We start from the raw sequence: 72089 nt of genomic DNA on the forward strand, positions 1-72089 counted from the left end.
ACCTGTTCCTTCCACAAGGAGTCGTACATTCCCAAACACTCTTAAACCATTTATTAGTCACAAGACTCTTGTTGACCATTCATGTATGCATGTGCACACTCCTCAGCCCAGTGCTCACATCAGGTAGGAGAGGATTAAAGGATGAGAGGGAAATAATGAAATTTGTTTTTTGACCTCCAAGGGACATAGAAGGGGACAGCAGACATCACTGGCTTGAGTGGTGTGTGGTTTATATGAGGCTACCTTTAACAAAGGGAGCTACTGATCCCTCTATTATTATTACCCAGGGGCTCTGAGCTTTATAGGCACATCGATAGCTCAAAGGCCACTCTGGTAAGCACAGCATTTCCATTAGCTTGATGAGATGTGACACTTCAATGATCTGAGTGGAAGGATTTACAACAACAAATAATTAGGATAGAGTTGTATCTACGGTAATAACTGGTGATGTAAATTATAACATGTAATCTACTACATTAACTGTAAATAAGTATTTCATATGCTAACTGTAAATACAATTGAGTTACTCTATGTAAATATGTGAGTGACAATTGAATTATACATTCTCTCAGAGGCTTTGGAAAAATTGGGTAATTATTCATAGATGATAAAGTATGGTAAACAATTAAGTAACACCGTATTTCTAATACCAATCTATAGAAGGACAATCATTCACATGTGTGCTATGTTTTTATGTTTTGTGTTCACCTGATGCTCCTTAAAATAAAAGATTATTGAAAAAAAAGCAGTAGTAAAAACAGAGATGTCTAGCAAATGTTAACTTAAGCTTGCCTGCAGCGTGACTTTTGGTATGTTGATGTAGAAACAATGTCCTTGTATAATCTATTTTTATTGTTGTTCTGTTTTTAAAGCCCCTACTTTTTGGTAAAACTGTGTTGTTTGATGTTTGATTGTTGAACAGTGGTTTTGTAAAATAAATATGGTAGGAAAAATATTGGATTATTGTATTATTTTAAGAGTCCGAATAAAGTCAAGCTAGACATGAGACATTTCCAAACAAAAGAGGCCATTCAATGGATAATAACTGATAGTATATAGCGGGTTATATAAAGTACAGCAGACAACTGCATTGACAGTCCTAATTGGGATGTCTCAAAGCCACATGGCAGGCGAGGTAGTTATCCAGGGGAATTGAGAGTAAATGTGGCCTGGATGGTGATAATAGCGATGAAGGATGGTCCTAACTTGACCTCTAGTTTTAATCTGGCACACCGGGAATCTATGTGTGTGCGGTGTGTCAGTTACAAAATGAGGATAATCTATACCAAATGCTTCCTTGTCGTCTTCGGCCATCAAAACGACTTGTGGTGAGGTATGTTCTGTCACTGATGCTGTGCCAATGTTTCACTCAAAGACACTCAGCCGAGGGCAGCACGAGAGAGGGAAGGCAGGCGCAAAGGGAAGGGAGTGGTTTTGGCACCGACATCACAATAATAACGCTTTCAACTCTTCCATCCACATCTGAGGAGAAGACAGAAACAGAGAAACCCCAACCGCATTTCCCCCCAAAGGGATGAAGAAATGTTGAATGCTTCGTTTATTTTATCCTCTGAATTTCCATAATGTGACAAAACCACAGAGGCAGGTTATCGAAAAGGCAATTTTCTGGCAACACTCGTATTTAATAAATGACTGCCAGGCTTTCCCATTCGTAAAACAGCCATATATTCAAGCACAAATACACACACACACACACACACACACGCGGGTATCTATAACATGCCACAGCAGGATCCACCATTATTGGCTGAAAGCATCAGAGGGGAGTGCTCGTTTCTCTCCTCTCCTCCTCTCGCCTTTAATTCCAGGGGGAGGAGTGTCATTGATGCCTACTTGACCTGTCTGGTTTACATATTCATAAGGAGATGGAGAAGATGGATATGGCCTGATTTTCCATTCGCTCTAACTTGATTCTCCCTCTATCTCCCTCTCCGTCTGTCTCTGCCTCCCCTCCAGGGTGCACACACAGGCCTCCCCAGCAGGAGGTGAGGGTGAGAGACAGCAGGGCTCCTGCTGACTTTTGCCAGTCATTGCATGTCAGCATTCTGCAGCAGCAGGCAGCAACACAATGAACGTCATCCGAGCAAAAAGCCTCTCTGACACAGTCTATGGTAACTCTGTTATATATGCTAATGGTTTTATTGTTTTCCTCTTTTACAGAGCAGGGTGTGTCATTTGTGAGGATCAGTGTACTTTCTTTGTCTCGCATTGCTGATGCTTATTTATTGTGTATTTGTATTGTGTATTAGTCATAAAGATGATTTCAGTTTGGTCTTTTTATTATCTACTAAACTTTCCCTACACAAAGCAACATTACCAGAAATACAAATTATCCAAATCATATATTTTTTTTAAAGATATCCGAGTGAGGGTTAATACAGATCAAGAGGTCTTTGTTTGTTTTCATTTTTTGAGATGGCAAGTTAAGTATAAGCATAGAAATTGGATATAAAATATAGGTATTATGGTAGATACAGTTTTAAGGAAGCTATATTAAAAGCATACTGCCATTTACTTCTCTTATCTAGTTGAACTGCTGGTTTAATTGCCTGAAGTTAAGTATACTCTTTTAAGAAACTGCAACTCTTCATGAGGACATGCTGAGATTTCAGTGTGTTCCTTTGAAGTTACATGATTTTCATCTATGCCCGGTGCTCCTATTGCTCCGGTAAAATGTGCCTTTCAATCGCCAACTCATTAGAAATGTTCTCTTTCTTTAAACGAAGAGGCGCCACAGAAATTAGCTAAAGGTGCTGGAAGAGAGTGAGAGACAGCAAATGGAGAGAGAGAGAGAGAGAGAGAGAGAGAGAGAGAGAGAGAGAGAGAGAGAGAGAGACTGGCCATGGGTGGGACTTGGAGGGAGAGCATAAGGAAAGATTGCATGTCGTGGCTTGGCATTGTAATGTGTGCAGATTGGTGGGGGAGGCTGAGGCCTATAACTCAGCTTGATATTAACCGAGGCCAGAGACCATAGCTCACCTTGCTGCAGCTCAGCCACAGCACACCTTTGCGGGCTAAACACATCTCATCTGCTCTCTACACTCGTGCTTCTCACACCAATCATCACAATTATAGTTCTCACCACCCATCAGTGGGCAGATGAGAGGACACGCTGTTGATGTGCCATCTCTCTCACAGGTCTAATAGTGATACGGGCAGTGCCAGCTTCCTCTTGGCTGCACATGCAACCGTTAAGAGCCCACAATATATTTTAAGCAGCAATGGTGGTCGCTGGTAGAAAGTGTTTTTAATATTTATAACAAATGTAATATCATTTTGGAGAACACTACTCGAATATTTACCTTAATGTTAGCTTACATTTTTGCTCTTCTACATTTTAACAGACAATGTTGTGTTGTTGAACTCCAGATCATATCGTTTCACATTTTCAGTAAATTCAACTTAAAAAGTCAATTTCGAGACCACTTTGAAAACTTGTTTACCTGACGTTTTACATGAAATATGTACTCTTGAACACAGACTTGACTTCATGTGTTGAAAGGTGCTATATTAATAAACTTGCCTTGCCTTACTGTTGATAGTTCAATCATCACATTGAGTTTCTAATAAAATAGATCAGCACATTTATTTCACAGCATGCTCCGTTTGAGAGTTAAAACTTTCATGCAAGGAGTATTTTTGTAGTTTAAAGAAAGCATACATAATGGAAATATGCATTTTGTCTTTGATACATGTTTAAAGATGTTTGTTTCTTTTAATAATATTGAAAACAATACTAACCATTATCAAGGTTACTAGAGTCTATACCCCCTTTCACCTACTGCTTGACAAGGTCTCTGCGAGCAGCCCTATACTGTATGTTGTCTTTGTTCCGACCCGAATACAAAGACATGCCAACAAGTGCCATTAACTTCCGTTACACTTCAATACAGTTTGTTTAAAATGCTTATCTGATTTTACTTAAAAAGGAAAGAATTTCCTTTTTTATTTGTAAGCCTGTAAAAAGTGTGTAACACACTAATGAAAAAATGATATCAGTCTTATAATGGGAAGAATACCATCCATTGTTTTTGCGCTTGACACATATTAACAACTTAAAGCAAGGATCTGGAACTTTTCAAGAGGGATTTGAAAACGTTTTGAGAGGCACAGTCAAAGAATGTCATCCTTGTTAAATATAAAAGGACTTATTGCCTTTACGGAGCATATCGTCTGTTTATCACGGATCTCTTTACTATAAATACTTTTTCCCAGTGTCTCACTGCACTTCGATGTGCACACAAACAGTACAGTCCATTTTTTCTTCCCCTCATTTTAAAATCCGAAGAGGTTTTTTTAACATACCATGGCTCAAACATATACTTACACAAAGGTATCATCAGAGAGTGAGCATCTCATGCACACAGCCACCCACCCTCCTAAAATTGATGTTTTTGAATTCCTAAGGTGATAATAATGACCCTACAGAGAGTTGCATAAGGCCATTATAGTCCTAATAGGCCTTTGTATCTTCACACTGTCTGTTGATGTGTATGCAAACAGCCTTTGTGTGTTTGAGTGAGTTCAAGGTTCCTGTGGGAGCTCCCTGTACGTGCCTGTTCAATGCCATAGCCAGGATGGATGGCAGCTCAATTGAATAAAGGGGCTCACCGCTGCACAATACAGCCAACGTGCTGAATTCACAATGAGGACTGGATTTACACCCCCCTGTCTGTGTGTCTGAATTAGCATTTCTAACCCCCTCTCCTCTGTGTGTGTATGTGTGTTTGTGAGTGCATGTGCTTTTATCTCCAACTGGGACCTCTCCATAAATGCTACAGGCAATAAATCCCAAAACCCCAGAGGGAAATACTGGTCTTGTTACAGGGTAGTGTCCATGCTTTAGTGGACCGCAGCCCAGAGAGGTTGTGCAAAAAAAAAAAACAGGAAAAGATGGCTTTGTCAGAGATATCAGCTCCATGCTACTTTTATAAAACTGAGTTGCTGTGGGTGTGGCAGGAAGGATACCCCTACACAGAAGCTTGCTGGAAAATGGAAGGAACAGGAGAACTACGAAAGCAAGAAGAGGCAGCTCATTTAAGACATTGACATGTAAGGTTGCAGTCAGCAATTTTTCAGGAGCATAAAAAGCAAGGTGATTCTGCCAACCTGTCAAGGACTTTGCAAGAGTACAAGAGGGCTAGCATCCAACCAGTCTGCAAAATCCACCCATGCATGCTCCATATTCATGACATGGGTGTTGGAGCCGAGCAGCAGTCGCAGCTGACGTCTTTGTTTGAAAGAGTCTGTCACAAGGATGCTAAAATTTGCTCCAAACTTGAGAGAAGATTATTCTGAAAGAGCTTCCACATCAGCGGTTTGAAAACAACGAGACTTCGATAATTCCACACCTGCCTTCGTTATGCTGACGATTTGCTTCCAAACATTCTCTACAACAATAACCCAACAAAAGGCCAATTGCATGCTGCGCAAGCCTTCGCTACTCTAAAGATTCTCGATGTAGAAGGCAGGATAATTTGAATTTATGGAACAAAGTGAAAACAAAAAACTATAACACTGTTTAAATAATGTTTGGAAAATATGGAGTGAATCTTATCACACTGAACTGGCATCTCTCAGCATTATTCTAACTTACAAACAGTGATGAGAGAATGAGGACATCAATTTGTCTCAGTTGGTTCCCGGTGTGAATGAAGCCCAAATTCCTTATCTCTTCAAAACACTAAAACTCCCCGCCTCTCGGGGAAAATATGCTTTATTATTTGACTATGAATCTGTGTTTATGGAGTGGGGAGAACCTTAACAACACAGGCCATCATCTAAGTGGGGCTAAACACGCCAGCTGTGCGATGATGCAGCAACTTGGAATAACTGGCGAGTGTTTATACTGTATGTTTGTACGCACACGTGGTGGAAATGGAAAAGTACTGACAAGAGGTTCAAAAGCAAGTTGGTTGAATGTATCTGCACAGACCCGTCCAAGGAATCTCTCTAAACAAAAAAATGGAGCACCAACACACACACACACACACACACACACACACACACACACACACACACACACACACCGCGCGCACTTACACAGTGTACACTGCTAAGCAAATCAAGCGCTCTGAGTCTCCAGTCTCCCTCTTCATCTCTTCACCACTCTCCTTCTCTTTTCCCTCTCTGTCTCTTTCTCTACATTTGTATCAGTGGAGGCTGTTACGTCTCAATCACGCTCACAAAGACGCACAGGAGCACCTACTCTTTGTCTGCCGTCACCCTCGCTCAGAAGTAAGTCACCTTTCTTTCTTCTCCTTTCCCTCTCTCTCCTGAGTGTGCATTTGCCTCTGATAAAACTGAGGAGGTGAGACTGGGATGTCACTCTGCGCCACACTGTTTGTCACTTGTTCCTCCTATCTCTTCCTCTCTGTCCTCTTTACTCCTCATTCTCTGCTATCTTGTATGATTGTAGCTCGTGCGCAGACTGATGAACAACCAATCTATATTCTGTGGAGATTACAGGGGCTTTACGCAAGTGATGGCAGGGGGACAGTCATGTGAAATGCAAACAGGAAGACATTGATTAGAATTCTAAACTCTGATTTGACCAATTTGTCTGCAGGTCTGTGTATATGTCAGTCTTTGGGGCTGTCTGCCTGTTGAGTTTTGATCACTTACTTTTCGCAGACTCTAAATGTGTTTCAACTACTAATAAGTTGTGGCACATTGTGATGCCGAACAAGTAACAGATTGGATTTGTTTGCCTTAAACATGTATGCAGAAACAGGAAGCCGCATTTACATCCCCTTTACAAGTCTATCTTATTTGATCAATAGTGTCATACGGACATGCACATGCTTTTGTCATTCTTGTTTCTTTCTTATAGGCTTTGTCTTAATGGTTTAGTGTCCTGCTGGCTGCAAAGACAACCTAATCAGGTCGCAATTGGCAGTGCCGCAGGACTACAGGTTTTGCATCTCGTTGCTTATTTCATTGACTTATGGTCGTGATGGCTTGGCAGCCTATCAATGCAGAGTAATTACAATAGGCCACTGTGAGGTTAAATAATTGATGTGCTTTTTGGAGCTGATGTATGCTGAAAAACCTATCTGCCTAGAGTCCCGTCAGTAGTTTATCATTAGGTGAGAGAGGGGATAGCGTAGCCTGACTGCCAATGCTTAGCGCTGTAATAATGATGCCGGTCCAGGCCCGTCAGCACCAGGAACGCTGGGAGTTAGCTCCCAGGCTGGTTGCAGCTCAGCTATCAGCTTTAGCCTTGCCCTAGATCAATACTTGGAAGAGGAATGGTTCTAAGCAAAATGCACCCCCTAACTGTAAGACTGTCGATCAGCTTCCTGTAAGCAGTGTCAGCCATGCATGATGGCTGACACTGCTTCTTGTGATACTGTTAGATCAGTAACAAGGTGTATTTTGAGAATGGTAACAAATGATGAGTTGACTTACTATTCAAAGGAAAAGGTACATGTAGATTCTTTAACCAACCATTCAAACCAAAAGCAGCACTCAAAAAAGAAACATTGTGCAGTCTCTGCATGTTATTTCAGGTATTGGTCGGAAGATGAAATATGATTTAAGAAGAGAGAAACATCAATACTTTTGAAGGCTTTTCAGAAAATGGCAGAGTAGTTTCTTAAACTTTGAAGAGGGATTTTACAAACTCTAAAGTGGAAAGGCATTTTATTCTCAGTCTCAAAACTATTGCCTTTTGCCAGAAAACCCTGTTTTTGATTGAAGCCATTTTGCATTGTGCCAACACACTGGTAACCATTAATAAACTGGGATGTGTCTTCATGAAGTGCTAATGTTGGACTCATGCTTGGGCTATTAGACATCATCTGTGAACCGACACATTTGCCACTAATTTGTTTTATTATATTTCTCTCAATGATTCTCCAGACACTGAGTGACAGACAGACAAACAGAGGTTTGGAAAAGCTCCACCATGGTTTCCTTTCTTTTTTCACTGAGGCTCATGATCTTTTTTTTGCTTAGTTGTCAAGGCTTGGCTCAAATTCAGTCAGTCTGCCGCTCTCGGCGTCTCCCTCCCCTTCCCTTACTCCATCTCACTGCAATGCCTGCGAGCCACTGAACCTAACTCCACCCTGACTCACACATCATCCATTATGTATAGGCCAAAAATGGAAGAATACCAGGGTTGGGCAAACATCTAAAACATAAATAAAGTACAACAAATTCAAGAAAAAAGAGAGCAGCATTGGTTGAATCTATACTTGGAAAACTATCTTAATTTAGCGACTAACAAATAAAAACTGCAAAGACTGCAGACTTCTTTGAATGGCCACAAGAGGCTGACTCCAAAAGGAAGGAATTGAAATGCAGAAATAAATAGGTTGTACAAAACACGGTACTCTTTTAGGGGCACTTTGAATGACAGCTGCAGGCTCAGGTCGCAACCCGCTTGCTTTCTGCTACACTGCGCCAACATGGCTTTATATTTGCTTAGTTATAGCATGGCATCACTTTCAAGACGATGACGGCCTGAGCTGCCTACTTTAAACATCAACATGGCTCTTAAGTAATCTATGGGAGACAACACTGAGGCTCCGTCTACATCTTATTCTGCCCATCATCTGAATGTATATCCCTTTCCCGCCATATACAATAATTGATAGGCTGTCGTCATGAGGTACGTCATGATTGTTTTATGAACGCAATTCAAATGTAGAGTTAGTTACCCAAGAACACACAATGGACTTCAAATATTCAAGAAACTTCAGGGATTACTTTGTATGACAAACATAAAAACCCTCCACCCTTCAAAGCACTCACACAAAATACAGATCAATAAATAATTACTGAGACGTGCAAAGAAAGACAAAGTATAACTGAAACAAGAATAATTCAAAGACATCTTATCAGAAACACTGTTACCAATGATGCGACAAAATATCTTCATCCACAATATTTTCCTTTGTGGCTTTTTATGCTAATTGTTTTCAGTCAAAGAGAGAGACACCTGTAACTTAAAGCAATGGTTTGGTCCATGTTGTTCTTTTTTAAAGAGAAAACACTCTCTCCTTGATGTCTTCGGGTTTGCTATGGCCGACTGACACTTATTTAATAAAGTGTGCATTTATTTCCTGGCTCACTCAGCCTATACCAGCTTTTCTTCTGCGATGATCTCTAATGTGCCTCTTCACATTTGGCTTTCATTTTATGCAAAGAGAACCCACAACCACATGGTCCTTCCTCCCACAACCAGAGATCCAGCTTAAATAGGCTATGGGACACCAAGCCAAAAGTGTCCTCTTTTGGCTGAAAAAGACTGTGCATATTCATGAAAATAAAACATTTGAATGAATTTAAAATGCAAATTATAAACAAGCACAACTTTTGAGACGAAAGCTCATTTGCTATATGGCAGAATTCTCCTGATTATCCTCCTTTCCGCCATATTGAGCTGAACTGCTTTTTCTCCAAAATACATTAACTGAGGTCTCTGGCTGACAACGAGGTCTTCTTCAACAAGGCAATGCTAATTTCTAGCTTTACAAAGAACATTTCTTTTGTGTCTCTCGCATTCTCATCAACACAAAGACGAGGTTATGAAGATTCTGCTACTCCATCTTTCATCTGCTTAAAAGACCAGATACAAGGTTTTTTCTCTTCAAGGAGAATAACACCCTCTTAATACATTTTCTAATACATTCTTTTGAAAATCCCTGAACCACTCTGATATAGTCTCTCATTTCGGCAGGTCCTCACAGAGCTGCGAGTACAATGTAGTTCCTTTGCCCGAGGCAGCTGCTGGAGGGCAGGTATGCAAACAAGATAATACAATAATAAATACAAGCATGCACATACACATCACTGGAATAATGTAACAATATGGCAACAAAAAAAACGAGTTCATTCAGTAAAGTGTCTCCTGCAGATTGAAATGTGGCAGAGGGTTCGATCTGCCCTTCTCAGCTGTACATCATAGGCTGTGGCACAACAAACTGACCTCAAATAAGTATAGCATCCACAAAGGCTGAATAAGGCATTATCTTGAACTTTAATTTCATTGCAATCACAGTATTGGCCAAAGTGAAACAGATTAAGTAGATAGTTGTAATTCAAAATACACAGAAGAAAACCACTGTGGTATTGTATCACTGTGAATCTGAACAGCCTCAGAACACTGGCACTATGAAGCTGAAGCTATGACCAGATGAACAGAACAAAAAGACTTTTTTTTTAACCAAATAGGTAATATTGCAGATTTTCACAAGACAGTATCTCTATTAACTTTCATCTGCTACCAATTCACCTTGCTGAGTCAGCCAAGCGTTTGCTTATGAGATCAATAAGACAACTCCTGCTTACAGAGCTGGACTCAACTCAACTGCTTTGATGGGAAGACCCCACCACTTTTTGTCTCCACCCAGGTGTTTTTTCAAGAACTCTTAACTTCTAATAAAGGTGTCTGGTTTTATATTAAAGTCCCTGTATCTCATTATATACAATTTATGCTTGAATATTAGCTATGTAATGCAAAAACCAGAATGTGTGTGAATCACACAGAGACAGGTGAGGACCCCCTCCCCCTCCTCTTTACGTTTGATTACATCTTTATTCCATGTATAGCAGCCTAATGCAGTGTGGAAGTTTTTTTCTTTCTTCTGCAATAGGAAAAAGTTATACAACATTTTTAATTAGCTTCTATAGGAAATAGCAAAAGAAGGAATAAAAGTCAATACTTCTGAGCGTTATGGACTAGGGCTCATATAATTAATGTCTTTGCATGCGGTAGTTTGCCAGCAATAGATATTCTTTAGCAACCACGCATTGTGAAAAATATAATGGAGGTGGTGAAGCCTCCCATACTGCAATTCTTTCAACCAAAGGTTTTGAGAACTAAAATTACATTATCATATTTAAACTATGTTTCCTCATAACCATACCAATGTATGTGACGCACTACAACTCAACTCAAAGACATTTGCAGCAGCCCATTTTGACAATGATTCACTTTCTGTTTCATTTAAAGGTTGTTTTTAATCATCTCACAAACAATAACAACTTAAAGCTGCTATCAACAATCTGTGTATGTACATTAAACACATTTGTATAAAGATATTTTAATTTGACAAGATATGCAAAGATAAAATATATCACTTGATTGTTTAAATGCGATTAAACAATCACACGTGGAGATACAATATTAACATTTTAAAATAGAAATACATTTAAAGAGGATACATTTGTGATTTAGATTATAGAGCCATGTATGCATAATTACATTTTAATATCTAAAACTGATTTAATTTAATCTGTTATTATACTATGTATAATTTAAAGTTAAATAAACTTACTTAAAAAGTTATCATCAAAACAAAGACAAATTAATACAAATTGTTGTTGTATTTTTTTGTAGGAAGTTTTAAAGTCAAGTCAATTTTAATGCATTCAGTCCGTTAGCTCTTTAACTTGCATCCGTTTGCAGAACAGACTTTAAAATCATAGCTCCTAAACAGGAGAAGTCATGAATAAGGATTGTCTTATTCTTACGTTTAAAGCTTTAAAATTAACTTAACATTTCCAAGCATTTCCCAGACATTGTAGCAAGACTAGATTCTAAAAATAATTCAGTGCAAAGACAACCTAATAGCATTATGCATCATACTGTATGATGAGAAGATTGAAGTTGCCCATACTATAATGGAAGCAAGTCAATAATAAATCTAATCTATGTTTACATGCAGAGCACTCAACTGTGTGTGTGTGTGTGTGTGTGTGTGTGTGTGTGTGTGTGTGTGTGTGTGTGTGTGTGTGTGTGTGTGTGTGTGTGTGTGTGTGTGTGTGTGTGTGTGTGTGTGTGTGTGTGTGTGTGTGTGTGTGTGTGTGTGTGTGTGTGTGTGTGTGTGTGTGTGTCGGGGACATCTAAGTAGCAGTGGCTGATAAGCTGCCCCGCTGGGAGCAGGAGACACAGGCGGCCCTGAGGTGGCTGGAGACAGTGAGGACAGTGGAGGGAAAGTTGAAGTGACTCTGCCGGGGGCGGAGCTACATCTTATATCCTGCTGCCTCTCAGCAGACCTTCAGCTCTGATCCAGATGCAGGTCATTTACAGCACAGAGGGCAACTCTCAATCAAAGCAACCGGCCTCCTCCATAATTCCCTGTAACCTCAGAGATACTGAGTAATAAGATGTGAAATGTCAGCAGTGGTTGCGTGGCTCAATAGTTAGAATCACAGTTTCAGTGTGTTTTTGTATGTCAGGCTTTTACTAACAGGCAAGGCGGACTGCACACTAAAATCTGTTGTATTTTCAGACACTATTGTGGTATGAATGTGAGTTTGTTGGATCTGTAATAGACTGGGTCTATCCTGATGTGATCCTGCTCTCTATTTAAAGGTAGGGTAGGTAAGAATGGAGAAACCAGCTCGAGTGCGCTATAATTTGAAAGTGCACAACCGAAAAAAATCTGCCCCTTCCTTCAGACTTCCTCCAACACACACGAACGCACACATGACCAATGAGAGCACGAGATAAGTTTGTGCGCGAGATGGAAGGCTGACAGGCAGGTAGGCCATCCAATTATCTGCCGCGGGCCGAGGCAGATCATTGGACTTGCTTTTTACAGCGCCACGGCTTCCACGGATGAAATATTTGTATATATTTATTGTTAAAGCATTTAATGTATTCATTGCTATCGGGATGTTAAGAGCATTCCATGGAATATAACAAAAAGAGTTTCTGAAGTGAATTACCTACCTTTAATGGAAGTTGGGGAATATTCCAGCCCTAGACTCTGTATTTATTAACATTCTGTCCTGAAATGATTAAGAAGCATTCAAGGTAGCTATAACTAAAAAAGGGAGGTGAATTAAGTAGGGATACGACATCTTGTTCAAGGACACTTCAGCTGGACAGATGCTTGAACTTACTCCAGCTGAAGCAGCTCCCTGCAGCCCTGCCACCACCACCAATGCGTCCCTGAGCAGAGTGTGCCTGCGTGTGTTTCTAAAAACACATGCATGTGAACCTACTATTGTAAAGAAGAGTGGATTTCTGCTGTTTATTCAATATTGCCAAGAATACCAGTGCTTTAAGCCACCTGGGTAAACAGGTTATTGCCATATCAATCATTTACAGCGATGTCTAATGGTCGAAACCACAGAGAATATTGACCAACAGACTGACAGAGATTAATGCAGCTGCACATAAACAGGCCTCCGCCACCTATCTCCCTCTCCAGACTCCATCTATTTATTTTCTCCTACGATCTCCCCATCATCTGTTTTCTTCTCCACTCTTTCAATCATCTATTTTCTCTTCTGTTCCTTTAATTTCCTACTTTCAATTTTATTATTTGTCATCATTCTTTTTTTGTTTGTTTTTTACCAAGAATGAGAACATATCCCCTTATGTTAGCTGTGACTCCTGTCTGACCTTTAAAGCTGTAGAAAGTTGGATTAAATGAAACATTAAAGAAATATGAATAGGAACAAATAATGACTTAAATGACTAATCGCTAAAGTTGAAACCAGTTTATTTATGCTATTGTATTAAAGTATAAAGGCACTGTCGGGTCACAATGGATTGACATATTAATTGTAAACTAAGGATGTGGACAAAAAGATACTGCAATGGGTTCAGCCTCGTGTTCAATCAAACTCACATTTATTTATGTTTACACAGAGGTAAGTGCATCTGGAGACAAGCGTGAGTTCAATAAATGTGCATCAGTGCTCATGTCAAGACACCTAATTGGTATTGGATCGCACACTGTAAATGAAAGGCTTGATGCATCAGTAATTTATGCTAATGTGTTGCAGTTAATGACAAGAAAATATTTCTTTGTAAAATTAACATTACGTTACTCAAAGGATAATACTTATATTTTAAGCAGACTGAAAGACACAAAAAGTGTCATCTTTTGAAGGATTGAAAAAAAGACCAACACTACACTTGTGTTACTTGAGTCTACTCCAGGCGTCGGAAGTACATGAACTCATTACAACAAAGTCTGCTTGTGGCCTGGCGATGCTCAAGATGCGTTGCTGGGAGTCATTTCAAGTATACTGAATATTACTGACGAATGCTCTCTTTTCTCAGAAACCTTCCTACATAGATGTATTTTTAAAGAGGGAAACCATGGTGGCTGTTTTGGGAACATCGACTAGGAAGACTTATTCTTAATTTTATATTTCCAACATGTTGTTGAAGAACGGCCTATGAAACAGCAGTTTAATGAAGCGGTGAGTCATACCATCTAAGCCGCTCCCATTAGGAGATGGCGGCAAGCTGGCAGGCTCAATCATTTCTCATTGGCTATTCATACATTGGCTGATTTTAAGAGGCTATATATCAAATAAAAATGTAAAAAACTGTATATTTGAATGTTCAACCTTTCCAGGTGCCTTTCATGTACAAGCATATATATGACACACTGTATTAAGTCACCAATTTACATTAATTGGTTTCTTAATTTCAATTTATATTCATATGGGTTCTTCTTTTAACTTGTCTTATTGCACAGCTAGTCTATGATATTCACTGATTCATGGATGATTCAAAGTCAAATATTTATTAGTGGCTGACTTCATTTCCTTGAAGTACCTACTAAGGGATTTATCTATAGCACAGTTTTATTTTTCACTGTAAAGGTGAATGTGTTGAGGAAGAAGGATAGGGAGGAGATGTTTTAATGATAACTTTATACCCCTGTGGCGGAGGAGCAGATGAGTAAATCAAGTGAAACCAAGTGTTAAATGCATGAGAGTAGACCTGATATATTATTGATGACCCGTGGCATTGCATGACCATCCGTATACACAAACCCAGACTAACACACAAACACACACAAACACACCATACATTTACAGTCACACACATTCAAGTACACACCTAATAAAAAATGTCCACAGACCAGCCTGCTGTACAGTATATGTGGCATCTGGCCAACACAGGCTCTCTATTCTCTTTGTCTGTCAGGCAGCCTTCACTACAAAAGGCTATATGGTCTTGTCATATATATGAGCCTTCAAAGCAGGTATGGCTGTATTATTGCTATTTTATGGGCGAAACTCTTAGACTTCATGCTTTCTGTAATATGATCATGTTCAGAATCCTAACGTTAACTAATAAGGCATCTTTAAAGGCCATGTAATGCATCTAACACAGGTGTTTTTTAACATGTAGTTTAGATATCACCAGAATAAAAATAAATACAAATGTTTAAAGTTTCGTCATAATTAAATGACATATACGTTAAAAACCGATGTTGGTTCCGAAGTTTGCCGAGTACGCCCCCGATCACTCCCGAACGAGCGGTGACGTCACACGTGGCAAACATTGCCATTTGATCAAATCAGTCCAAATGGCAAGCAACGCGATAACTTCAGACAGCGACAGCGACAGCGATCATTCAAGCTCAGATTCAGTGGGTTATCTGGATTCAGTAACAGAAGTAGAGAGTGAACCAGCTAGCCTTTCACTTCAAGGCATTTTGCCTTATAAGTACGAGCCTCCTGCCCAGCAATCGAACAACGAGGCAGAAACTTGTGAAAGAGAAGCGGATTCCGCAGCCGGCGAGACTCGAGTCGGCAATACTGAATGGTAAATTCTGTTTTATTTAGTTTGACCTGCACTAAATGTCGATCTTAATTTGTCATCTGTTCCTCACACGTCCGGCAGATATTGTTTTGTTTTTTAATGTTATGTACAATATTCAGGTGTACATGTCAATGCTGTGAAAGCATGCCCACTGCAGATGAATGTGTATGCTGCAGAGAGATCTGGCAGGTGATGGAACAAATAGACAGTTTGCAACCTACTGACCAGATAGCAGAGTCCTGCATCGGGTCGGGTATCCGCGGGTACCCGACGGGTGACCCGCAAAAAAGGTGATTTGCGGGTGGTATTTTTTCAAACGCTTTTTTCCGGGTTCGCTTCTGGGTAAAACAAAGATGATGCGGGTCCGGTTGCGGGTGTTGCATAATAAATATATTTAAACAATAATAATTTAGTTTAATGTTTAAATCCTCAGACCTCTCCTCCGCGGTACCGAGCATAATCATAACCTCTGCAGTGCATCTATCTGCTGCTGAGCGCACCACATTCTGAATGGCTGAGGTGAAGCTCTCTATAGCGGAGAATACAGCATTTTCAATAACTCTTCCTCAAGAGCAAAATCCAACGTCTGGGAGGCTTTTGGTGTCATCCTAGATGGAGAAAATAAACAACATCCCAGGCTTTTTGAGCCAAATATGCAACTGCGTGTGTTAATAATTGCACGTTGTCACTGCTTATATATATGCGGGTTCGGGTCGGGTTGCGGATCATGTGCCGGCGGGTCGGGTCGGGTTGCGGGACTAATTGGCAATATGTGCGGGTAGCGGGGCGGGTTCGGTACTGCACGTCACGGGTGCGGGGCGGGAGCGGGTCTTGAAAATCAGACCCGTGCAGGACTCTGCCAGATAGAAGACACCGACGAGAAACCAAGGTGCATTATTAGCCACCCAGGCTTTAGAGAAGGCTGTCTCAGTGTTTGGACACTGAAAATAGCGTATCTTCAATACAAACAACAACACAGAGCAGTTGATGGCCCACTACACCAGTAAGTAAATATTGATTGACCCAACTGCCTATTGCAGCTTTGCTTTCATATAATACTTTTAGTCGCTACAGATATGGTACACTTTTAAAGATACCATTAAACTCTTTCAAGCCGTCAAAAACAGCTTGGCTTTTATTTTTTCTGTGTATGCAAGTTCAATGTATGCTTGAGAAAAGAAACAACTACACATGTGAGGAAATATATAAGAGGTCTATGATTCTGTCAAGCAGTCATGTATAACCTCATATTTATTTTGTACAAGTAAAATACAAATATCATGTTATAAGCCAATTTGTAACAATTGCTACATAATAGTAGGCTACTACATAACATTTTATTTTTCTCCAAATATATTTATAATCTGTATACTTTTTTTTCATTAGGAAGTATCGATATACAGCTTATCGACAGTTTGTACGTTGGTGCTGGGGTGTAGGCCTACTCGGCCCAAAAATCAGAGTCCCGCTGCATGTGCTGTAACCGAGATACGGAAGACTTACCCTGAGCCGGGAGGCCGCTATCAGGGATTTCAATGGCCAAATCTGTAATTTGACATAAGTCATGCAGCTGAACTGGTTAAAATGGTTTCGCATGATGTAAATAATTTACAAAGTACATCATTTACAATATTATTTTTCCAAAGAAACATGTAAATATAACAACATTTTCCAAATCACAAATTTGTAAGATTGTATTAATTTACTGTTTGATAAATAAAAAAGGGTTCTTTTGTTAATTTTTCACTTGTAACATTTTATCTTTATTGCAGTGTACATTAGTCTATTTTGGTATATGTGCGAGCCCACAAATAATTAAAAGTGGTAAAAATAATAAAGATATTCAGACGTAATTCATTTTTGGCCTTACTTATTTCACTTCAACTTTTATATATTTCAGTCACTAGGCAAGTTCACTGTACTCTGGTGACATTTAGCTCAAGCTGGCATAACACCTGTAGTAACTTAATTCTGACCCGAGTTTTGTGCACAATCTTCCAGCACCCATGATCAATGTTTATAGCAATCAGGAAACATTCACAGCTCACAACTACACATCGCTTCCCCATCATGAATTGTTAGATAAAAAAAGGTTTAGCGAGGTCCGGTTACACATATGTTGAGCGAAAATAGCGGAAGGATACAAAACAAACAATCCAGACGAGGCTGGTGTTTGCCACGTGTGACGTCACACAGCTGGGTTAATGGCTGGCAAGCTTTTCGCTACCGGAGCGGAATAACACGGGAAAGTGGCACACATTTCATGTTATTTGGGGGGTATTTATGGAAAGAATCATTGATGTTGATATGTCAAATGAAACAGTGGAAAGTGATGAAGCGATTTATTAACACAGAATAACTTTTATTTTGGACATTACATGGACTTTAAAAGGAACATTCATCTTGAATACTTCAGCTCTTCCCATTACTGTTTACTGTAGCAAAGTTTAATTAAATTAATTTGGTTGAACACTGACTTATTGCCCTTCAATTTCGTGCAACAGCAGAAAGCTGAAACATTTTCAATTATTTCTCATTAAACCTCGACTCACCTCCTTTGAGTGACTTCTTCATAATTGGAATGTGAAATTAACATATTCTCATGAAATAGCTGAAGGGATTGGGAAAAAAGACAGACAAAAAAATGATAGGAATGGCATATCCTGCCATCAATCAAAAGGGGAGGCAATGACAGAGCAGAAGAGTGCTCAGGGATATTTGTAACCTCTATTTACCCTGCTTTGACTGGCTTGTCTTTTCACCACTAAACCCTGTTACAATCGTGCATCGTCACACAGATACAGCTGGGAGGATAACCATAAGCTTTGACTGTAACCATTCATACCATTTTACAGTTGTGGTTATGTGTCATGCTCAAGGGCAAGTAACAGGACAGTGAAAGTAAGAAACAGAAGCATTTACCACTATCCCCACACACTGTCACTACTGACTCCCAATGCTGGCCTGAAGAGCATCACCTCTGATTCACATGCCAAACATTTATTTTCATTAGTCAGTGAGAAAATTCATTGAGAGTGTGTAAGGCTGTGTCAACAACAAGAGTAGAACTGTGTTTAGCTTTTTAACTTGATTATTTATTTATTTATTATTGTGATGCTATGAACTATTTATCGTGTAAATTGGAATGATCCACATCTCTGCTCCCCGGTGTATCTGTGTGTGTTCTTCCTGTTTGTTCTTGCCTGTGTACAAGCTGCTCATAACCAATTGCCCCTTGCAGGATTAATAACGTTGTTGATTGATTGGTTGAAAGAAGAGAAGGCCTGTGTTGGTATGACAGGACACTATTAGGCATGACTTTACAGGTTATCATGGCTTCAATTAAACATGGAGATTCTCACTATCCCCTGTTTATCAACTCTGCTTTCAATACAGGTGACCTTACAGACCAATAGTCAATGCTAGTTAGGCGACTAAGTCTGAATCCCTCACCAGTTTTCCACAAACACTGTCATCTGTGATAATACTTGAACCCAGCTAATAAAGAACCCTAAACAAGGTTATGGTCCTCAATCCTTGCAGAAGTGGATCAACTTTTTTGTTCTTGCATCACACTGTAGGATGACTTTTAAAAACTGCGAGAAGAGAATGAAAGAAAATATGTAGACGAAAGAGCACAGGTTAGTCAAAGAGGTGAAGAAAACCCTTTGTGGTTCGGGTTAATCTCCAGCCTCAAGGACATCATCATAGTACGGTTCTGATGGGTCCTCTATGCCATGGAGTGCCCCAATGAACTATTTTTTCAAGTCTACCTCCATCATGCTTCAGGGCTGCAAGTCTGTGAGCTTTGTTTGTTCAATTATAGTGTAATACAATGTTTATCATCCAATCTGTGATCTTAAATGCATTCAAAGAGGAAAGATAAGATTAGTTAAGATGGACCTTTATTCATCCACGTGGGGAAATGAAGGAGTTTAAAGGAGCAACAGAGTGAGATATCATGCTGAACTCAGAACTAACAACTTTGTTTTGCCCTTTTTTTCAAGCAGTTGTCTTGTCGAGGAAATAAGTTGCGAGTTGTTCTAAAAAGACCTTCAAGGCTACTACTGTCAACAAAATATATTCATATTTTGCTACCCGCGGCCACCCTCCCAGAAACAAACACATACACACACAAAGGTTGAAAAACAAGAGAAGCGAAAGGAGGCTGAGAAAAAGACAAAGGGAAGAGTTCAGTGATAACAAATGAGTGGAGTTTGCTCTGTGGCAGAACAGTGGCTCCCTCTGATTATCTCTAATTAACCTCTGTGGAATTCAACCAGCACCCACAGAGGGATTAACACACAGAGGCATGATCTTTGTGTGTGTGTGTGTGTGTGTGTGTGTGTGTGTGTGTGTGTGTGTGTGTGTGTGTGTGTGTGTGTGTGTGTGTGTGTGTGTGTGTGTGTGTGTGTGTGTGTGTGTGTGTGTGGCCAACATTCGTAGAGATGCACGTGCATTGCATGACTCCCAAACTTTGCATGAGACGCACATCAGCTTCACATGCTGTCCTACCCACGTCACAGGAGCCCTCAGAAATGAGTTCTATATAAACTCAAAATGAACACGCACCTACTTGATTTTATTATCTACAAGTAAATTGTCTTTACACTTATGCCTCCACATTCCTCAGAGTCAGACTATACACCCCACCACTGCATGCTTAACCCCAAGTTAACCTCATCTAAAATCATACTTTTACCAAAACACAAGTCATGACCCTTTTATCACATTGTTTACCTTTCGAGGATCTGCTTTCTGTCCGTGAATAGCAAGCCCAAGATGCGAGAAGTTATGTTCCTGCCTTTACAAGTACAAGTGAAAACATGTGCACACACACACAAAGACGAATACAAGTCTCACCCTATTACAGCATTAACCTTCTGTTACTGAATATGTCTTTGATGAAGAAAGTCTTCAGGTGCCAAGACAATTAATTCCACAAGTAAAATTAAAAAGAGGTTGAATAAGTCAAGACTAACTTAATTTCTATCACGGCCAAAGGCCACAGAACTTTACAGCATACATCAGAGATTACACTTGAAACTATATACATATATATTTGAAACCATGCTCCTAATCACATTGCACAAAGTATAAGCACCAGCTCTTAAAGTTAATGCACCATACGACCCCGGATGCTCTTTGAGCTCTGAATAGCGTTCTCCAATGTCCTCATCACTCAGGGACTTTCTATTAACATCAAGTCAAACAGACAAAGACAGACGCTTCGTCTGGCTCAGACTGCCACTTACAGCAGCTATACTGCAGTTTAGTGATGAGATTGCATCATGGTGAGACGTGTGCAAAACCATATTGTGGGCAACCATGATCTGAAAACTTGCATTTGTGCAAGTGCCTTTCATATGACAGGAATTGTACCAAGGTTAGACATTTAGAGTTGTGTTTTGTTCTCAGTATGCTCAATTATGTTTTGTGGTTGCAATAATTTACTCCGTTTGAAAAGCCTACTTTATTGACTGTTTTATACATTGACTGCTGACTCCTTAGTCCTCTTAATGGACCGGTAGGAGCAGCAAGTGATTAACTGTTTCCGCTAGGGATTAGCAATGTTTCCTCTCCAGATTTGCTTGCCTAGGTAAGAAATGTTTTCCAATAATACTAATGTATTTGATCGTGGCTAAATGGGGTGGTGCTTTGTGTTTATGGGTAGCTGGTGTGTGTGGTTGAGCAGGAGAGGGCCAAGAGTGGCTGCGGTCAAAGCATCGGACAGGTGAGCATTGAAGTAGTCTGGCGACAGTACATACACAGTGGAGGTTACAGTCAGTGTATTTCTGACAGAGCCAGAAAACAACACCCTCAAAACGTAATGTAATACATGTATTTATTCAGTGCCTTTTCATCGGGAGATCAACCTCGTGCTTATTAACAATTGTTTTCAAACTTGGAATTGGCACATCAATTGTTCAAGTCTTGCTAACGGCCGTGAGATGCAGCTAAGCCTGATGGAGCCATTACAGACAGCTGCATTCATTCAGATGACAGCATATCTCTATCACGCCACGTGCAAAACTTGAAAAATGTGCCTGATTGCCGAGCATCTACGTTGGGGTATAGACAATTGAGGTTTGTATTCATTCAATCAAACATTACAGCAGTGGTTTAAAGAGTGAAAAGCTTCTAAACCTCTTTATCTAACCAGTTCACTCGTGGCTGCAATTTCCATCTCTCCCTTGCAGTACTTCAAACACTTGTAGCACCTGAAGCTGCTTCACACAAAGTCTGTCAGAGAGTTATGCCAAAGTAAAGCTTTCAATAAGATGCAATTTCCGGAACAGTGAGGCTCCGCTGTGCTGGATGAAAATTTGCAAAAACGTTAACAAAAAAGTGAAAGGAAACAAAACAAAAAAACATATTGTGACAAACACATGAGGTAACCGAATGCAGCCAGAAATGTTTTCTCTACACTTAGTTACATTGACAAGGCTCAGCTGATCTTGGGAACATTCATGGTCAAATGTTGGGTCTGATTTATTTATAGACTAGTTCACAACTAAAAGTTCTAATACAGCTGAGATAGGGTTGGACAAATGGGGATGATTGTAAAGCACACATTTGGGAAGGAAAAAAGCAGATGGGTGGGAAAAAAAGCAATGGAGGCAGAACATACAGTAGGAAAGGGTACTTAATTGACCATTACAACAGAGATACAATGGGGACATTTGTCCAAATGGATGTTTTTAGTCCCATATCAATGACCCAAGATACCCCCCCCACACACACACACACACACACACACACACACACACACACACACACACACACACACACACACACACACACACACACACACACACACACACACACACACACACACTAACACACACACACACACGTACACACACACACACACACACACACACACACACACACACACACACACACACACACACACACACACACACCATCATCATCATCATCATCAGTAGAAGATTAGGGACTGAAATGTATTACAGACAGGGCGTTGTGACAGAATGAGGACCAAGCTGCAGGAGAGATGAGCAAGACAGATTTCTACATCCCACTTCCTTCTCCTCACCAACACTAATTATACTGACCCTCAGCATGTACTCACACACATGAATACAAGTCTGTGTTTGCCAGATCCCCAGTGCAGAGCATGGTGTGTTTGAACAAGACAGCCTGCTAAAGTGTCTGATTAGACCCCTGTTTGAACAGGAAGGGACAGAGACCTATCAGCACTCAGCAGGGACCAGCCAATCGTTGCAACAGCTCATCTGCTGTGGGACTGCTGGCTCTTACACTTGCACCATGCCGACTCTCACAAAGAAGAACAGGGAGACACACTGACTGACACAGTGACAAAGACATCCAGACAGAAAGGCAGGGAGACACACACCCAGCAGGTTACTGCCCATAATGCATTTAGCTGTTCTCAGATGGGTGGAGAGAGAAGCACCTAAATTACACTGATTAGATTGACAGTGACCTTCCCACTGTGTGGCAGTTGGCAGGCAGGGACTTTTTAGCTCATTTTTCATTCATATGAGACGTATTGATTAGTTTAACAACACCAGAAAAACTAGCTATTTTGATAACCTATGAATGGTTAAAGTCATTTTGTGTGCAAAAATGACAAAAAAATCAGATTTGAGTCCCAAAGATGTACTCCTTCTATCCGTTTTATATAATATTAACCTTAGGATTTTTGGATTGAAGACAATACATGACATCTTCAGACATCACATTGAACTTTGAGAAACTTGGAGTGACATCACTATTATTTTCAAGAAAATAAGTGGCAGATTATTAATACTTTACAGTTGCAGCCCTGTATAAGACGTGTGATGCTAATCAATCTCAACTGTTATCTTTGTTTGTTTTCTATGCCCATTGGAGCAATTCAGATGTAGGGGTATGAAATTGAATCCTAAAGCATGCAAACCACAGCTTGGGAATGCTTGTCTGCGTTAACAATAATAAAATCTTTCACTGCAATTTACACCAGTTGTCAGAATTTTAGTGTCCATGGCAGCTTGGCTCCTGTCCCAGACATACAGTATGTTTGTTGTCATGGAGGCAGCAAGTAGAGCAGATGAGACAACGGCTACTGCTGCCTGGGCCATTTATGTCCCTTCACCTCTGCTGATGAATAATTAGCTTTCAGCTCACATGGACTGATATTTGAAAAAAGCATTTGGAAAAAACAGTAGCACATAAAAAAGTGTGGGCAGTCAAAAGATTGCAGACACATTCACTATTAAGTGCTATGTATAATTGATTAAAACAAAATTAAAATAAAAAATGGGCTAAAACTTGGACCGAATATAATGCTTCCACTCGATAATGCCTTTACGCACACAAAGGGGGATAATTTTTTGTGGACTGACCGTTAGAATTTGCTTTAATGCAATCGGTCAGAGCTAAAAAGATTATTATTGCAGTAGGTAGGGAACTTAAGTTCTATTGTAAACAAGTTGTATGCATGTGCACATCATTTTGAGGGTGTTTGTGGAACGTGCAGCAACAGGAGGCGATGCAAAGCTTTTGATCAGTTGCCGCTAGTGGCACTTGCTCTTTGAGGTCGTCTTGGTGTGTAGGAGTAGTAAAAGGTTCCCTATTGTCTGCATCAGCTCTGGGAGGAAGGATTTGGATGAGGGGGGTTGCAATGTATGAGGGGCCAAAATTCAAACTAACCTCGCGCACACACTACCGAAAACATCTGGCCTTGCACACAAACTACTGAAATACTCTCACATTCAGATTCAACTGAAAATTAACCTCACACACACACTATTGAAATCCTCTCATATTCACTACTGAACACCTCACACACTACTGAAAGCATCTGGCCTTGCACACACACTATTGAAATCCTCTCATATTCACTACTGAACACCTCACACACACACACAACTGAAAATGAACCTCGCACACACACAACTGAAAACATTTTACTGAAAAATTCTCAGTAGGGAATGTGCATACATGTTTCACCTATGTGTGTGAGGGGGATTCTTGCTGTAACGGAAGTCATTGTAATGAAACGGAAGTAACAAAGAACAATGCTGCAGTGATACAGTAGGTGGCGATATTTCTCATCTACTCTGTTTGGAAGTCGCCATTAAAGAAGAAGAATGAAACAGAAGGTCCAATTCAGCATGGATTTATAGAGAAGCAGCACCGCAGCAGTAGGCTGGACCCTGAACCGAGCAGTCTACAAACTAATACGGTCTGGTCTATGGAGGTGTTCTTGTTTACATCACCTAGCGCAGCTCGTGAGGTGGCCTAACAACCCGCTAGCAACATACACAGCTGCAATCAGCTATCAAGCTAACAAAACCGAAATTGAGCCAGAACCTTTCCTTTTTTGTTTTACCATTTATTGAAGTCAGGGCTCGACAGTAACGGTTGCCAGGTTGCCATTGGCAACCATTCAGAAAAAATGTCAACCACTTCTTGGCCTTTGGTTGCCATCTGTGGCAACCAGTTTTAAACATAAAGAAATAAGGACAGAAAACAGCAAAATGTGCATCCGGAAATAGATAAATGTTAATAGCTTGGTTTCACTTGACGTCTCACCGCTGCGTTCCTTTGGCGCGAAATTCCATTGGAGGTCAGGAAGTAATTTTCTACAGAGGATCTAGCTGCTGTTACCATTGTGAAAATGCCGGTGTGTTGTGTAGTTTACGGTTGTTCCAATCGATCCGGCCGAGAGAAAAACAAGAGGTTTTACCGAGTACCGAAGGTTATCGTCCATAAAGCTGAGCAATTTCAGAAGCTAACCGAAGAACGCCGGAAAAAATGGCTTTCAAACCTACATCTGCGGTCGGGAGGAGCAGAGTCGTCTAATGCACGTGTCTGCAGCGACCACTTCATCAGAGGTATTAGCTAACTTGGTTTTTGTGGCTTCGTTTATGTATTATTGGGTTGTGGTTAAATGCTTATTTACTTAGTAATACTGATCATGTTTAAGTTACCTGTAGTCTAATATGGACTTTGTTGGGACTTTTTAGGGTGCCCTAGCGCTTTGGGTGACGTTGAGTCGGTAGACTGGGCTCCCACTGTTAGCCTCGGTTACCACACAACAAGTAAGTCCAGATCAGAGGCATCTCTTTGACGAGAGCAGAGGATGGAGCTCAAGGAAGACCAACAAAGACAATCAGAATGTGCAGAGGCTTTGTTGGATCTCCTGCAGACAACCGAGAGCCCAGAACCGACGCAGCCCCCGTCTGACAGCCCACAACCAGAGGACACCAGTGGGATATTAAATGACCAACAAGGTAAATTAACCACCAGCATTATTATTAAATATTACACATGTAATTGTCAGAAAATCAATGCAAACTTTGAATTAGGTTTAGGTTTAGAAAATAGAGTACTAACTTGAGAATCTGCAATAATTGGAACAGAGAACTTGCATGTCTGTAAAAAGGTTGTCAAAAAGATAACTTCACAACAATTCACATTCATATTTGACTATTTTAAATAACTAATTATGCTTGCTACTGCTATATTGTATGCAGATGCAGGATGCCAGACTGATTTAACGATGGAGGACATCGAGAGGATGGAGGATGTTCTGAGACAGAACACAACAGAGCTGGGAAATCTTCGGACAAAGGCACTGGACACAAAGTTCAACCAGGAGTCCTTTGAGAACAACGAAGAGAAGACAAAGTTTTACACCGGGCTCCCCAACTTCTTAGTTTTACTTCAGGTTTTTCAACTGTGCGAGCCCTACATCACCTGTGGCCCTATGTGCTCTCCAAATTTGAACAGTTCATTTTAGTTTTGCTGAGGCTGAGACTAAATCCCCCTCTGAAAGATTTGGCTTTCAGGTTCAACATCTCTCTCTCTCCACTGCTTCTAGAATTTGGCATAAGTGAATTGACATACTTCATGAGAGTACAGAATTTATAATTGAGTGGCCAGAGCGTACTTCAAGCTACAATGCCAATGGGATTCAGACAGGCATTTGGATGTAGAGTTGCTGTGATTGTTGACTGTTTTGAAGTTTTTATTGAGAGGCCGTCTAATTTACTAGCTAGAGCACAAACATGGTCCAACTAAAAGCATCACCATACTGTTACATTTCTGATTGGTGTTGCTCCCCAAGGCTATGTCACTTACACATCTTGTGCCTGGGGAGGAAGAGTTAGTGATAAACAGATCACAATACAGAGTGGGCTCCTAAAAAACCTGTTACCTGGAGATATTGTCCTAGCAGACCGTGGGTTCGATATTGGCGATAGTGTGGGATTTTACTGTGCTTCACTAAAGATGCCTGCATTCACCAGGGGAAAAGTCAGCATACGAGGTGGAAGAGACAAGAAAAATAGCTAATGTGCGTATTCATGTCGAAAGAGTCATAGGATTAGTCAGAAGAAAATATCAGATTCTGCAAAGCAGGGCTGTGCCCATAGAGCACATGCTAACAAAACCAGGTGAGGCCCTAGCATTAATTGACAAGATTGGGGTTATTTGCTGTGCCTTGTCTAATCTGTCAGTGTGTCTGTCGTCCCATTGGAGTAAAGTCATGGAGCTGTAGTATTGTAAATAAGAAACCATGTATTATTCAGTATCATTTAATCTTTTCAGTAAACATCTTTTTGTGTTCAAACATCTTGTGTTCAAGTCTTTTCAGTAAACATCTTTTTGTTTGTTGTAAATTGTGTAGCCCTACTCAATATACAACTTTGATCTACATTCAGGCTTAATTCATTCAACAATATTCTAGAGATGACAATTGGTCTTGTGACGCTCCCATGTATGGCCATTGAGGGTTATTGTAAATGTAAATAAGAAACCATGTATTATTCAGTCTTCTTAGTATCATTTAATCTTTTCAGTAAACATCTTTTTTACAATAGCAATATATCACACAGCCCTACTTCCTCTAGTGAGTGTGGTCAGTGAATATGAAGGTGCTGTAATGCAGGTTAAAGAGCTGCCACTGTGCAAATAATAATGCAACAAGGAGAGAACCACAACTTCCGGGACCAGGACAGACCACAGGTGCTGGTAATCACGCCTTCTCTGCCTCCTGATCATCTTGCAACTGAAACGGAAAAATGGAACAGCAGACAGGGAGAGGAGGCTTTTAGTCACCTGATAGTTATGCACTATCATGTTCTTGTGGAAAAAAATGAGCACACCAACTCTTTATGACTTTTAGCTTTCCCCTTGTAAGTTGCTGTCCCAACACTTCAGGGAGAACACATAGTCTGAAGAAACTCTCAACTCTGGGAATGATGTTGTCCCACAGGTCCACATCACGCACAATTCTCTACAAAGAGGTCATTTTTAGTCCAGACAACAAAGTCGCAGTAGTCAACGTCAACGACGTGGAGCTGAGCCTGTACTTGATGGTAGTAGGCATGTCTCCTGTCCAGCTTCACAGTGCCCCCATCGTTGACGAGACAGAAGCCCGGTTCTCCAGCACCAAGCGAAGATTGGCCTCCTCTTGTTTGCTGTGTGGGCACTAAAAGTTCAATGAAAAGAAAAGTAATATATTGTACTGTAAATAAGTGTCTGCAGCTCAAAATGTATTGGGAGAGGATCCCCAGACTCAGGATCATGTCACAATCCTATACTTACCCGCTTTACTGTAGCACAATACTGAGCAAATAACTTACCTTTATCTCACAGATACCAGTTCTATGGCAGGTGCACGTGACACATCCGTCTGGCGACGCTCCCATGTATGGCCATTGAGGGTTCAGCCAAAGCCCGCTGTCTTTACAGCTGAAACCCTGGTGGTGCAGACTTTGTACTTCTTCATACTGCTTTCGGGCAGTTGCCTCGTATTTGCATCCATACCTGTAATGTATACAACAAGGAACAGAAATAGAACATTGTACGTTATAAAACGGACAAGTCAAATCAAGCAATCTGATTGGTTCTTAGCCGTGATATAATCAGCGTATACCACGTGTAGAATTGTAAGTTACTTTTCACAACAAGCCGGTATCCCTCCACGTCTGAGAAAAACTGTATATAGTTGCGTTGAAAAGCAAACTGCCTGCAGTTTGCTTTTCAAACTGGAACAAGGAAGCAGCGGAGAAGTAACGGGGCAGAAACCCTCCTTTTTACGCAGCGGTCCACACGCTTCGCGTCGGGCCGAACCACGCCCCTTAGCTGTGATATAATGACCATATACCACGGCCTGTCGTGAGCTATTGCTTAATTATACCATGGTCTGGGTGAATACTCCATTCTGATTGGCTCCCTAATCCCTAATAAATAACTTGTTGCAGCTGTAGAGAACTTGTGTGCCTCTGGGTAGCATATGGACTTGATCAAGGACTTTGATGGCTGTGCAAGACTAGTCTGTAGAACCTGCTTCAGTCTTGAGGCTGTGATCCTTCCTGCTCTTTGGCTAAACCATATTGGTGATAAGCTCTGGTTTCTGGTCTCCTCCTCTACTTCCTGGACCTGTGGCTGTGTCAGCTCTTCCTGTCTGAAGTCCTGGCATGCATTCTGCAACTCTGTTGGGGATAGCTGTAGCATCTCTGGTGTCCTATACTGAGGTAGTGGTTTAGGTAACTTGCTCACAGATTTAGGGACAAATTATTTGTAATATGGTTCCCTGGACATCAGTGCAGCACTTCTTGAGGAATTTCTGCTCAAAGTCTTGAAAAACTGCATATACCTTTCTGATCCTCGCTCCAATTTTGAACCCTGTAACAATGAGACAGGCAAGGACGGCATTAACAGCTGACTATTAACAGCTGACTGACCACTGGGGTCTGAATACCTTTTTGACATGTGATGGCATTAGCCACTTGCACTTCTCAGTGGTGCAGGATGCAGTCTCCCTCATCTTCACACCTGCTTCGATTGCAAACAGAACTACTCCAACATGTGAGCAGGATTCTGACAAACTGTATAGATAGACAGAGACATACTAGAATAACTAGATTGATCGTAAAAGCTAGTAATGGTATAACATGAATATTATAGCAGGCATTATTTTGTCTGAGCTTAAGTGTTGTGTCAAATATGCTTTGGGTTGGGATATTTATTTTATGACTTACCCAGCCATACAGTTACAGTGTGCTGTAACAACTTCTCCATCTTCTTTAGCTACAATCCACTTTTTTTTCCTTTTTTTTTTTTTTTTTTTAAAAATGGTGTTTCTCCAGACCTCTGGGAATGGTTGACCTACAAAATTGAAGCTCCAGTTAACAACTTGCTAGTTAGTAACATACATTTAACAACATCAAGCCATAGCTAGCTAGTCTAGTTCTGTTACGTCCCCAGCTTGTTTTGGGGTAAAGGGAAGCAACACATAACCAGATGGTCTTGGTAAAGAGATTGTTTTTAATATTAACCTCAACATAGAGTAATATAAACAACGTGCAGGCTGTTCAAAGGCTCTGAGCTGTCTATACACAACAGTACACAAAAACGAAGGCCACAGAATATCACAGTCACTTAAGACAGAACTGGTGAGACGTTTCGCACAAGTACAACGCCGTCACCAAAACACAATATATCCTAAGCTAAACACATACACTCACATCAATATCCTAAGTACACACACACCATAAGCACCCGAGTTAACCTCTGTTAACAATATCGTAAGGAAACACACATCATAAGCACCCGAGTTAACCTCTGTTAACAATATCATAAGGACACACACATAAGCACCAATAACACACAAACATTCTGAAGTATGGTAGCATGGCATCCTAGCACAGATCCAGCGCCCCGAATTTCAACAACGTCGCAGCTTAAGTAGCGTCATCAAGAGGCGTCGGGATCTCTTCCGGTGGTAGGACCTATGGTAGGAACGAAACAACGTCGCCGACGCGGTAACCATAGTACCTACATGTAATCATAACACACATACACATATATATACACACACAGAACACTCACAGGCCAGTTAATGCTGAAGGCAAGGCGACAGCCGTAACACTGCCTTACATGAGTCCATGTAGCTAACGTTAGCTAGCTAGATGTCTCCTAATAATGCTACTTAGAGGTAAGAAGGTATAGGTAGTTAACACTCACCCGGGCAAAAACAAGGCGACATTTGTTTAATGCCTCTTTGGTGTCAAGGTCATTCACCCATCCACACACAAAGTAGTTGAAAGCTTCCAGGCTTTTATACGCTTTCATTTGGCTAGCCGTGTAGTAGGAGGTATGAAGGACGAGGTAGCTGATATCCATCGCCTCGACCGCCGGCAAATCTGATAAATCACGAGAAAAGTCGCTCTTTTTCAGCTGATACGGATCGTATCCGATGTGTGCTGTGATTTTTTCACGATATCTACGGCGTGCAGGTTCATTTAATTGTTTGACATAGTCGGTGTCCTCCATGATTCCTGCGTTGATGAATGATTGCGTTTTCACTTCCTGACCTCCACTTGAATTTTGCGCGCCGTAAAAGTCACGTGACTGAAACCAAGCTATTATTTGTTGTATTAAGAGTGATATTTAATTATTGTTGTGACCAGTCGGAACCTGATAGGCCTACTTAAGTTGCACGTGCATTGGTGTGATTACGGAGCCAGAAAGCGATGCACGTTTACACGCATGCGCGGTGCGCCGTGCGTTTGTTTTACAAAAAATGGCCAAGCAAATTAAGTTGTTTGACTGTCGGGTAAAAAGTTTGGCCAACCCGTCAACATCTCAAACGAATGTTCAAAGTGATTCAACTGATAAAGTGCAAGGTGAACCCGAACGAACAGCAAAGACGAAGTGGGTAAAGTTTTGGGACTCCGGAGGCGAAACATTCTGCTTCGTTGTCCATTCACTTCGGGTAAAAGTTCCTTCAAAATAAGAGTCCCGATCTTATTACTAGCAACATAAAAGTGCAAAACGAAACTTTACCCCAGGAAAATATTGGCATACAAATATAATCACTTCTATAAAAAGGTAACACATTTTAAATATAGTTAGACATATAAAAGGTAATTTACAGCATTAATAATTAATATCTAATTCTTAACTGTGAATATTTTTCATTTATTTAACATTATAAATGTATTAGTCTGGCCAATCCAAGACTTAAATGCTGAAGGGTCAATGGATATGGTGGGGATCAGCACAAAGGTCAAGAAAACCCACAAACACAATTTTTTCAGTTGTGTGTGTGAGGATAATTTTCAGTTGTGCGTGTGCGAGGTGTTCAGTAGTGAATGTGAGAGTATTTCAGTAGTGTTTGTGCAAGGCCAGATATTGTCAGTAGTGTGTGTGCGAGGTGAGTTTGAATTTTAGCCTACACAGCCCTTCATAGTAATGACTTGTCCTTCGCTGCCTCTTGTATCTCTGACAGTCGTCTAGACCAGCAGCTGAGTCTCTGTGTGTCCCTAAACTCCTTAGAGCAGGAGAGACAGACAGTCTGTCTGTGTCAGCAGGCACTGCTCCACTCTCAGCTATGACCCTTCACATGTATTCGTCCCTAGACGGACCCTTTTTTGGCCCCTCACCATGGACTCGTACCTCTGTGCCCCGCTCACCTCTACAAACATCCCCCCATCCGTACCCAGACGCCGCTCTGTCCACACTGCCTCACTCTTTTATTTCCTGTCACAATGTCTCCCCGCCCTTCACTGTCAGCCATGCTTGTACCCCATTGTTTCCTGTTTTTCTTTCTGTTCAGCCCCTCTCCCTCCTCCGCTCTCTTCAGGTAGCCTTAGCTACATAATTAGGTGTCATTTGGCCGAAATGGAGCAGCAACAGCAGCGAATGCATGTTCCTTTCTCAGACCCTTTCAATCTTTATAAATGGAAAGTCACTCAGGTGTCCAATTTGTGGGATTGTCAGTTGAATTGCATCAAATTGAAAATGCTACAGTCATAAAACAAGCTGTCTTCCACTTTGTCTTTAAGGTAAATGCTCATTATTAGCTCAGTGAAGGGGTGGAGAACTAAGCTAATGGCTGATAGAAATCTTTTTGTTTTGCTCTTGTAAAAACGGTCTGAATAGGGGAGGAAGAGGGACGGCATGATGAGAACCAAATGTTTCTTAATAACAGATTGATGACTCTCAGTAGGAGAATAATCACCACACTCAATTCAAGTCCTACATTTACAGGTCATTTAAAACTTTATCTGATGCGGCTAATAGACAGCACGCAATGGAGGGATACTAATTTGATTGAATAATGTGCATAATTATGTTTTAATAAAGAAACGCAGCACGTACAGTTGGTGAGTGATTGCAGGGCCTTCTCTTTTGTTATGCACATATATTACCCATTGCCTCTAGAATCAGACATTTTGACAAGCAGCTCTTAAAACATGTGTCTTAACAAAAGGCCACTTATCATGAGTGCATGCCTAAGCTTGACCTGGACGGTAGCAAGCTGCAGAAAGGAGGAAGTGACAGACAAGAGACCAAGCAAGAGAATTCTCGGCCGACTTTACAAAACCTTGGAATGGACGCGATGACAACTTCTCTCAAACATTTTATTCCTCAAACTTAAAATCTCTGAGCACTCAGAATATGTATTCTTCTTGTTCTGTAATAATTGTCTTTGAAATAATTAAGGAGTCGTTTCACCTAAATACAATTATATTACCAAATGACCTACAGTGGTTTTGAGAATGCAGATTTGGGGGACTTTATTCGCAATTTATTAGCTATCTCTAAAAAGTGTGTCACCATTCCAGTACCATGAAGGTTTTTGTCGTTTGTGTTGCTCAAAGATATAAAAACGAATAATTAAAAACGGTCTCTTCCCAGGAATAGTGTCCCTGTTTCTCTGGTAAATCCACACGACAGTCTAAGTTTTCAGGGATTTCTTCAGCTAAAATAAATACTCCCAAAGGAATCTTAGTAAGATTGTTTTCAGGGTTTTCCAGTGTAAGTTACATATTTTTTCCAATTCTGAAAGAATCCCAACAAAGTTTCCCTCAACTTCACCGTATTGAGGTGACAGAAAAGTCGTACATTTTAATCTTTCAAAACCTGGAAAATACAACAAAAACTATCCACATGACAGACAGCCCTAAAGGAAAATGAGAAGTGTGTTTATTTGTAACAACTGTCTATTTGAAGTAGAAAATCTTAGACAAATCAACCTGTTGATTAGGAACTGAACTGTGTCAGTGAGTTCACGCTATAGAGTGATGCAACACTGCTCTGAACAATAAAAGGGACCACGTCAATCTTAATTCTTGAAGAAAACAAAAGGATATGTACACTGAGAGTGAGATCTTTACACCCGCTCCCCCAATCGGCACCAGCCACAGGCCAACAGAGGATGATATTGTGTGCCAGCCCCAGCTGCTCCGAGAACGGGAAACTCCTTTTTGAATTTCCCTTCATCAGTAAGAAAGAGCATTTGATACTGGTTCCCACAAGCACTGCCTCACTCCTGTTACTGTGAGTCTCTTTACCCACAACACATACCCCACCCATGGCTCTCCCTAGAAATACATTTCCTGAATTTCCCCAGCTTGCATGCCACTCCCACCCTCATCCTCCCGTCTGCATATACCCTGCACATGCCCTTTCCTTTCCCTCCCTGTGGTCATCTAAACTGCCCATGCAGAGGAGTTGGAAGCATCTCTATATTTACTCCATCTCCAACCCACTTCCATCCCAGCAGCCAGTGCTATGCATCTTTCATCTGCGAGGCTGGATGACCTATATTCTCAGTCTGGCCCCATGCAGCCATAGTTCACCGCTGCCCCGCTCTATCCTGCACTTGCACTGGCCCCAGGCAGCAGCTGTGGGTGGGGCAGCCAGGCTGAATTAGAATGGGCACTGCAGGCACTGACGCCCATTCAAAGCAATCCATCTTGGCTTGTCTGGAGCGCAGGGAATTTAAGAAATAAAGAGAAAAAACAAAACCATATTGCAGCGAGAAAAAGAGGAAGGAATAGGCTCTACTGTTGGCATACTAAATATTTAAAATGTCTAGTGTTTGGAAAGTGTACAAACTCAATACTTCCGCAATATATAGGTCAAATCACTTTTTTCGCACATGACCCAGTTTACCTGTTTTTATAAATCGCCATTATTGCATTCTCTAATATGCTCCAACTAATTATCTCTTGTTTTAAAATGTCTGCAGACTTATAAATACACAGGCAGAAGAGATCAAACAGAGCTTAAAGAGGATCCTGTAATGAAGCTCATTTGCTTATCAAGAATACACTCTTGATTCGCTGCTTATAGTACCCGAAAATTAAAGTTGTTTTTCTTGTTCAGCAGTGAGTTTCCTCTAATGTAGGTCAGTAGGCTGAGTTTGCTCTGCACTGCTGCCGAGATAATGCAGAGATAATACCCAATCACTGTCATCACTATTCGTTCTGAAATGGATGTGATGCTTATGGTCTGTAAAGAAAGGTACCACCCACTAAGGTCACAAAGGTTAGGTGTATTATGAAATATTAAATTCACTTAGTGGGGCTGGTGACATTTGGACGAGTAAAAAAGTGTATGTAATATTAAACGAGACAGAATAAATACATTCTTTGTTTTTCATGTATTATTTGTCCATACGTCTGTTAGCATGATTCATTCTCGTGAATCTGAGGAACATCTTGAGATAATTTGTTCAAATGATCTGCAAATGTCAGCTTGGACGGATTAGATTTCAGTACAAAAATCACTGGGATCTCCAAAACAAGTTTAGGCCATGATTAAAATAATTAACATAAATGTATTATAGGATAAATTGATGACATTTTAGACATGGTTGTAAACAGAAATTTGAAAGGCTAGGGGAGGAATAACACTGTAAAGAGGTAATTCTAGTTTGATACCTGACCAAGAGCCTTATGGGAGGCAGTGCCAGGTTTTAGCACCAGGGAGAGCACTGGCACAAATACACATGCTGTTGCATAAGCTTAACTTGTTTATCCATATGCTAATAGGGTTTAATCATGTACTGTTAATCCACAAAAGCTGTTTAGAGGGTTTCTCTTTTAAACAGATGTCATCACACTGACTGTTTATATGTGTGTCTGTAAATCTGTCACCACTCAACTCACTGCTTCCTGTCCATCCGTCCATCCATCAATATATTCAAAAGCTTTCCAGTGAGGTCAACCTTGTTGAAAATAACAGATTCATGTAATGTGGACAATAAATAGCCTAAATGACTGCATGCAGGATCCATCACATTGGCTGATTGGTTTGAAAAAATGTGTTTAGTGGTTAGTATTTCCACATGAAGAACAATATACAATACAATTGTTGGCCTCTCTTGCATTTTAGAAAATGTAGATTCAAATTGAACAATATGGATTTTCAGGGCAACGGCTGACGTATGAAACTCCACATTCATTTATTATTAACCAATCTCCACACACACTTTCCCATTCAAAGTAAAGCAGTGGCACCAAGGAGAAGAAACACTGATCATCAGATGCTCCTTCCCCCATGGATTTATTTGTATTGCTAGTGTAGCTGCTGAGTCACACTTGTTCCCATACCCCTGGAAATTGACCTCTCTTTGGGATGGAGACAGGTGTCTGCCCCTTCCCCCAATGGCAAGACCCCCAGCCTGAGTGTCACAGAGTCACACAATATGCACACTAAAGCACGAGTACAAACACACAAGGCGGCTTCCGGGTTATGGGGTCACTCTGACATGCACAGGCCAAGCTGTCATGTCAAGCTTTATTAAGAGCCTGGGTGTCTGAGAGATTTAATTAGCGTGGCCTGTGTGAGGTGAGTCCCTGGTGTTGAAGCAGGCAAGGTGCTGGGGTAAGGTGAGGTTTTTTCTAATATGTCTCTGACTGGAGCAGGGCCAGGGCTGAAAATAGCTTATTTAAGGCTGAGAGCTACCAGTGACACCGGCCTAGCTTTCCCTATTTGGATGTCTGGCAGCCAACTAGTGGGTAAAAGAGGGATGCTCTGAAGTTCAGGCAAAACAGTTGAAATGTGTTAGCCTTAGTGGTTTATACTCTGTAAGATGAGGATCATATGCTCTCTGTAGATACAAACTAAAATACCTATTAATTTAGCCTTGCTCAAGGATATTATTTGTATGGACAGAAAAGCAGCTTACACAACATATTGTAACATTAACAGTTGCACAATTTAAATCCTTCACAGTGTTACACTAACACTACACACTTAGTTTGATTTGAATTTACTTCAAAAAGCCCATATCAAGATTTGATTTACCTACATTTTGAAAGGAAAACAAAGTTTGTGTTTTCTTTCTCCAAGTTTTTTTTCCAATGCCTTTGCGATTGTGCCTCGTCATGTACATTTGAATTAAATACGATTTTGCTTCTGCATATAACATTGATAAAGTACTCTCTTTTTTTGTATTGTGATCAAAACAATGTGGTGATTATGCTTTATGATCAATGGGGATCTGTTATCTATGAAAACTGTTACCTTGTTATAGGTATTATATATATATATATATATATATATATATATATATGTTTGTAACCCTGTTACATGGGCCTTTAAATTAAAAGTCTAAATGAACTTTAATGTCATATCGCGCACACTGTTACAGACAAATATATAGTACTTTCTATAGGTGACAATAAGCATTTTACTCAATAGTTGTATGTCAAAAGATTGCCAGCATATTCCAACTTTAATTGGGACCTCAGCCTTTATGCTACAGCTTCCATCCCATCAAACAACATGTGGCCATTCAAAGGTACACCTGAGTGCAGTTTTGTTGCAGCTATTGCCATTCTGCTCCAAACACTGTGATGATATTGTACAAGTGGATGTGTTGTTGTAGGTGATGTGTCTGAGGGTGTTACACATGGCTCTCCAGAGACAGCATTGTCTTTGATATAGCTGCCAGCCAGCTTGTTGGATGACTGATCAGCTGTTTCTGAAATGGGGACGAGAGGCTATCAGGGATTATAGCTCCACAGTCACAGGCAGATGGTATTGTGTGTACATAAACATACACACGCGCTGGCATAGACATACATTTTAAGAGAGTGCGGTACACACACATTCAACATGTACGAATAATCACTCACACAGAGACACACTGCTACACTAAACCAAACTCACAAACAGATCCATAGACAACCAACATCTCTCTCAAGAGGCAGCAGGTCCAGCATGACTAATTAAACACACACACACTCACACGCACATACACACACACAGACAGCACCCTCTTAGACATTGTAAATTACTGTGGCAATAATTGCATTAGTGCAGTAACTAAATTAAATGGCTGTGTGCGTGCTGGCTCTGCGGCAGGATGGGGCGGAGGTCTCTCACTGTTTACTCTGCTCTGCTGCCTGAAGCCCCCCCAGTCCCTGCCTGCCATCTTGTCAGGTGCTCCACTGTCACACACCATTACCTGCAACCAGCTACCATTTCACACACGCACATGCACATGCATACACAGTACACACACAAACTGCACATGCATACACACATCTCTCAAGTTTGTTTTTGTAGTTTATTGTTAATTGTCTAAACTGCGTCAAGATGTAATTCAACAGCACATGTTTTATTCAGACCTATTCTCACACCTGGGAATACTAAGCAGCCAACCATGCAGATACAGTACAGATGGATATCACTTCAATCAAACAAGCCCGCTTGTCAATATGTCCAAACATACACACACTGGCAGCAGAGTGGTAGTCAGCTTCGATAGCCAGGTGTATGTGTAGTAAGCTCTAGCTGTTTCAGTATCAGGAATCACATCACGTCAGGGTGCTTCTGGTCACCAGCTAAGGGGCTTAGCCAGCTGGCTGCCTGTGACCTGTTAAACAGCTGATAAGCCTTCTCAGCATGTCACCTGGTGAGCTTTGTGCAGGAGATAAGTAAGTAAGAAAACTTTCAATTATTCGCCATCTTTCAAAGTCAACACAATATCCTGAACTCCTACATTGATATGGGATTAAATAAACCAAAATCCATACAATTGTATCACAATGCATTAGACTGTGCAGGTGTTCGTAATACAATCCTGAACTATTCATTTTCCAATGTTATCAACATAAAAAAGTACAACATCTGTGCACAACATGTGAGCACAAGACACAGACATTGCCAGTTAGGAAGATGTTACTGACCTACTTTAAACACCACTTACCAGATACATTTCAGCTAATTTCACATTACCAAACGAGGAGTATGACCTAGATTTAAGTTATAATTTTCAGCTGATCGTAATCACAGCTACTATCAGGCCCTGGGTCTGTTCCAAGAAGCTGGTTTACGGAGTTATCTGGATAATTATGCTGACTCAAACTCCTGTCAAATATATGCTACAATATGCTACAATCAGGTAAATGAGGGCATATTCAGAGAAAGGATCACTTCTGTGCATCTCGGCCACCAAATGGACAGGTCAGGGTTAAGATATTGATTTGAAAATGGAGGATAATGGTTGGGACTAATCAAACAGAGAGGGAGCTTTTGGAATGGGGTTGTGCTCGATATCATAGAATGAAAGCCATCTATGTGCAAAGAAAAATCCATACAGTAGGTAAGCTAATGGGAATGCATTGACAGCAATCCAAATGTGTGCTGTCATACTGAGTTGAGCAGAGGTCAGGATACCAGAACTGTCCAATCCCATTTAGATGAGGGGATCTGGGCAAGAGACAGTGTCAATGCACATGAGCTGGAATGAGATCAAACCAGGAAAACAGCCACAATTACCACCACAGCCCGAGCTGGCATCCCTCCCAATGACTATGGTGCCATCTGATGCAGCTTGAGCACAAACGCTGGAATACATTTTGTCGGGATGGCAGTTGACTCGGCACAGAGCCAAAAAGTATTAATATTGATTGAATGAGGGAGTCATTTGAGGCGTGGCAGCTGGGAATATCTTGCTTTGTTTTCTGCTAAGAGCTAACTTCCTTTTTGAGAATAAATTCTTCTTATTAAATTAAATAAACTAAGCAACAGGACCAAAGAGAAGGGCTTTCCAGACAGGCAACCACATTCCAGGAGATAATATTTAGGGGAAATTTGCTGAAAACTCTATTCTTTCCATGGAATCTCATTTACATTTTTCTTTGGGATTATCTCCTATAGGGAGATGGAGTAATTTATGACTGTTGTTACTAGGCTGTCTGCTCCAGTTTTTGAACTGAATATGCTATTGAGTTGTAACTTTTTCCTACTCTGTGTACATATGTGTGTGTGTGTGTGAAGTGTGCGTGCGAGTGTGCGTGTGCGTGTGTGTGTGTGTGTGTGTGTGTGTGTGTGTGTGTGTGTGTGTGTGTGTGTGTGTGTAGATCCTGAAGGTGTCTTAATGCCTGCGGCAAATTGGCACACTCAGCAGATGGGAGGGAGACTGATCCCCTGTTTGTTGACAGTGCACTTAAATGCACACGTATGTGCAAGTGTGAGTGTGTCTTTTTGGAGTGTGTGTGTGAGAGTTAAAGTGAATCCTCGCTACTGTGAGTAGTAAATCATAAACAAGTCGCTCAGCCTAAAAGACCTGGCAGATCTCACGCTTCTATATTTGTGTGTGAGCGTGCGAGAGACTATACATACAGGCTTTGGCACTTTATAAGTATTGAGGTTAATAGATGGATGAATTATTAACTTCCATGGTCAGCATGCAATCTGCAGTCATCAAAAAACTGAATCTGATTGGTTGCAAGGAGAAAAACAAAGATAAACACTGGTGTGTAATTTTAGATGACTGAAATGTTTCCTGTGATAGAAAAACACAGTGAGTCAAGCACATGGAGACAATGATAGAGAAATAGAAAGAATGACGTCCATCATAAATCTTTCATGAAGCTCTCAGAACTGTTAAGGATTCATCAAATCCAGAGGGAGGTCTCTGGCCTTCAAACCACTCCCTCCTCTTCAGTTCCTGGCATCTATTCTCGCCCTCTTTCTGTCTCTTTTACTGCACACACACATCCACTGGGGTCATATATCAGCGTAGATAGAATCAGCTGCAGTTATCTTTACATTACATGTCATTTGTTAGACGCTTTTATCCAAAGCGACTAACATACATTCATAACTGGGGACAATCCCCACAGGAGCAATTTGGGGTGAAGTGTCTCAGGGACACAACGACATGCTGACTGCAGAAGTCCAGCACACTATCCACTGAGCCACAGCCTCCCATTCATCATCATCTGGCTTTTCATTTACCAGTCCTATTAGCCCCATTATCCTCTCAGCCAGACCCTCTGATTGCCCTTCTGCTCCCTTTTCACAGCAAAACCATGATTATCTTTCTCAAACTTGGCTGTTCAAAATGTTTTCATCTGATTCCCACAACTCCAAAACTTGGCTGAAAGTGTTCTCCGCTAGCTGACAAGCTTTTTTACTTGCGAGTTGGCTGGCTTATTACTTACCTTTTTGGTGGCTACCTGGTCTGTTGGGTCATTTAAGTTCCCTTAATAATGAAATCAACTGTGGAGAAGGAGCATGCAGATGGGTCGGCATCCAAACACCCCTCCTTGTAAACGCGAGGGGGGGGAGGCGGGGACGTAAACTAACAGAGGGCCCCAGTGTTGCTATGCACCAGAGCTGGGAGCAGCATGCAGCAGAGCACGGTCCAACACACAGATGCAACTAACATACACACAAAACAGAGATTATGAATAATTATGCTGAGAGATCCTTCATGAAGATCAAAGCAAGCAGGCACCATTTTGGTCACGTCCATTAGGAGCCATGTTTAATGCATGTCAGATATTGCATGTAGGGACTTGAGAGAGGAATACGGCTAATTATAATTCCAAACCGTCAAAATGTGTGCAATTGTGATTATGTTTCCTCATATGCAACAATATACTTGGTAACCAAGTAATTCTTATGTGGTAAATGCCATGTAAATCACTTGTGATACAGCCTAGTGTCAACAAAGAAAGCACACCCTGGATGTAATGTTTAAGTGAGAGTGAGGGATCCCTAGCAGCCGTAGGAAGACTGATGTTTCCCCTGACGCTAATACTGTTAACTGTCAATCTGCCTCTGTAATCTGCTGCTGGAGATGATGCTTTGCTGACACAGGTTTATGCAGCAGCTTGATTTTTTTCCCCACTGCAATAAGATATACAACACATAGAATATATTATAGATTACATTTACTAGTATGTGTGTTTGACAGTTTATGTGAAGAGAATCTATTAAAATATGGAATGGGCTTTTCATTTCAGGCCCAAATCCTAGGAATTCTAAACATATTGGACAATTACCCATGTCTTAATTTACACTCAGGGATGAAGCACAAAATGTTTCCCGTATGTAGGCAAAGTAAAAAATGTGACTAAGCGAGTCTGACCCTTACACAGGAGACAAGAGTATGCTCATGTCACACATTTGAGTTAACTTTCTTAACATCTTTGTTGCCTAGCCCTAACTATACCTTCATCATTGTTTATTCATGAAATATAAGAAAATAACTGAATTCAAGCCACTGTTTTGAATGCAAGTCAAGCATCAGATGAAAAACAATAAAGGCAGGAGGAAGAAGCAAGCTATAAGTGACAAAGAATATTGAAGCTAATAAAACCTGTGTTTCCAAAACACAGATTGTCATTGGCATGGATTATTTTTGTATTACAGATCTGCTGCGTTTATGCTCTCAGCCAAAGACAGGGTGCCACTTTGAAAAGGACAGCTCATCAACATGATTGGCAAGTATAGTATATGCAGTTGACCATCTGAGGGGGAGTAGGTCAGGACTAGAAATACATAATTGTTGCCTCAAGGTAGTAAGTTTTATCATATACCTTTTACTCGTGCACATTTCCTCCACAGCTCCTGAATATTCCACGTTTACATAATGGTAGGAATTATTGAGGAATTAGTGCTCAGGACTACAAAGGAGAATAGGACATGAGCTCTGATAGTATTCAAATGCCAAAAGACAGAGAACATAAGCAATTACAAACCTGTGTAACAAAGGCAAAACGAACGCCATCTATTCAATCTTTAATGGGAACAAGAAGTGTTGCTTACTATTACTACAATATGTCCAAGCCTTTATTGTTCCTCTGAATAGACCTACACAGACATCTGATTTGGCTAAACATTGCCTGTCCTTCACAGGGCTTAAAATCTATCCTACAGACCAATAAAATCAGCCAAATGTCTTTTAAATGACAGGGGATGCTTTGAAGGACAGTAATCACCCCCTTTATGTACAAACAGACAAGTCTGATGGAACCAAGAGATCAATAATAAATTAAAGACTGCTCCAGCCACTTCACACTAAAATGACTCCCTGGAGGTGATGCCAAAGAAGTCTCTTTATCTCTCCTAAGAAGCTACCCTCTTCATTTTATCTTTCTTTCCAATAATATACTACAAGACGGGGGCCGTGTAAAATCATGCTTTTTTTAATATACTTTTTAATCAGATATATTGTGGTGGTATTTACTTGATTATTAGTGTAAATAATGATCAGATAAGCTGTATTTTTTGCCCACAATACACAGATCCAGCACTTCAACATAAGCAACTGTTTGAGAGGGATCATTCAGCATGCTTGTGGCACTGCTATTTATGCACTGCTGTGCTTTTGTTCAGATGCAACAGCATTATCAGAATGTACTCCTACGGTTATTGAAAATAATACAAGCTTATTCTTTATTCCCCCAAAAAACGTCACCTATTCAAAAACTGTTCCCCTGAGAACGAAAAGTGGTAGGAAGTGCTATTAAATGACAAACAATGAAAGTAAAAGTGATGTTTACCAGCCAGGGGAGCGTCAACATAGTGAGCATGTACAGTTGTTCCTAAAAGAGAGAACAATCAAAAACAGTGTTGACATGACTTGAAGTTCTTTCTACGACGGGTGGAATGAAACAAAATAAAATACCTTTAGAAATTGAACATTTTCTTCCAAATTGAGATGTTACAATCAGGCATTTCTGTTGTGATTGAGCAGATATTCAGATTATAAATGGAATCAAAGGCTGCATGTGAATGCGGGTTTGTGACATTTTAAAGCAAATATTTTTTTACTTAAAAAACATTAATACAGTTTTATGTTATGCTCGCTTTCAAGAATTTGATCCGCACAACATTTCCAGGTTTGTATTAGATGAGTCACTCAAAGTAATTCCCATACTCTGGCTACTCTCTTGGCTGACCATGGTTTCTAATCATCTTTCTTTCTCTTCATACCTGTTTTCTGCTGGGGCCGAGTATGTTTTATTTTGGTCTTTGTGTAACTTGTCTGAGCTGTTGGGCTTCTCCCAGGCTATGTCCCTCCCCAAAGATGACACAGGCTTGCAGGGTGAGGTGGATGTGGCCAGGTGGCCAAACAAGCAGGACGAGCATCTCTCAGCGAGGTTGAGGCAGGGGCTTGCTCTGTTGTTTGTCAGATTTATTTATGTGGAGTTAGGCATGTGGTCATGCCAACAGCTAGTTGTTCACACGGGTCGAACAGGCCATCTCAGACCAGTCAAGTCCCTGCCAGCTAAACATGCCACATCTACATGAGGCTAGAGATAAGAGGAATGACAGGGGAGGTCATTAAAAAAGGAACAACATCGCTGCTCTCACTCAGCCTGAATGTGAATCACTTGGCCAACTTGGATATGTGAATGCGCAGACACATATGATTCTCAGGAGAGGAAGCCTTTGCCTGTTGCTTGACACTTTGGCTCTCTTTTCTGGCAGGAACCATTGAAATGCAGACCGAGGGGTATGGATAATGGACTGTCCCACAGCGGCACAGCGCTCCACGCACTCGCTGCTGTTCCCTCAGACAACCACTCCTGCTCTAGTCTGCACTTCACATACCCTCTTTTCAACCCTGGGGAGGCGCTGGCATATGGCCAACCATCACTGAGTGTGTGAGTGACTGAATATGTGAGCGTGTGTTTGTGCATGGGTTTTTGTGTGGGAATGTAGGAAGTGCTTGCGAGCCAAGAGCTATGCTTATTAATGCCCTAAAGACTAAGTGCTCTCCTCCTTCTCTCTTTTGCTCCCTCCTCCACTCCACTACATCCATGCTCTGCCCATTTCTGAGTGGCCATAGCTGAAAGAGAAGGAGGACGTGGTGCTGGGAGATGGGGTGGGGTGCTGGAGGGAAATACACAAAAGCAGAATACGAGAGGAAGTACACTAGTGGGCTTCAACAACGCTGAGCCCCCCCGCTGCCTCCCAGCTGCCTCCTCTGTTTGATGCTGCGAGCGATCAATACACTCAACTCGGAGCTACGCCTCAGATCGTCTCACCTTACTCATGTTAACTGTATACCTAACCCATGAACATTCACCAAATTCAACAACAATAGAAAAGAGGACCACTGCCAAGCACAACTGGTTACCTCAATTCCAATTCCAATTTCACACAGAGCACCCCGAATGAGTCTGCAAGTGCTTTTTTTGCATTGGTGGGATTTAAAAGAAGATCCCCGTGCAAAGTTTGTACTCATAGCTGAAATTGTGTTGCAGACACACATACTCGCTTAAGTGCCTTCATAACCTTGTAACAAGTATAGAGAGCCACAGCATTTCTGTGGTTGCTTTTGTGCCTCAATCTACTGTTATTCTAATAGTTCAGCTTACACCACCGGAGAGTGTCATTACTCCATACGAGTCTATGTTAAGGTGGCCGTGAAACGAGACACCTGGGGTGAGACATAAAGAGGCCCATAGCTCCATTCTGAGATACAGAGGGCAGAGAGACGGGGGCTAGTTTAAGCATATTTAAGGGCATCATAAAGAGAGCTGGGCCTCATCCATCTACATGATATATGGGGCTGGCTTGTTGTTGTTTCCCTGGCCAGACTATACCTTCTTATCAAGCATCTCTCTTTCCGCCACATCCATTCATATTTATCTCTTCTTTTCTCTATCTTCCTCTCCGAACTTCTCGTCTTTCACTGGGCATGAATGGCAGCGTGCCACCTTGCCCTCTGAGCACTCTTGTCTGATTAAGAAGAAGAGGTTTTTGTGGCCATGGCATCTGGCAGGGTCAGCCCACATATGAGAAACAATGCCGTATACATTCTCCCTCGCAGAGCAAACAGAGAGGGACGCTCCTACTGGACCTTACTGAAAGAACCACATGAATGCAAACAGACCCGGCACTGCGGAGTGGACCCCCTGAATGAGGGGTCCTGTTTGATTTAATCCCAGCAATGCGCCCTGAACCTCACGCACACACAGATTTCACAGGCATTACGCGGGTCTGCTGTTTGCACTGAGGCTATAGCACGACGCAGAGTGGTAACCCACTGAGGATGCCAAAGGTTTGGATTTTCCCATGATAGCAACCACTCACTGGATAGAGGGTGAGTAACCAGGAAGGAATCTGTCCCTTTTCAATGGCCACTGAAAGGGGAGCTGTGAAATTGTCCGAAATTTTCTGTGTGTGTAAACAGATGACTGAGGGGGGAACCCGGGGACCCTGCCTGGGCACGACTGAACTGCTTCCCTGGACGCTTTCTTTTCTACCTCTCTTTGCCCCTCCTTTCTCTTTCACTGCCCACTCCTGTCCCAAATTAATTTTCTTTCTGTCCGTCCCCTTCCCCACTGTGAACAAGTCCCACACTGCGAGGACACAGGAGCGTTTTTGCACGCTATTCTCAGATGGCATTAATTAGTTTTTAGCTTTTCTTATCGAGCGACAGATACTAAATACTTCAATAGTAGGCTAAGCAGAGCGCAGACTATGATAGGATCCCAAAGCAGCATTTTTTCTTGAATAGACCCAAGGTTGGCAGAAGGACAAAAAAGACACCTGTAGAAGAACTTTTTCTGAAAAAAGTATTTTCTTCTGATGCTTCAGTCATCTCGTGCTCCGAGTGACCACACAGGAATTTCCCAAAACTTTTCGTCGGTTGCTAGGTGACGGCTTCAGCTCCTGTGAGCATGCTCTGTGAATGAGGACGGGGTAACTAATGTCCTCCTCACCCAATGACCACGCTCTCAACAGACTGCTCTTGTCCAGTTAAAAAACAACATTATGCTACTTCCTCAATACAATCAAACACAGTGCATCAGGCTGAAAAGCACTAATACTCTGTCTGATGTTCCCTTAAGTGAAAAACAATCCAATGGCCCTTAAACATGGGGATAGCACATAAAAGTGTAATGACACCGCGTCTGTTCTAACAAGGCAATTATAATTATTCTCTTATTTATTTTCCAAAAAGGACGATTTTACCAGATATTTGATTTGTTTTCTGCGCACAATCCAGTTATTGAAGGTATTTTAATTATTGATATAACAGTGAGTATCCTAATTAAGCTGTTTTCAGACAATAAACACTGACAGTATTGGTAACAATTTCCACAATTAGCGTGAAGAAAATGAAATTTGGAGCTACAGAGATTAGCACAAAATGGATTGGACAGGATGCAGCATGTGAACAGAGGTTCAGTGATGTGTACAGCATTGTATTGCCAGAATAACTCTCCTCGATGACAATATTTAAATGTTTACACATGCACAGATGCAGGCACAGACAGTACTTGTACACACATACTGCATACATACACAGAGTATGAAAAGAAAATCTAAGAAGTTAAAATAACTGGATCACAGTGATATATGAGAGGAATACAAATATGTCCATGTCATTGTGGTCTGTGCTACCAGACTGCCTCGGCAAAGGCTCCTTCATTTATATTCCTGACAGACCTGATGTTTCGCCCATTTGCTTTAAAACATACATTTGTGTCAAATGAATGACGCTATAATCAATCTCTCTGCCAATGTCAAAGTCAATGGCAAAACCATCCACTAAGTCTTTAAAACTTTCTATTTACCGTCAGGGAAAGGTTCTGCTGAAAAACCAATCTGCTTCATAATTTGAAGAATGGCCAGGTGCCCCACTGCTCAGTTTACTTTCTTTAAATGCATTTAATTCATCTTAACCGAATAAATATGGCAGGGAATACGAGAAATGACTAAAGAATTAGAGTTATGCTCCACAGCTAAATCATATTTGAGTGCACTTAGAATACCTCTAAAAGCCTGCTGAATATGTCCTCACAGCGAGCGGAGTGGCTCGGGGGACTGTGGGGTAGAAAGAACAGCTTGAGACTGCTCATAACAAACCTTTAAACAAACCTAAAATACCAGATGCTCACGCTAAAATGCATCTTCAAAGTGCTTCTGCCATCAATTTTTTGGTATAGCAAATGCTCAGAAGTCTGAGTTTAAGAAATGTAATATCCAAGTAAAATGCACCATCAGAATGCAGTGAATGCATTTTTCTTTCTGTAGACTGAATAAACAACATTTCCAAATAAATTGAAACCCTGAGTGTTTTCTGTTCCAGGAAAAGAAGAGTTTTCAAATTGATGATAAAAAACTCTGCTGGAATTTGTATTTAGATGATAGTGACTCAGTTTCCTGCTGCAGTTCTTTAGTTTATTTTGTCAACTACAATTTGCCAGGGCCTTGTGCCAATAATCTTTCATTAAATGGTTTAACTCAGCTGAGGGTGTGAGATGAACATTTCAAGATGTGAATTCAAATTCAAGACCGTAACTGAAAGGCCCTGCAATAAATGATATTCCAGTAATGCAAATAATGAATCAATTATTATGCTGGGCCATGTTGGACCTCCACTTCTAGCAACAATATCTACTACAGAATAAGCCTCCCATACCATTAAACTGCATTCTCACTTACGCTGCGAGGAAGATCATGCTACTCACTACAAACTACGATTTTGGGTGAAATCTTAGTAAATATTGTCAACAACAGCAGGTTTTGCCACGTCCCCCATTTACCATTCACAAATACCCTGAATTATCTTTTGAAAAGGATTTCTTAAAAATACAAATTTCAAACAAGATATACAGCAAATATACAAATCACTAGACACAATAAAGAATAACAATAAAGATAGAATTGGCCTCTGTAATTTCCTCTTCCTGACACTGTGTGTGTCGGCACCAATGTCTATGTCTGTATTATTAGCAGTTAACAATTAGTGTAAATTGTCTCATTAAATATAATTAACACCATTCACTTGCTATATGGGACACATTTCCCTGCAATAGACAGGCAACAGATCCTGATAAATCAGACTTGGACTATCCATGTCTCCTCCGCAGTCTATTTCATTTTCTTTGGGAGGATGCTTCTGTTTTATTTTGGTTAGAAATGTCAGAAAGATATTAAGACTGGTGATGAACACACATTCCCAATGGGCTAATGAAGGAGCTTAACTGTTCATCATGTAATGCTGAAGTGAGTGTCATTAAATATCTCTTCAAATTCCTAGTCATTTGTCAGTTTGTAAAGACTTTAATGCCCGAGGGAACACTAGATGTCTAAAGTGGAGACAGTTTAATGAAAGCTTAATCATTTTCTGAACATGTTTCTTTCTGTCCTTTCCATTGTAGGGAACATGTTGATCGTGCATTTGTAATTACATGATGCCTGCTTGTTGTAAGTTTAAGTGTCATTGTCAGAAGTGCTTACATGGGTTGTCAGTATCATTCAAACTTCTGATTTGATTGCTTAAAGCTCTGATCATCCTAATTTTCCTCACTGAAACTTTTCCTTTAAGGGCTGGTAAGGGGGCTACATCATCTTGACTTTAATCCAGACCCCTTCTCTGAATTCTGATATGGCTATTTTCCTGGCTTTTATCTGAAGAGTTGCTCTCCATAACAACATTTTTTTAGGCAGGCATTAAGAGGCTTAGCAGCAGCAGTGCTTTAGCAGCCAAAAGGTCACTTTTGCAAATTGGGTTCATTAATCTTCTAGTGTATGGCAGCGCCAATAGGACACTCTTCATACACAGACGCAGATTAAAATGGGGAAAGCGTTCGTAGATTAGCCTGAAAAAAGAAACTCTTCGAATGATAAAGACTCTTCAGACGAAGTTGAGACTCGGCTCTTTAAAGTCAGATTGCCAGTTTCACTCATATCAGACAGAGAGAGAGAGCGCTGCACAGTGGTAAGAGCGAGGGGATATATGAGCCTGGAGTGGAGTTTGACTGAGCTATGATTATAGCATCACAGATGATTATAGTTAGGCATTCCCCTGACCCAGTGCATGACTGAATCTCTCACTTTCCTCTCCCTCTCGATTTTCTCTCTAGATCTCTGGGTGTGTGCCAATTCTCCCACAGCAGTAAAACACCTGCTCAAGCAACAAGAAGTGATATGAGCCCCTAGCTGCTTCTGCTGCGTAGTAGAGGTAGAAGTAAGGCCATCTTCTAAGAACTTAAGGGCTGCAGAGACAGTGCCTATGTTTTTAAGCACGATGACATCACTCTGCTTGAATACAAACCAAGGAAGCTAAATTAAATTAATACTAGACAGCATCTTGCGATAAGGCCACATCAGCCAAAGCCAAATCAGGCCATGGGCTTTATTTGGGGGTGCAAATGGCTCCCTCATCATTTTCTGCATCCTGTACTTTCAGCACCCCCAATTGGGACCCCACCTATCTTTCAACTTTTGTTTATTTTCATCTCTATTACACAGGAGGTTTCAGGCTTGCATCCCAATGTACATGGTGAAGCACACCAAAATGCCTCTCTTCTGTTGTAGTTTCCGCTACTGCAGTGGGCTTTAAGAGAGCAATTGGTAATGATGAAGCAAACAACAAGGTGAAAATAACACCAGCGTACAAATTAGTTATAATGTGTTATTATGTCTTTTGTGGGGTTTTTTCTCATATTATTTCAGCTACTTTGTAATCTTTCCAGATGTGTCGTGGCCCTTCAGTGGGGGACAAATACCCCATCACTGGACTAGAATATGAACTTACTAGCCAGCACTGTCGTTATAGCACTAAAAACGAAGATTAGCCAAGACTATCCATTAAACATGTACTATATAATAAAACTAAAATACATTATCATAATATCGTAATGACTACATTCTGAGCAGTTGAGAGGTCTGTACCATAGCGCAACATGATAATCATTCTTTTAACCCCCAGCACTGTCGGGCAAATGGCAATGAATGGCTGTGTAAATTAGATAAAGACCCACTAATAAACTCAATCCAAAATGCATTTATCCGTTTTGTTTTGACAAACCATATTCATTGTCCAGATGGTATTGTGCGTTTTCAGCCTCTGTTCTGCACTCATGATGCTATTTAATAATTAATGGTTCATAAATGACATATCAGTTCATTCTCCGAACGTCTTTTCTGCCAGTTCCTTGGATGTTATGGTCCCCTGAACGCTTTGGATGGCTTGCAATGCTCCAATAAGCCAATGAAAATGCATGACTCCTCTGCAGCTATAAAGTTCCAGCTTGATAACAAATGGTTTGTTTTGTTTCTTGCAATAATGCCTTTTTGTTAGATTGACTATGGTCACGACCCCTGGATTTTATATAAAGCCACAGTTAAGATAGCCCGTTAATGTGTTTTCTGTGCACATAATAAAGCACAGAGTATTCCGGTTATGACATAACTTGCATAATGAGAAATATTCTCACCTAAATATTGTCATTAAGAACTTTAAAGGGTCTAATGAAACTGCACCCATAAAGACCTTCCTGTAATGACCAGTGCAGTGTATGCAGATAGGATAATCACATGCACACATAAACACACTTGCTCTCAGAATTTGTATTTCATATTCTACTAGTGTGTGTGTGTAATGACGCCCGTTATTAAAGCGAGTAATTGTCTTACAGTGGGGCTGCGTTATTGGATCCGGGGGCCGTTCTATAGACACAATTGGAGGGAACTGGATGCAAAGTCGCTGAGCAGTGAAATAGGGAGCAGGGCTGAGCAGACACACAGGAGATGGTATCAGCATCAAAGGGAGATGCTAGCATTGTGCTGTGTGACCCTTGTGAATGGCATTGAGCCCACCTGTTACCCTATCCCCCCTGAGACTCTCACTCTCTCTGTCCCCTTGCCTCCAGGAAACAGACACTCGATGCATGTGATTACAGTTTCTCTTGCAAAGGTCCGCCACAGATCATATCTGTACAGTCATCTGACGATAAAGAGGTAATCCTCTCTCGTGTTGTAAGACCTACCAAAAGTACAGGTCATTAAATCACAGAGGACAAAACGCTCTTCCTCTTTTTAAATAGACATAAAGAAGTTTTACAAATTATGATTCCTGCTACCTGCTAATCGAAAGGAGTATATATCCCTGTGCTTTTTACTTAACTCTCCCGCCGTTCTGCCAGACTTGCCATTCGGCTGCTGCTGTCATTTCACTTTTAATCTCTTCTGAAATACTCATCCCTGTGTTTTAGATTTCAGGCTTTAAAAAAAGAAAATCAAGTTCTCATACAAAAACGCTCAGAGCCTTCATTCATTCATTCAAAAGAAAACTGTGTCAACAAGGAAAATATTGTTTCAGTTATGAAAGAAATATACAATGTACCTTACTAAAAACAAATGCGTTTTAAAATAATCTTCCAATCATACAATGCAGCACAAGGCATTGTAATAAATGACGTTGGAATAATTCATATGAAATATGATATGATAAACAAGCAGCATAAAAAGGACTAGACAAATACAAATGTGTAATAAAACAATGATTAACATTTATAATTAACAACTAAATAAGATACAATGGGGAGCATATAACTGATGCAAAGTAAAAGCAAACAACAGGACTTTATTCAAGATCAAAATTACAGTAAAATATTTATGCATCATAATTAATCTGTTTATCAAATGACAGGATGATGTGTGAGAACCATGAAAGGGGTTAAAACAGGGTACATCTGTTGGATAAATGGATAACACTCTGTACTAAGATGTAGCAGCACTATCATAAAGAGCAAAAGGCTTAAACAAATAGAGCTATGTTTTATGAGCATACCACTATCCCAGATTTACTGTAGCAATGTTAATGCAATGATTACATATTTGATTGAATTGTGTATATTTGGCCAGCCCAGTACTCAAATAAAGAAGGTAAGAAATTGGTGGAAACATAATTTGTTACTTTGATGTTACTTTGAAAAGGTTCTCTAACTTGAACAAATATGCAAACGCTCTACAATGCAACACGCTGACGATTACTAAATAAGATTGTTCCAGCACTGTTACTGAGGTGTGAGTGAGCCCCTTAAATATTCCTGATGATATCAGAGTGATAATCATGTTTTATTGTTGGCTCAATTAAATTGACTAGTAATGTTTAATTTTCAGTCTGATTAAAAAGTTGATCAAATGAAGTTGGAATACTAAAGACCAATGAAATGTTATACTGTTGTAATGCCACAGATTATGAAATGTAACATGTGTATCGGGACATAAATCAATGTCAAGTGGGGTAAAAAGCATGAAAGGGTGATGACGACCATGCCAAAATACACAATTTCTACCAGCAATGACCTTGGATGCTAGGTAAAAAAACAAAACAATTCAATTCAGATTTGGCGTTTCATTGCCTCTGTAGTTCAACAACAACAACAAACTGGACCTCCTTTAACGCTGGCCCCACAAACAACATTAATCTATCTCCTGCCCAGCTGTGCACAGTGTGAGGCGGAGCTGGCAGGAGAAGAAGGAGGTGGACTCAATACCCTGCGGGCTGGTCTGAAGCCAGCCAGCTGGTGTCATTGGAGCTCTCCTGACTTGGATCGCAAAGGTGATTGCTCAGTCGGGGCCGAGGATTGTGATAATAGCATAGTGTCTTAAACACAGCTCTTAACTGGAGTCATTTTATCAGCAGGGTGCTTTTAGAAACAGTCTCTGGACACATTGTTAAGGGAACACTTTCCCATTGCTCAAAATCCCTCTCAACACACACACTTATAAAACTGCGCCTTTCTATAGCTATATCTGACCTTTCTAATTAGACCCATCATACTAGCATTGGGAGTGGAAGAGGAAAGTAATTCAGTGGAGAGCCCGGTAGTGTCACATATTTTCCCTTCAGGGAGAACATGGGGGCAGGAAGCCATTATGCCTGTCTAGGTCTGGCCGGCAGACATTTTAAAAACATCACTCCTCCAAAAGTGTGAAAGCGTCTGTGCCTAGAGGTACAAAAACCCCAAGTCTAACACCAGAGACATTTTTGAAGTTTAACTCTTTGTGAGAACAAACACTATGTGTGAATTAGTCATGAAGTTAAGTATGCAGCGCCAAAACACCATGCCGTGTTTGGCCAAAGCACAGTGGCACACTTCTTCTTGTATTTACATAGCAACTGGAAAAGCTATTTCCTCTATTGAGAGACCAAAAGCAACATGAACAAAATAAACAGGCCTTTCAGTCGATCCTGTGGGAATTGTTTTCCTTTTACCAACCACCACATGGATTTTAACATAAAAAGGTCAGAGCCAGGATTTTTTCACCAAATAAAATGAGTTTATTTGCCTGCTGCCTTAATTTTATGCAAAGCCCTGAATAAGATATAGGAGTGGGGGCAACAGGGAGGGAGGTTATCAGTGCAAGGAACAAGTGGGCATCTCTCTTTTTCAATAATATAAAATTAGTCTATATAAAAAAAAGTGAATGTTACATGACATCCTCAGTGATGACAGAATGATTAACGATTAGAGATGTCCCGATCCGATCACGTGATCGGGGATCGGAGCTGATCACGTGATTTTCAAAGATCGGAATCGGGAGGAAAAAAAATCGGGGATCGGGATTTTTTTTTTTTTTAAATCCTTTTTTTTAAATGTTGTATTCAATGTTACAAAACAAAAATGACCATGTTCAAGTCTTAACGTCATCCTGAGGCCTTAGTTTTGGTTTCAAATTACAGAACATCATGTATGTGTTGCTTCTTTGGGGCTTGTTTTCATAGACCTGCTTATTTCTCTCAAATCTGGCAACAGAGTGGGCAGGGCGCAGTGTCTAATTGTAGTAGTAAGCTAACGAGTACTGAAAGCTTTATTTTGTTTTGATCCAATGCTGCACAACTAAACTGATCCAATGCTGCTGTGAAAGAAAGAAGCTATATCCATGTTGGATAGAATATCCAATTTAAATAAAAAAATAACCTTAAGGGACAACTTGAATGCTTTTTTTTCTCTTAATGCATTGCATAAAGATCGGATCGGGAAAAATCGGTATCGGCAAATTGTCAAAATCAAATGATCGGAATCGGATCGGGAGCAAAAAAAGGTGATCGGGACATCCCTATTAACGATGGACATAAATGATTTCTAATCCTCCTGCATGGACGTAGCCCCGTGTGCACTGTCAAGTTTTTTTCAGGAATCTTGTGATTTGTCTTCTAAGTGTCTTCCAGTCTGCTCCATTCACCTCCGTCACATCCTTCACATTGAGCCCCAATCTCTTGTCTCATGAAAGGTAGTCCATTACTGCATATTAGCAGCAGAGTGAGGCAGGGAGATAAGGGAGGCTCCTGATCAAACACACAGACAAATCGGCAGTGACAGAAACACACATTTGTTGCTCGGCTTTTAGCTTTGATCTCTGACTCTGCCAAGAGCCAAAGAGAGAGGCAAGTCTCAGCCTTTGAACTGTGGCTTTTCACAGGGGGTCTCTCTCTTTTCCGTGTGTATACTCTACATACTCATCGTTTGCAATCTCGTTCCATGACTGGTAGCGCTTACATATTGAGCAGGACAGAAGGGTGATGGATACAGTAGAGGGCGGAGCAGAATATCCACATCACTGACAGAGAACATGACACCATTGATGTTGATGCTGATTATTTGAGACTCTGGGCCTCTGGTGGGATTACAGAGGCCTTTAATAGTGAAAGGTTGGCTCAAGGTTTAACAGTGGTATCCTCATAAAACCTGCATACACTCCTAAATCACAGTGGACCCAACAGTGGTATCAACAAGTTGTGATTATCCTTCAATTGTATGCGATCAGGGAGCCTGTTGACACGCATATAAAGTTTCGAGTAGCTCTGATAATCTTACGATCTCTGATTTGCTTTGATAACACGCTTTACTCTTTGTTTCCTTGCAATCTTGAATTCACAAACACACAGACACACACATGAGGTAAAGTGAGATTGTATTTGCAGCATAGTAATAACAGATAAGTGGCTGCTGTGTGTCTAAGCTGTCATCCATGGATCATCTCATTTCCTGACCGGGGCGGCCCTGGCCCCCTGTGTGTTATTACAAATAGCCAAGATCATGTGACAGGGGAGGGAGATTACTGGAGAAACTAATTGAGGCTTCTCTGTGTGTTCTCCGCTGGAGAACAGTGGGGTGACTGTTTGGCCAGGCGGCCTGATACTCGAGCCTCCCGTGTCTCCTGAAACCACAAAATGGCCATTACAAACAATGACCCTGTCAAAGCCAACCGACCTGGCCAGCCCGCATTGAACCAGATCGCTCTTTTGAAGTTTGGGGATTCCCCTTACCCTGACAGGGGCGTATGGGTATGGGAATGGTAGTGCACCCATACACCTGGCTCAACATGTCATCTGATTGGTTAGCTCTATCATTAGATTGGGAACATTCTGCCTGATAAAGTGTGAATGAAACATTAACCACAAAGAAAAATGTTATGTATCCTGCAATTTCAGTCCCATATGTTAAGTCAACCTTGAATACACCGTTCTCGCCTGCTTCAGATCCCCCCTGCCTTGACCCAGCTACATTATTGATAGCACATATAGCTCTTGCTCCCGTGTACAACAACTGCCCGGGTCGGATCAGTCTTGGCGCTGTACATTACATTACATGTCACTTGTTAGATGCTTTTATCCAAAGCGACTTACATACATTCAGTACTGTGGGCATTCCCCACAGGAACAAATTTGGGGTGAAGTGTCTTGTCCAAGGACACAGCGGAATGTTGACTGCAGCGGGATACGAACCAGTGCCCCCGTGATCCGAAAATCAGCGCACTAACCACAGAGTCACAACCTCCCTATGTACCATTAAGTGTTATTGTTACCTACAGTACAATGGAGCTGAAGAGAGGCCACCAGCAGCAGCCAGAGCCCACTGGTGCTAACATAGAAACAACTGTCACAAAGCATTTGCAATGAGTGGAGCAGTATGGCTGTCACACAGAGCTATTATTATGACACAGCCCTGGGTCAGGCTAGGGCTCCAGGGTGAAGCTTAGTGATCCTGTTTCATCACTTTCAACCCCACTTTTCCATACAACAGCATATACTGTAAGGCCTTAGCGGAGAGAATCGCATTAGGAGCTGGACACAATCTCTTTTGACAGGATGATATACACGTTGAACTATGAAAAAGAAAACTCACGCATACCAGAAAACAGCTCTGTGTTTATTAAGAGCCAAGGAAATGTACGCATGCACACAACCTCCTTTTTTAACATTTACACAGTGACCCCCAATTCTCACTGCCCTCACATAACATAAACAGTCACATATACATGGGCAATTATGCGCGCAATCTCAAACAAACTTCTAACCAGAGAAGATCCAGGCCCTGGCAAGTGAAGCAGACAGTGGGGGATGAGGTTGTGGAAGGAGCAAGGGATCGTATTTCGTCTCAGGATATGGTCCCTGTGTTTTTATGAGCAGTCGGCCCCAGGCCCGGCCCAGTTCCAGCCTAGTGCCAGTGCCAAGGCTAGCACAGGCGCCGGAGCTGGCTGGACAGGTCTGATAGCACTTTAACAAGTGGAATCTGAGAGCCACTCTGCTTTTAAAGCTTGGCTACTTCTGCTGCATCTCAAATGACATCCTCTTGCCACCAATAAAGCAATAATCTTGACCACTCCTGTGTCAAGTGTCTCCCTGGTCATAAGTAATGCACTATGTGTGAGACTGGGAGATTTGATCTAGGCTCATGTGAGTGATCGCCCTTCTTGGACGGGATTCCAGGGTTCGTCGGAGTGGAAATGGTGATTGATCTGTTACAGCGCTCGCAGGGTAGTTGACCATTGAATAGTGGTGTCAAATTAGGAACAACCAAGTCTTCAAGACTAGACTGCAGGTCTTCTAGGAATCCTAGCTTGATTCAGTGGCTTGTATTTGGTGGTTGCTTGAAATCAACAATACAGAATTAAAAAAAACTAAATTGAAAACTGATACAAATTTCAAGCTACTTTTTACTCTACAAACCACAACATTTTGCCTAAGGTTTGAGCTGTTTCTGCGCACTGGATATCATGTACACCAAGAGGCTCCCTTTCTAGCATTTCTGCTGTGACTTTCCCAGATTAATATCATTAAAATAATTATCCCGTCAACATATATTGTGATTTTCTGGGCAGATATATGCTCATTTTCTCTACCCACAGTGGCTCTCCAGCCCAAAGAAAGACTGATGATTATGCAAGATGAAAGATCCGTTCAGTGAAGCGAATAGCAGTGGATCTGTAACATGAAGCTGTGAGTGTCCATGCCAGTGTGACCAACAACTAATCACTGACAACTATGTCTATCTGCCACCACCCTTCCCAAATACTCAACACAACTAGGGTTCCATACACTCATGTTTATTAAGATTACACTACACATATTGAGAGTACAGCCCGTACAGTACACTACAGTTAAGGAATATTCAAATTAGCTGTTGTTGCAATTTTTTCAAGAGACAGAATGTTTTCTTGGAAAATTGTCAAAATTGATCCAGTTGAGGCTGAGATATCCTGAATGCAACTTCTTTCATGAGACCTTCCCTGCACACATATTTCAAAATCCACACACTTAGTTTTTAATATCTGATTGCTGCTTTTATTTATTTGATTTATGTGATGAAAATAATATGCAATTACGTTCTTAAAGGCATCACACAGCTTTTTTGCATGCAATAACTTCCTTACCTTGATAACAATTGGCAGCACTCCTATAACCTTGTGCCCCTCTAGATCAGTTTCAATGAATGCCAGTGGTGCTCCACCCAGCAATGTTTCACAACAAAATGTCCACTCCCTGTTTACATGTTAGTCACACAATTCTGTCCAGTATTTCCAGACAGAGTCTAAACTTTAAAGCTGCATGGTTGCTCAAGTTGGAGGCCATGAACAGAGGAAACAGGGATAATCCCTGCATATGACTTGCCTGTGTTGTAAGACACCCACATACTCTATCTCACGCACAGACTCTGTGCCATGCAGGCTTGCCTTTCAAAAGCATCAGCTAAAAATAACCAGCACTGACAACATGTGGCTATGACACCACTTAAGTCACCAATCCATTAGCCAATCCATCCAAACCTTCAGAGCTAATTGGCGAATCAAATAATCAGAGTTAAGAGGCTCGAAAAGCCACATCCACCTGAATCGTGGATAATGTTACTCTCTAGCAACATTAATGCACCGCTCCCTATTCCTGACCCCTACCATTGTTCCCAAAGGCACTTTCATTATCCCATCAATGTGATGTGAATGGCTTGGTGTTTTACACAGAATGGACGTTTTAAAACTAACATGCTCGTTGATGGGGTGAAAACGAGATAGAGGCAATTAGAGCAAATTCACAGGTACACTTCTGTTTCACTAAGGAATTATCACTGTCATTGCCCGCTCAGCAGCGCCATACAAATAATCACACCCAATTATGAGCAATATTGTGTTGAAGCTAGTTAGCATGCCACAGTGTTGTGAAGTGAATTTGTTTATTTACAGCTGGCTGGCTTTTGATTACTCAACATTTGACAAGAACAAATTCACAGTCATGCCAATTTTCTTCTGAAGCATCCAGCGTGATGAAGACAACAGGGCTTTGATGGATTCTCTCGGGGGAATGATCATGTCAGCCAGAACTCTCGTTAAAAGACACATACCACTTCTCTTGAACACATTGGATTAGCTTTGTAAATGACTTGCAGTCCTAGAGGAGTTGCCTTCAGGATACAGAAAAACTTGACTTGCAAATGGAAGTAAGATTGTGATTTCATCTTCTCATGCAATTATGGTGACCTGTGTATCTCCTTGCTGTTGACTTTTAGGAAAGCTGGCACCAATACCAAATCCATAACTGTTGTATAATGCTGAAAACATATTATCAAGTGAAGGAGAGGCAAAACTAGCTGCTTTAATGGAAGAATCATACAGCCTTGATGTATTATGACCAAACAGCATATGAATCAGGCAGGGAAATAGAGAGTGAATTAGCATCGGGACAGGTCTCCTCCCCCAGCCATCCACCATCCTCCCATCATTCATTTTGATGATTAATGGCTGCTCTTTATGCCCTGACTTGATATTTCAGACTCATGTGAGGTGTGGATCATTAGGGAAAGCTTTTACCATTAATAAGCAGACGTTGTTTACAAGACTAATACTCCAAAAGGCAATGAGGTTGAAGCATTTAGAGCAGGACATTCATCTTCCCCACACCAGTAAATATCACCCAGATGCTATTGATATTTACTGGGCAATGGCAAAAATAGTGGACAGATTTCATCATGTATACTGAAGTTTGGGAACGAAGGAATGAGGGAAGGCTAATGATTGAAAAAGTCCAGGTCCAAAGAAGTAGTTTCAAAAAAAGCTTCAGTACGGATTTGTTTAGACCAGGGGTCTCAAACTCAAGGCCCGGGGGCCAAATCCGGCCCGCAACTTCATTTTATGTGGCCGTGCAAGAGCTTGCAAAGAATATAATACGTTTATTATATGTTTACATTCCACTTTACAGAAGCAGATTGCCCATAAACTACATGTCCCACAATGCATCTCGTTTTGTGACACGCGCACTGAAGAGACTTGCAATTATTTGTCCTGGACTTCTGCTTTCAGACTTAGTTAAATACTAAGTTATTATCCTATCCGATAATAATCCAATTCAGAGGTAATAATTTAATATAATACATTATCTTATATATATATTATATATTTATATAGTTACAACCGGCCCTTTGAGTTCAACCTTTATGTGAATGTGGCCCGCAATGAAATTGAGTTTGACACCCCTGGTTTAGACAAACCAACGAGAAATACTTGAAAAAACTGAAATCACAGAACCAAAGCTAAGTTTGAAGTAAGGTGTGACCCGGTCGACAAAAAGTTTCCCTATCAGTAAGCAAGAATGTTGAGTGCCAAAAGATAACCATAAAAACATTAATCCTTATTTAATTGCTATGCAAGCAGATATTGTATTGCAAGTGCGGATATAATACAGACATGAAAAGGATTAAGCTATGAATTAATATTTGGCTTATTTACATTATGTGAGAGACTTTAACTTGCAACATTTTGTCATAATCTTGATTTAAAAATATTTAGGGTGCATTACATTTATTCAGGGTTTAATTAATGTTTGGATGGTTTGGAAACATAATTTCTATGATGGGCCTTTCACAGTCAACATCTCAAACAGATTAATATGGTAGATGTTCTCTATCCCGATCATGGAAATCACCAAAAGAAGGATCAGCTTTTAATTAATGGTGTTCCATCCCTCCAGTAAAGTTTCAGAGACAGATATATGCCAAAGAAGAACATGAAAGCTCTTTTGGTCGCCCATGTCGGTTAACTCCTTTAATTGATCACCCATCTTTATATGCACAGTCCTGAAGACCCACAAACAAACACATTCACACAAACTACGCCATATGCTGAGTGATGCTGGCACTAATTAAAAGCTCTTGGTGAAAGGTTAGGGTAAGCAGATGCATCACTTGACCTATTACAAACATCATCATAACATAACAACAAAAAGGGAGTGTAGGTAAACAGACAGCAACCTTAACATGATCTGGGGGAAACATGGGTGAGATGGGGCACTGCTAATGAACATCTGGGTAATGACAAAGATTCAGTACAAGTACAGACATGTCCAGATGTACCTTGATACAGCACTACCAAAGTATATTCATAAAAAGCCCTTTAAGCATATTGTGATACTCCAGTCATTCAGAGATCACTGCTCCCATGTAAGAGGAGGAGTCTTCAAGACTAGGGAAAAAGAAAACACAGCCTTCAGGCTCCCACAAGACACATCTCTCCTCTGTGTCTGTAACTGTGTTAAATTGCAATTATGTCCTTGTTCATGCTGTAATAGAGCAGGGCATAGGGAAGAGTGGGGGATGGACGCTGAGGTTGGGGGATGTGAGGAGAGACCACAGAGGTGAAGAGCTGTGCCGGGACTCCTAAAATTATTGTAGAACCTAGAAGGAGACGAAAGCCTTAATTCCCGCTATCCATAAACTGGAATTGTCGATGCCTGATGACAGCAGAGATGTGTCCTGCCACCCTATGGATTATCAAGATTAGCTTTTAGTCCCGCCTCCATTCCTCTGAACCAACCAGGGAAGAGAGTGGCTTAACTTGTCATCCCTTTAGAGAGCGGTGTAATTAACAGACTCTGATGAGCAGCTCAATCTCCTCAGACAGGAGGAGATTGGCCTGGTTCTGCAGAAGAGGTGCAGAGTGTGAGTATATGTGTTTGAGACAGAGTAAAAGAGGAGAAAAGAAAGAGAGAGACACCTAGCAAGTATGTGGAGCATCCCGCATGCTGACTCATCCTTGAATGTAATCTTGTGGGTTTTCCTCTGATTTATCATGTATGTGTGATGGATTTACTGGTTTTAGTTATCATTAAACTAATAATCTTACTTTTCTGATCGGATTCAATTTAATTTAAAATTGTGTCAGGAAAACCTCATATCTCCCAGCAAAGTTTACCAGTGCTTCTTTAACACATTTTCAAATACATCTGACAAAACTGCAAGGAACGATATATAATATATCAGTAATTTATAACTGAGTGATAGAGAAGTATGGAGGAGGGCCATCCGGACGTTATTGCTGCCAAAGAGCAGTGCAGCACTTCCTCTGGTGTCCCCTGAGGATAAATATTTGAATCAGATTAGCTGTGTTATTTTTGACTCTGACCGGTGACGTTGGCTCTCAGCGTCAGGGGAGACGCTTTTGCTCACAAGAACAGCGTTTCATCCAGAGAGGTATATTTCATAACACCAGTAGTGACGTGGTGCTAAAGCAATTCATAATTGATGGTTACACAAGGCATACTGTAGTTCCAACGTGCATATGGTGACGGCACAATATTAGAAGTTTTCAAAACAATGTATGCCTTAAGGAATTACTGAAATAAACTAACTGCATCTGACAAGTAAATTAATGTTTTATGTTATCTTTGTCTACCTTTTATAGACGAATACAAAAAGTTATATACAGTACAGCAGGAAAACTGTTGCATTTGGCAAAACAAACTTATTAAAACCTTCTTTTTTTTCAACTTAATGTTCAATATGAAAAGTGCACATTATGTTTTAGGATTTGTAGTCCGATTTTGGATCTACTTTCTCCAGAGAAAATAGTTCCTATAAAAACTGCTTATAGAGTGCTCTGTGGATTAAACTGGGTCACTGTTTCTGGAAAGAGATGTTGCTTTTGAATTTTTAAATGCTGCTTTAAATGCTGTGAGCATTTCAAAGATATTTCATTCACCTCCATTTCATCTAATGCATACTGGAATTAGAGTCAGATCAGCATGACCCTGAAGAGGAAGAAATGGCTACAGTTAATGGATGTTTTTGTAACGGGCTGCCCTTGCACGAGTAGCAAGAGACTATAGGAAACTGAATAAAATCCACTTAGATACTGTTGGCTAAACCCCCATTCCATTAAATGCCTTTTTAGAGAAAATGTCCTGACATTTGCCTTTTACGATTCTATATATAGAATGTCCCTAAAACGTCTGGTCATCCAGCCTCCAATCTATCTGATGATATCATTATTCCCATCTCATCTAAAATATATAAGGGGATGGTCGGACCATTCCTCTCAGTAATCATTCAGTGTTGAGACAGTGGTAGCACTTAGAGGTAGACAGCGTTAGGAAAGCACAATAGGAAGTGTTTTTAGCAGGGCCTGTCCTTAAGTCTGTCAAACACGAATGCTTCCATTCAGGGGGGTCTTGACATGCTGTAACATCACTTATTACGTACTTGCCTTGAGCATTTTGAGTTGCTGTTAAATGGAAGGACTATTTGTTTCTGCTTAGTTAAAAAAAATACCACTGTCAAATAGATGAGTCTGGGTTAGACATCGAAAGCGTTACAGAAATTAAAATGGTAGCTTGTTCGAACTGATCTGCACTGCAAACATTTCATATTATCATATTGTGTTTTGATTCTTGCTTTTTGGTCCATGGCTTCTATTTCACAGGAGTTTATATCCATACAGGGGAAATATAAACCTAAAACTGGAGGATAGAAATCCACAAAACCAAGAGAGAATTGGACATAAGAGTAATGTCGATGCAGAGTCACAAAATGCATCTGACATTCCAAATAGACAAGAATGTAATGTTTTTTCTCAGTGTGGGAGTTTGCTTATCTCTATTTTCTGTGTTTTTCTAACTGGATGGAAAGCTCCATCCATCACAAAGGTCAGGTCGAAGCAATAACTCCACAACAAGACTTTTAAATGGGTTCAGTGTTAATTCCTGTGTTTCATTGAACCAATGAAACCAGTGAAAGTGGGAAAGGGTAGTAAACTTTTCAACATTAACTGATCATTTAATGTGAATAAAGATGTTTCTGAAATAAGAAAAGTGAACAAGTGAACAGTATGCAGTAATCAAATAAAGAGTCTTCTGTAAGTAAACATTGATATAGAGCTTTCCAGGGTTTTTGCAAGGCTTCAGTGAAGGGGTTATACTTTATAAAACACACAATAAATGAAGGCTGCAGTCAATTAAATTAATATTGGATGAGCAGGCCAGTGTTTTACTCAGTGATATCAATTCCCAGACTCTCACTCTCTCTCCCTATTCAACGTCTCGTCACTCCACACTTTGACTTCTAAGGAACTTTCGACTTTCAGGTGTCGTTATTTTCATGTCGGGTCTCTGTTCACTAGCGTTCAGCTGTGTCCACACACCGCTGCCACTGAAACAGAGGAAGATGTATTAGGCAAGAAAGGGCATAGAGTGTAAACGACTCAAAGAGACGGACTGACTCATTCAACCTTCATAGATGTATTGAAAATCCTGAGCAAGCAGAGGGTTTACCTTCAAAGCCTAAAGATCATAGCAAACAAGTTGTAAAATCAAAGCTCAAGCTAAACAAGATTGTGAAGAAATACTTTAACTGATGAACCAAACACATTTATTTTACAGTGTGAAAGAGTTCCCTGGCTGAAGCTTGGCATATACTGTATGTGGACCTATAGGATGATTGATCTGCTTCTAAATCCCTACATTCACATAAAAAATCATTGTTATGGTATATTTTTATTTTTGACATTGTTATTTCATATGTTCCATGTTGGCAGTTGGCAGCAACTGTACACATATATGTTGTATGAGCTGCTTTGCTTGATCATCTGTAATGCATATTATTTTTGGCAAGGGAAAGTTATGTGAAGCTTTTCTTTTAGTATATTTATATATTTAGTCTTTAGACTCATATCTTCCTGAACCTCTCTGAGCTCTGGCTGTGGGTTCATATGTTAAGCCTAAGGAGAGGGTAGTAAGGAGATTAAACTCATCTCAGTCATTCACTTGCTGTTCCCACGGTCTAGTTAATGTTTTGTATAGTTTTATGACAACAATAGATTTAGTCTGTGATATTAAACTGTAGTATATGGGTTGCCAAGCGTAAGATTGTTGAGGATTACAAAAATCTATAACTTAACCAATGCCAGACCTTGTTAACCCCACCTCCCCACCACCCCTTTTTCTATGACATCATCCTGTCTGGGATGTGATTGACCTTCAGATGTCTTCAGACATTACAACACACCTCCAGTAACTGTCATGGAGCTCAACCCCTAAGAAAAACCAGTATAACAAATAATCAATAAAATAATATGAGTTAGTATGACATGTTTTCTACATACATGGAGTTGTGTGCTGCTACCATTCATTTATCTCCCTCCTTTCCTCGTGGGCAAAATGGTTTAATCCACGAGCTGGCCTCGACTCTTTGGCTCTCTGGACCCTGCGGTGGATCTGACCTTCCCTTTCAGTACTTACAGATATGTCCAATATTCTGGTATGAACTGAAAACTGAAAAGCTTCAAAGCAATTCCCCTAACTATCTACTTGTAATTGATTTTGTTAAGGTCGTATCTTGCTATATGTGCTGATTCTTATTTTCTATATTAAGTGCATTTCTATCACACGTAAACAGTCTTCAAAGTGAAGCCGCAAGGAAATATTTTCATCATTTCTGTGCACTGAAACTTTGACCCATGTATTCGTAGCTTTGTATTGCTCATAATGTTAGTGAATCGTTTAATATGCTTCTGTCGATAGAACATAAATGTCGGTGTTGTTGATTTAAGTGCCATACTGATAGTAAGACGTGAACGTTTATGGATGAATGACCATACAATATTATGTTGTAAAGAAAGACTGGGGTTTATTTTTTATACATAACCGCTTCTAGGCAAAGGTGATGTCTTTTTTATTTTTTTCTAAAGCATGGAGCTTTGTTCTATAAAAATATGTGGTGTGCTCACAATAATTAGTTTTTGCAGTACAATAGACAACTCTTTGAGAAAAGGCTTCCCTAAAGATTTGCAGGATGCGGATGGTAGCCAATGTCCTTCAGTTACCCTTCACTCACAGGCATACCTTCCATACACATCATTTGAAATCATGAATTTCCCTTGGCAGGATTTTAGATTGCTGCCAATTGTGTTTTTGTGTTAATGAACACACACGCATGCACTCACACACACACTACATTGTACTCATTAGTCATTTTGTCATAAAAGCAGTGTCAGCATGAACAATAAACACAGCTCATCCAAAACAAGGCTTTTGTCTGTCTAAAAGAAATAATGTCGGCAGGAAGTGCCACTTACAATGCAAAAACCTTGTAGGCCAAATGCACACACACACACACACACACACACACACACACACACACACACACACACACACACACACACACACACACACACACACACACCTAAACTGTCCAACATGTAATAGAGCAGAACACTGCTCCTTTAGGCATGTCTGATTACAGCTAGTGATAGAGGACAGAGAAATTAGCCTATCTGCCAGACCATCTGAAGCTAAAGCTAATAAGGGGATGGAGGAAAGAGACAAAGGGGGAGGGGGTAGATCAAGCATACAGAAGACCAATTAAAGAGAGACAAGGTAGGCTTATGAGGAGGAGTTGGTGGGTGATGAGAAGAAGGAGGAGTGCGGATAACGCAGTAAAAACATCAATATTTGCTAACCGCTAAATCCAAAGGTGATAAGAAAGGATGATCTGCATTTACATAGTAGGAGGGTTAAAAACAAAAGAAAGAAAGAAAGAACAAAGGAAAGGAGGAAAGAAGGAAGACATAAAAAAGGTTTCATGGTCAGCTGTCCAACATTGCTCAGCCATTGGGGAAATATGGACATGTCACGCACATTTGAGCAGTAGTGTCCCCTGCTCTGATGTTCACACAGTACAGACAGTTGGTTCAGCTTGATAACAGCTGGTTCAAATTTCTCACACACACATGCACCCGCACACACTGATAATGCTGTGATGACAGTGATTGTTTTTAGGGGTTTGCATGTCTAGACGCCACACCAGCGACGGCAAGCTGGTTCCAGAGGCATGGTGAGTGTCCAGATGCATAATTAACAGGCCAGTTTGGCGCGGCACAGCCGGAGGTCATGGTGTCCTCTCCATTAGCCGGGCGCCAATCAGCCTCTGGATCACCTGAGCACGTCCTTGTCCCAACAGCAGATTGCCCAGAGGACATCAGTCACATTATACAGCCCAATCAGCAGCTGGGACTCACACACAGGCCTGAGCAGAGACAGCTAGAGATAGAGTACAGAGGTGATGTCTCCCAAATGAAGCTGATCTGCCACTCAGGGCAGACTGGGGACAAGACAAAGCACTGCCTGCAAAAGAACACGACCTGTGCCACTATAGGAGCATTCCTCAAATGGGACATATCAGAAACAAGAGCAGACTGGTGGACACAAACTGATTCAGCCTGACTGATGTCGCCTGTGGCAATTAAATTGGTTTCTGAACTCAATACTGGATACATTCATATGCGTCTTGAATCGGATTTGCGGCTGTAATTCAACTAAAATGTCAGTACCTCGCAGGTCAGTATAATTGTGTTTCTGAAAATGCCAGAGCAAGTGTCGCTGGCTTTAATTTATCTTGGACATTTTGTGGCATTCTGTTGAGATGTGTTGAATAACTTTTGCAATATCAATGAAAAAAATAAGATGAAATGAACTTTTGTTGGAGGAATTAGGTCCTGCCTCTGCCTGTGATCGAGCGACAGAATTTAAAGCAGGAACCCGCGCCTCTGTCATCACAGTCATATTAGTTCTGCTGCAGTAATACTAAATACTTAAGTCAGCAATACCTTCGGTCTGATGGAAGCTTTAAAGCTACTTCAGGCCGCTCACCAAACAAACCATTTGTTCCCACTCAGACTCCAGCTCTAAATCTCTGGGCTCCCACTGACCTGGAACTGGGCCTCAGTACAATACTGAAAGGCTCCTTTGAGAGGGCCAATGCGACAGGCAGGAGTAGGAGGGGTTTGAGGGCAAGGAAGCCGAGCGAGGGTCCTGCAGGCTGAGGGTCCCTTAGCTCCTGTTTCCCAGCTTAGAGCGATGGGCCCAAGGAGATGAAAGAGCCTCTCTCACTGTGAATTGAGCTCTAGACAGGTCTCACAAAACTAGATGTGGTAACACAGGACCTCCTTCAAGACCGCAGAATGACTGCTTTCAATTGGCAGGCCCTTTGTCTTACTTGTAGACAGCCGGCGTTTGACTTATGATTAGTAACAATGCAGTGGGTATGTGGTATTGTTGTGGCTCATGGAAGGCTTCATTTGGGAGGTTTGAAGTTGTAAATAGATAACAGATTCAATGTTTGTCTCTTTTCCTGCTGTATTGAGTTTAACTGATGTAATCATACAAAGATTCAGATTTCAAAAGTTCAATTTCATTTAAGTGTATTTGATAAAGGGGCACATGATCTAAGGGTTTGAGCAATCCAATAAAAGGTAGAGTTTTATGAACTAAGCTTCAATCAAAGTTAAAAAGAACTTTGTTGAGCCTAAGCCAGCAGTAAATGAACAAATCATGCGTCACCCTTGGCCTTTCCCCAAGGCACCCCTTTAAGAACTATTGAGTCAGTGGACTGCTGATTTGTTCACGTTGTAAAGGTTGTAAAGGTCAGTGTATGCCTTGTATCAGCTGAAGACTAAAGCAAGATAAGGAAACAATGAGATGGTGTGCATCTAGGTCTTCTAGGACAATGTACTAACTCTAAAATCTAAAATTGCCAAATCTCCAATTTGGCATTCTGTCCAGAGTGAGCCAGCATTTTCAAACCAATAGCTGATCATATCAAAAAGGTTGTTTGAAGAAAAACCTGAGAGCACTTTGGCCATGTTTAGGGGTGAACGGATAACACAGAGACTCTGACTTCTCAGATACAGGTGCTTTTTGGTAGTAATAATAAAAACAACATTTCCTGCCCCCCTCTTAATGTTATGTGACCATTGATCAACGCCTCGGTACAGCGGAAATAGTAGTAAACCCATCAGAATCCATGTTACACAGAATCACTACTTTATACTCATTCAGTTGTGTGAAAACAGTAATGAAAAAAGTGTTTACAACTGTAGTGAAACACAAAAGTGTGCATAGACAGCATGACATACCAAGACTCTGAGACCCTGCAGAATTGGTTGGCCTTGTTGTGTTTTCAGATGTATCCACCCTTCTATGTGCGTAGTTTGTATAATTTCTCCTTTGAAGGCATTTGTTAACCAAAGCTCATCTTTCACTGAGTACAAATTGAACAACAGCATTATGTAGCACTCCATTATGTATCCACACCTTTGTGGGAGCAGACAAATCCATTCTGGACCTGTCCATGCCCACATAAGCACAATCATTACTTTGAGTAACAAAGCAGAGTGCACCACACAACCCCTCTGGCCTCTCTAGCCTAGTTTCCCTTTGCTTTCCCAGCCAAGAGTTCTTCAAAGAGCTCTGCCCACACTCCCATCCTACTCGTCTGTCAGCTAGCTGAGATGTGGAGGTTTTGTTTTTAGTTTGGAAGTGTCTTTAATCCTCTCACAAGTCTGAAAGCAGTTGGCTGGTCAGTCTCGATCATGTGATGAAAGGTCTTTTTGTTCCTCTTTGAAGATATAGATGAGGATTAATGGCTAGTGCAGCATTAAGAGGCTGGCAGTTAAAAAGGATGTTAAGGAAGATACCTATGCTCCTCTTGTATAAATGTACATTTGCATGATAAAAAACTGGTTTGATCTGTTGAGTGGGATGTGATGGGAAGCCTATTGCATGCAGACATGGTCAGTCTGATGATTTTCTTCAGGACCTCATTTCACTTAAGTTAAGTGAAGACTTTACATCAGTTAACCACACACACACACACACACACACACACACACACACACACACACACACACACACACACACACACACACACACACACACACACACACACACACACACACACACACACACACACACACACACACACACACACACACACACACACACACACACACACACACACACACACACACACACACACACACACACACACACACACACACACACACACACACACACACACACACACAAACACACACACTCACACCAATTAGTTGCAGTGGCCTGTCCTATTAACATTCCAATGAAGGGAGCTGTCGGTTTGTAACATGCAAAGAGGGATGATCCTCTGTCAAGAGAAACCACACACAAATTCACAAATGACACCTAATAAAAAGCCAAGACAGAAAAAAAGAAAAGTATAGCTGAACACCATGCAATTACTCTCACGCCAATATGTTAAAGCTAGACTTACTTCCACAATTAGAGAACAGAAGGGATTAAACAATAGTTTTTTAATACATGAGATTAAGCAGATTTACCCTCAAACAGTCCAAAGACTGAAACACTGTGTTAGGGCTGACCCCTCCTTGTCAATTAGTCCATGAATTGATGAGTTTGGGTTTATTCGACTCAGCAGCATTCATTGTATAATGTTATCTCATGTTGAATGACTTATTTTCAAAGCAGTTTTAAGTACATCTAGTAAAGTCCTGAGAACTATAGCCTTACTTTCCCAAACTTGTTTACAAGCAGGTGGTGCATTGGTGTGTTTTCCAAAGTTCTGCACCCTCTGCAAAGGGACTTTTTAAAATGTTCATAAGAAAGCAAATGGACTATAATCTGATATATGTTCAGTTGGACACATTGTACTGATCCTCTAGGTTACAACTCAAATCGCGACACTGTATATCTCCAGAATTAGCCTAAGAAATTCCACTTTTGAACGTCTTCTTCAGTCAAACATTATTACTGTTTTAGTTGTCTGTACAACAGTGAGTGAATTCAGCATCCTTTTTATGGTGCCATTGTAACAATATATGTCCTGTTAACATCCCCAAAGCATTAATGGGGGGATAACCTGGTTTATGTGTGTGTTTGGCCTCCTGAAAAACACCTCATCCTGCTATAAAATGAATAAACCCTGTTCAATAAACAGTCTTTACCAGCTGTGTTTTGCCACTCAGTATCTCCAATGTACTTCCACCACAACAATGCGCCTGCTAACAGCTACCTCACTGCTCTGCTCTGTGACTGTAGAATATCTCATTTATGTATTTGTGTGTGTGTGTGTGTGTGTGTGTGTGTGTGTGTGTGTGTGTGTGTGTGTGTGTGTGTGTGTGTGTGTGTGTGTGTGTGTGTGTGTGTGTGGGGGGGGGGGGGGGGTGTGTGTGTGTGGTGTGTGTGTGTGTGTGTGTGTGTGTGTGTGTGTGTGTGTGTGTGTGTGTGTGTGTGTGTGTGTGTGTGTGTGTGTGTGTGTGCGTGTGTGTGGGGGTGTGTGTGGGGGTGTGTGTGTGTGTGTGTGTGTGTGTGTGTGTGTGTGTGTGTGTGTGTGTGTGTGTGTGTGTGTGTGTGTGTGTGTGTGTGTGTGTGTGTGTGTGTGTGTGTGTGTGTGTGTGTGTGTGTGTGTGTGTGTGTGTGTATAACTCTGCTGAATATATGTTGTGTCACAGGACCGCCTCCTGGGCCAGCGCTTTATTTACTGACTGGGTTTGGTGTGTGTAGAGAGAACACAGCCGCCACAGATCACTACACGACCTTAATTATGTTATCAGTCAACTCCGGGTGTAAATATCCCAGAAAACATATTGGGCCCGTTGGGAGACGTTCACACATCACAAAAACACACACAGACACAGCAAGTCGCATAGTCTGTCAAACGCATCCAGTCCTTTAGTCACTATCAATCACCATCTATTTTTGCCATCTGATTGATGTGTGTGATCAATATGTCTGAGCAGGTAGAGAGCACTTCTTATTTACTGTCTCACCAGGACTCAGACAGAGAGGGGGGGGGGGGGGGGGGGGGGGCAACAAATGAAGAAAGTCATCTGCAAAGGATAAGGATGGGGAAGTAGGTGAGACTGAGACAGGGGATACACACTGGGTGAGGAAGAGTGGGGAGATATGGAAGAAAAGACCATTCAATCATTGAACAAAGTAGCAGCCTTCTCAAAGAGCGCTCTAGGCAGAGCTGCTCTGTCACAGATTTTAACATTTATTACATGCGTACAGTATGCACACTCACACATGCATATCTTGACATACTTCAATATGACTAGGCATTGTATGAGTCAGTGTTGTTATCCATAGTGAATATATGAAATATGGAGCATGGCTGTGTCAGGCAGCCTGGAGCAATAGAGTCTGTATCTTTGGGATAAATAAATGTCCAGTGCCAAAGAGAGTTCAGGTTTGTTTTCAAAGGACTTTCTAGCCAACACTGTTGTTTTGGCTCTGAGGACCTGCCTGAACCCATGCTGCAATAATAACTCTCTCCTGAGACAACGTTCAATATTTTTACCTCCACAGTGGTAGAATAGCAAA

At 40.9% G+C, this 72089-nt stretch overlaps 2 long non-coding RNA genes across 3 annotated transcripts; one reads left to right on the forward strand and one right to left on the reverse strand.

Moving 5' to 3' along the window:
- The first annotated feature begins 24655 nt into the window (after positions 1-24655).
- On the forward strand, positions 24656-27663 carry LOC307028337. The gene is made up of 3 exons (XR_013804935.1): positions 24656-25416; positions 25549-25815; positions 26059-27663. It is a non-coding gene; the product is annotated as an uncharacterized lncRNA (long non-coding RNA).
- LOC307028336 lies at positions 27105-31240 on the reverse strand. 2 transcript variants are annotated; one of them, XR_013804934.1, is made up of 4 exons: positions 29572-31238; positions 29292-29418; positions 28171-28354; positions 27105-28016 (listed from the first exon to the last, which is right to left on the reverse strand). It is a non-coding gene; the product is annotated as an uncharacterized lncRNA (long non-coding RNA). The 2 variants fall into 2 exon arrangements; XR_013804933.1 differs by having other exon boundaries at positions 27105-28354; positions 29572-31240.
- Positions 31241-72089: the final 40849 nt, after the last annotated feature.

This window comes from Notothenia rossii, assembly GCF_949606895.1.
Source record: "Notothenia rossii genome assembly, chromosome: 2".
Taxonomy (NCBI): domain Eukaryota; kingdom Metazoa; phylum Chordata; class Actinopteri; order Perciformes; family Nototheniidae; genus Notothenia; species Notothenia rossii.